This window comes from Gobio gobio (genome assembly GCF_949357685.1).
Source record: "Gobio gobio genome assembly, chromosome: 25".
NCBI lineage: Eukaryota > Metazoa > Chordata > Actinopteri > Cypriniformes > Gobionidae > Gobio > Gobio gobio.
In genome coordinates this window covers 41695073-41767161 of record NC_137121.1, presented here as the reverse complement: position 1 = coordinate 41767161, position 72089 = coordinate 41695073, and the positions used below count along the sequence as shown (strand labels likewise).

The 72089-nt window shown below is 41.8% G+C and overlaps 2 protein-coding genes across 3 annotated transcripts; one reads left to right on the top strand and one right to left on the bottom strand.

Annotated features, from left to right (window-relative positions):
* The first annotated feature begins 8617 nt into the window (after nucleotides 1–8617).
* cd44b (CD44 molecule (IN blood group) b) lies at nucleotides 8618–24381 on the top strand. Its single transcript, XM_079809174.1, has 8 exons — nucleotides 8618–9171; nucleotides 13711–13879; nucleotides 18606–18742; nucleotides 18824–18916; nucleotides 20306–20578; nucleotides 20677–20739; nucleotides 21039–21117; nucleotides 22662–24381. The coding sequence occupies exons 1-8, from the start codon at nucleotides 9105–9107 to the stop codon at nucleotides 22771–22773; spliced, it is 993 nt and encodes a 330-aa protein (XP_079665300.1). The 5' UTR covers nucleotides 8618–9104; the 3' UTR covers nucleotides 22774–24381.
* A 7036-nt stretch (nucleotides 24382–31417) lies between these two features.
* On the bottom strand, nucleotides 31418–70427 carry slc1a2b (solute carrier family 1 member 2b). 2 transcript variants are annotated; one of them, XM_079809167.1, is made up of 11 exons: nucleotides 70239–70427; nucleotides 47687–47826; nucleotides 46879–47031; nucleotides 45530–45780; nucleotides 45081–45231; nucleotides 44862–44988; nucleotides 44539–44772; nucleotides 44252–44446; nucleotides 39946–40080; nucleotides 39558–39792; nucleotides 31418–34561 (listed from the first exon to the last, which is right to left on the bottom strand). In XM_079809167.1, exons 2-11 carry the CDS (start codon nucleotides 47814–47816, stop codon nucleotides 34487–34489), a joined length of 1686 nt encoding a protein of 561 aa, XP_079665293.1. In that variant the 5' UTR covers nucleotides 47817–47826; nucleotides 70239–70427; the 3' UTR covers nucleotides 31418–34486. The 2 variants fall into 2 exon arrangements, with proteins under 2 accessions (XP_079665293.1, XP_079665294.1); XM_079809168.1 differs by having other exon boundaries at nucleotides 39604–39792.
* Between the last annotated feature and the right edge of the window lie 1662 nt (nucleotides 70428–72089).

Here is a 72089-nt window from a genome sequence, read left to right as displayed (position 1 = left end):
CTCATAAAAATAGGATAAAACAACTTGAAATTCATTCTGAAGGAAAGATTTTGTTGGAACCAAAGGTTTTGGCAGAGGCTTTTAATCATTATTTTATTGGCAGCTAAATGTCTCTAAAACTGTCGGGATGTTTTTTAGTAAAACCAGTAGAGTCTCTCATGACCCTGAAATATATGTTACAGGTGAAAAATTGCAGCTGGTTTCACAGAACAAATATCTTGGATTATTGATTGACTCCAATCTCTCATTTGAAGCCCATGTTGAGAAAGTAAGTAAAAAAATTAAGCTAAATCTTGCATTTTTTAGATCAATTAGAAGTGAAATGTCTACCGAGGCGGCAAAGATATTTTTACACTCAATGACTTTTAGTCATCTTACTTACTGACAAACAAGTTGGTCACAGGCAAATCATAGCATAATCAGGCCACTTGAAATATTATACAAACAAGCCATCAAGGTTATGGATAAAAAACCAAGACATTACCACCATTGTATAATTTTAAAAAAGTATAATTTTTTTAATTGGTCTGATTTGCATAAATTTGCAAACTTATGCTTGTTTTACAAGGCAATGCATAATTTCGCTCCTGCTCCTATGGCAGATCTTATCAGCCAAAGAAATAACACTTTGCGAGTGACTAGAGGCTCAGTGAGAGGTGACTGTGTCATCCCCCTGTGCAAAACTACTTTCAGCCAGTCAGCTTGGTCTACGAGAGGCGCTAGTGAGTGGAACAGATTACCAGATTAAATTAGACAGGCAATTACTTATGAAGCTTTTACTAAACAGTTAAAAAATGGCTGATTGATATAGCATATAGCTGTCAACACTAAGACTTGAACCTGTTGTGTCTCTTTATCAAACAATTTGTTTTGTTATTGTTTTTATAGGCTGAATGTCCTGTGTTTTTTCATGGTTGTTTTAGCTATGTGTTTTGTGTATTTGTCATTTGCCAGTAATTTTTATTAGATTTGTTTTGTGTTGTTACTAATTATGTATATTAGTGTCATATTTTTGCTCTTTTAACATCTTGGCCAGGGGACTACAGATGAAAAATAGCCTTTTGGCTAATTCTGGCTTTTTTACTCATGTTTGTTCATGTGTTTTTATGAAATTGCATTGTCCCCTTACAAATAAATTAATCTAATCTAAAGGGCGGTTGCGCTGTTGTGTCGACAGACCGCCCAGTCCCGTCCAAAGTGCACCAGAGCTACTGTCTTTCACTGGGAAATTTAATCCCGCGCCGTGAGAAATCTGATCGAGTGCCGTGGGAATGCAGACCATACAAATCCTGCCCATAGCTGTCAACCCTCACGTTTTTTCTGGGTTTCTCACGTATTTTAGCTCTTTTCCCACTGTCTACCCGTTTTAGTATTTTCCCGTAAAATATCCTGTATGTTTACGCTCTGATTGTGTTAACTCAGAACACGCAACTATCTGTGTCTGTGAAGTGGCTTGCACTTGGGTTTCTAGACCTCCAGTCCAGCAGGGGGCAGTACACAGACAGTAGCTTAGGCCAGTGTCTCCCAACCGGGTGCCGTCTGACGAGAGCAGGGGTGCCGTGTAAAAGTCCTTCAAATATTTTTTCTTTTGTTCAAATTTTTCAAATAATTTTCTCTTTGTAAACTTTGTTCATTGCATGCCGTATGTTGGAATATGACCAGTCATTTTCTCCGTCATCACCCGGGTGTAGTGCCAGAAGACGCAAATGAGAAGTCGCGCGCTGTGAGAAAATGTGTCTCTGTGCACTCATCCGAAAGCGCGCACACGTCTCACAGCACACAAATATTGAGTTCTCTTTCAAGTCTTGCTCTTGAACGGACAAACTCACACAAAAAGTATGTCAACATGTCCATCTTGAGTATTCTAGCAGACATAGTCTGTATATGCCTTAAGTAAACTTTATACAGTCGAGAAAGACGACGCATATCCATGCATTAGGTCTTAAAGGGGCAGTGGCCTTTACTGCTGTCTGTTTAATGTCAAACAACAGAAGACAAGGACATCATTCACTGCTCTTGATTGAATAGCTTTTGTAAGTTTAATAGGATTAATCTTTAATTTATACAGTCAAATATGCAATGTTATTTTACATTTTATCAATTTCTGTATCTGAAAACTAATGTTAGACGTACCTGAAAAACCCGAAAAGCATAGTTTATTTTATTAGTATCTTGCTCAATAGAATTTATTTGTGCTGTTGCTTGTATTTAAATGATTTGTTCTTATTATTTTCTTTATTTTTATTTGACAGTAGTCCTTTCTTCCCTGAACATAGCAAATACTGAACCGTACTGAAACCGTGAACCTAAAACCGTGATGCAAACCGAACTGTGAGCAATCTGTGCCGTTACACCCCTAGCGTAACGTATGATAGGGGGTGCCACAAAATGGAGAACATTTTCAAAGGGTGCCATGACTGAAAAAAGGTTGGGAAACACTGGCTTAGGCTACTATCGAAGAAGAAGAAGACAGTTGCAAAGGCGGGCGGGAGGAAGAGGGGAAAAGTAGCGGGAAGTGAACTTCAAGGAGAGTAGAGTAGATGAGTGTGATGTGCGATGATGGATCAGGACGCTGACGGCCAAAATCAAAATATATTGTGTAGCTATAAACTCTTTAGACTGTTAATGATTCAAGATTCAAGATTCAAGATTCAAGAGTTTTATTTGTCACATACACAGTTATATACACAATATACAACTGGCAGTGAAATGTAAACAGGTCCGCTCCATGGACAGTGCAAATAACAGTTACAAGAAATTAAATAGAAATAGAATAAAATTAGAATAAAAAGTATTAACATAAGTAGAATTATAAATAAATCAAGTAAAAGATAAAAATAGGAAATAAGATAAAAATAAAAATATAAAAATTAAAATATAAAAATATAAAAAAAAATATGTGGATATGATAAGTGAGATAAACTGTAGACTTAGAAATAAGTGGTTAACATAAATATATATATATGTATATATAAAGAAGTATAATGTGCAAGGTTTATTACAGGTTGTTACGCAGTAACAATAGGAAAGTAAAGTGCAGTGCAATGGCAGTATGTGGATGTTAATGTTTAAACTGGATGTTTATGCGTGTGCGGGGTGAAGTGAAGTCACGTGACTGAGTTCAGGAGTCTGATGGCCTGGGGGAAGAAACTCCTCCTGAGTCTTTCAGTCTTTGCCATCAGGCTACGGAAGCGCTTACCAGATGGCAGCAGGGTGAAGTGAGAGTTTGCAGGGTGATTTATGTCTCTGATGATTTTGGTAGCTCTACCTCTGCAGCGTTTGGTGTAGATGTCCTGCAGAGACGGGAGAGCTGAGCCTGAGATGCGCTCGGATAAGCGCACCACTCTTTGCAGGGCTAATGATTAGTGCTTGTGATTATTTTAAAGTTTGTGGGTAAGAATCGTGTAAAAAAAAATCCCTTATTTTGTGGGTGGATACCTGGAAATCTCCCTTATTTTCAATGTTCAATGTTGACAGCTATGATCCTGCCGTCACCGGTGTGCTATGAATAAGGCCTACGAGGGTAAGGTAGGCTGCGAAGAGTCCATCTGCTGTATCCTTCCTTTGCCTGAGAAACGGAGGGCGTATTTGAAGTTACTTTCGAAATTGCTGCAGCCTTCGTCGCGCCGCGGTGACACAATCGGCCTTCGAACGCAGCCTTCAGAGGGTGCATCCTGGATTAGGACAGCCTTCGTTGTGCAGCTGTAACAGCTATAGTGTGCCTACTCAGTGAGTATATACCTACTGTGAAGCATGGTGGTGGCAGCATGATGTTGTGGTGGTGTTTCTCTTCAGCGGGGACTGCGCGATTGGTCAGGATTGAAGGGAATATGCTGCCAAGTGCATTGCAATTCTTGAGGAAAACCTGCGTCCCTCTGCTAGACCTTCCAACACCACAATGATCCTAGACATCCTGCCAAAAGATCAACATAATGGCTTAAGGACAGGAAGGTGCCTGACTTAAATCAGAGAAAAAACCTGTGGATGGACTTGAAGAGAGCAGAATCCTCTACACTTAAAGGTCCCATGGCATGACATTTTCATTTTATGAGGTATTTCAACATTAATATGAGTTCCCCTTGCCTGAATATTGTCCCCAAGTGGATAGAAATGTTGATCGGTGTAAACCCGAGTTCTGGTTGTCTCTCTCTGCCTTTGAGAAAATGACAGGCCAGACGAGCCAATCCTGAAGTCTCCTGGTTTGACGTCCAAGCAGGAACAGTTTCCTCCCTTTCCTCCGCCCAGAGAATCTGCCTCGCCCATGCAAACACTCCAGAGATGATCATGGCTTGTGTATGAGTGAATGCTGGCAGTTTCTCAGGGTTTGGATGTACAAATGAAAACAGAAGTCTTTTTTCAGTTCCTTCTGATCTGTGATCAGTGATTTCTTATGTGTAGCTAATTATTTATTATTCGTGGACACGCAGCGGCTTCTCTCTCTCTCTCCAGACAGAACGGTGTTTTCGTGTTTTCTATCTTGTGAGTCAGTGTTTTTGTACGTCCTCGTCGCGTCTATCTGTTCTAAAATGTGCATACAGTCATGAGTTTCTGCTCAACATCTTTAGAGATAAACCTCACGCACGCCGAGGCTCGGGCTGACCGCTCGGCCTTCAACATCCCCGACCCCCAGTACTGCATCTGGCCCACAGCGGAGGCACCAAACGCAGCCAGAGATTAAGCAGAAGGAGGGTAAGCTAGCCAGCCTAGCCCCACAAAAAACTGATTACATTCGATTACTGCTGTTGTGTCTTTGTTTGCGCTGTGTACTCAATGCGCGTCACTGGCGCTTTTCATATGATAGGAACATATCTAAAAATAATGCTATAATCAACACTTACTAACTCGTTCATCTCGCTGTAATGGTACTTTGCATGTGTTACAAAGTTGGTAGAATAATGATGAAGACGGACTCGGTGTGACTGGGACTCGTGTTTATTCAGAACTCTCAGATACAAACACAATAAACTCGCGCTGACAGACAGCGCTCTCACAACTCAGTAGTTACTATAAATAACTTTGTTAGCCATCGCTCCGTCTCCGTGATGTCCGGTTCACGAACGAATCATTCTTTTGAATCGGTTCTTTTTAGTGAACCGAACCAGTTCACCAAATCGGACTGAATCGTTCAAAACGGTTCGCGTCTCCGGTCAGCGCTGATCCATAATTTACTAAAGTTACTAACTTTCTGACATGACAGCCCCTCCGACTAGAAATAAACTAATAACCTGAAGTATATTCTAGTAGCTACAACAGTTCACCCTGAACTGAGACTGACAGAACTGATGTGAAGTGAACTCAGGTCCATCCGTCTCTCTGGCAGCAGCTCGTGCGTCGTAGACCTCGTTAAACCACGCCCCCTCCGCTCATTTCAAATGCAAAGATGTCAGCCAATCACAACAGTGGGCGTTTTTACTGAAGTCTCACAGCAGACACGCCTCTTGAAGCAGGGCCTTCAGCCACAGGGCAAACAGCAGTATAGACAAAATGCCTTTTATTTCTAAATTATGACATTTTATGATGTAAAAATCATACTAACAATATAAGTACACCTCAGGAAACATTATAAAATAATAGAAAAATGCCATGCCATGGGACCTTTAATGTAATTCCCCACCGCATGCTCAGTGATCTGCAGTCGTGAGTCTTTCATGCGGAGACTCTCCTCATATTAGCGATGCATTTAAATATTAATGGCCAAACAGATCTTTATAAAAGTCCACGTCGTTGCAGATTAAATATAACACAGATAGCATTAAATAAGTATTTGTCATCAGGTTAAACTTTGATGTAGTCATTCAAACCTTGATCTAAACCTCTCACAGTCGGTCACAAATATTCACCATGTTTTGTAGTTTTTTTAACCACTTTTACTCTTGTTTGTAGTTCTGAAGCGAATCCTCCTCCAAAGTACAATGGGATGTGGGCAATATTAGCCTTTGCACAGATCCACAATCCACAATACTTCAGGTGAGTAGCACTCCAACAGATCACCGTCTAAGCCATAGACCAGACTGGCCAACCTGTGTGTGTGTGTGTGTGTGAGAGGAGCTGTGGAGTGTGCAGGTGCTAGCCAGAGAGGATTATGGGAGATGTAGTGTGCTGTGGTGACAGGAGATGGTGACACTAGACGTGTGAAATTGATGTGGAAAGAAAGAAATACTTTGAAACCCCAGTTAAACAAATTTACAGAAACTGATAGATGCAAAAAGTGTTAGCTGCTCACGTTTGTGTTGCCATGGTGCAAAGTGCAAAACTGAAACCACTGCAACCACTTCCTCTTCCGTTTTTTGTCCAGTTCAGTGTGACTTTGTAAAAATCCTGTTCTGTAGAATCTTCTGTAGGATGTTTATTAATAGTTATCCTCATTTCAGCACAATTTCAACATATACCCCACTATAAATAGCACTAACTGGCATTATTGAAAGTCTTCATTTAATTGCCAGCTAACAGGGCCAGGTGTCGTGTGTGTCTTCTGGTACCATCTTTGCCTATGATAGTTCCTGTGTGTGAGTTCCTGTGTGTGAGTTCCTGTGTGTGAGTTCCTAGCTCTGTTGAGTCCAGGTCTGTCTGGTGTCTTCAGTGTTTGAGGTTGGTTCTGTTAGTTCTCCTGCGTCCTCTACAGGGTTGCCAACTCTCACTCTGCCCAACATAATCTCACGCCAAATTGCCAAACCTGCTTTTGATATTAAACAAAGTTTAAGCGTTTACATTTTTTTAAGTTTTAATGCGAAAATCAAACAATAAATAGCATTTTGGCGCTAATGTGGCCTAACAGGTGAAGCCAGAGGCGTTTAGAAACAGAGTTGCGTCATGCTCTCATCTCGCGGCGCGCGGTCACGTGGTTCATGACAGGGTTTCCGCGGGGTCTTAAAAAGTCTAGAATTTCAAAATCAAAATTTTAGGCCTTAAAAAGTCTTAAATTCACTTAAGTATTCTGTTCTAGGTCTTGAATCATTTTAAACAGGTCTTAATTTTCCTACGTCCATGTAACGCTAGCTCTAATGCTCATTGAAATCCTGCAGCACTTTAGAATGTTTAATTAGTCCAAATATAATTTGCTGTAATACAACTACAAATGAGACCAACATGCAGCTTATATTGCAGCCAATCAGCTTTCGTGTTATTGGAGTCTCTTTCAGATTGTACCACAGACTACTCTACCATCTGAATGTCTTAACAGAAATCGAGACTCATCAGACCAGGCAACATTTTTCTAGTCTTCAACTGTCCAGTTTTGGTGAGCTGGTGCAAATTGTCGCCTCTTTTTCCCCTTTGTAGTGGAGATGAGTGGTACCCGGTGGGGTCTTCTGCTGTTGTAGCCCATCCGCCTCAAGGTTGTGTGTGTTGTGGCTTCACAAATGCTTTGCTGCAGACCTCGGTTGTAACGAGTGGTTATTTCAGTCAAAGTTGCTCTTCTATCAGCTTGAATCAGTCGGCCCATTCTCCTCTGACCTCTAGCATCAACAAGGCATTTTCTCCCACAGGACTGCCGCATACTGGATGCTTTTCCCTTTTCACACCATTCTTTGTAAACCCTAGAAATGGTTGTGTGAAAATCCCAGTAACTGAGCAGATTGTGAAATACTCAGACCGGCCCGTCTGGCACCAACAACCATGCCACGCTCAAAATTGCTTAAATCTCCTTTCTTTCCCATTCCGACATTCAGTGTGGAGTTCAGGAGATTGACCAGGACCACACCCCTAAATGCATTGAAGACACTGCCATGTGATTGGTTGATTAGATAATTGCATTAATGAGAAATTGAACAGGTGTTCCTAATAATCCTTTAGGTGAGTGTACATATGAAATGCTACTGAATCAAGATCGAAATCGATATCAGGGTAACTTCCAGTAACATTAATATAATGGTAATTCAAAGTTATCTTTAATAATGTTCTCAAAACATTAGCATAAAAAAACGTTATACGTCATTCACTGACCGTTCTTTTTCTGAAGCGTTTTAGTTCGTCTCATTTTTTATGAATGAGTTATTCAGTTATTAGTTTCATAACTTCCAGAGAACATTCAAAAGTAATATTGAAGAAATGCAATGCTCCCTTTATGTTCGCATAACCAAAACAAAGGTTTTAAAATGTCAAAATGGGGCATTTTTAACGTTCAGAAATAACGTTTTTATAACTTAATGGGAGCGTATGTTCTTAGAACATATTTGGTTGGCTGGTTAGTACATTTTTAAAATCGCAAATGAAAAAAAAGTGTAATTTTATTAATTAACATGAACAATTATTCATAAATTCTGTAAAAATATACTACTCATTGTTAGTTAGCTAATGCATGAACATATAGGGGACATTTGAACACATGAGACATTATAAAGTTAGAATTCAATTATCAGATTTTTTGGTGGGGAATTTATATGAATAATTGTTTTTGTGTTTATAGCTCTCGTCACCATAGCAACGGTAGAAATCATAACAGCCTTAACAGCAACGGCTCTGAACAGGAAGTGAGAGGAGGGAAGTTGTGAAGCTATAGTAGGTTATGATGCTGTCTTATTTACTCAGTGTCATAACAACAACACTGACCAACACAACACGAGTAATGCAAATAAAGCATTTTATTCATTTATGTACATACAGAGCAGGACACCAATGAGAGATGAGATGTTGAGAAGCCTGAAATGATTGCTGGGATTTGATGTGCTGCCATATAAACAAAAGAAAATCCACTGTGATTGAAGAGTTCAGGGGAAATAATGCATCAAATCTTAACCATCACCAATTTAAAACAAGTGACCTGGAGATTAATGGTCTCATTTTGTAAGATGACAGCAGTTGTCTCTTGTAGTTCTCGGAAACTTTGACATTCAACTCTCCAAAATTAGCTTTTCCATCTTTGCAGCTAAGCACGAATTCCAATCTCTTTCTCAGAATCATGGCCATCAGTGATGAACAGATAAACACACTGATGGTGGGAGAGCGGTTGAGGGAGGTGTAGAAGGGCGTGTTGAAGCGTATGCCACCCTTTCCTCTCATCTCTATTAGTTCCTGCCCTGAAACCTCACCTCACAATCCTCCAAACGCACAGCTAACTCCACCTCAGCTCTATTCTACAGCAGCCCTCGACTCTCACGCTGCTCAGGATGTGGATGCTTCTGCTCGGACTCGTGTCTGGATTACTGGCCTCTCCTGGATCACAGGCTACTCGAGGTGAGAGCGATCATGTCTTTGTGTGTTGAGTATGAATATATGAGTATGAGTATACCAAGAGAACAGGATATGCTGGATATGAAAACAGAGGCTGTTTAAAAACCCAACCAAATAGAAAGATAAATGAGAAATATAATGGCTAATGTTGTTTCCAGATTATTCCTCGCATTAAGCGTTTGAGCATCTCTTCGTGTTGTACAGGAAACAAAAACTCACGCCCATCCCCCCCCCCCCCCCCCCCCCCCAAAAAAAATGTTTTCGCAAGACTTGGCGGTTCCTGTGGTAACACTTTGTTCTAAAGTTTGTCACAACTTTGACTGTCGACTCAAGTTGGATGGATAAATCTGTGCTTTGCTGCTGCGCTGTATTGTTTTATCTTAAAGCACCTCTGCGGTTCTTTGTGACTGAACTGTTGAAATACCAATAAATGGAGAACCAAATGAAACTAGTCAATCCCACAGTCGCCCACTAAACCATCTCCGATTTATCTTTGATCTCTTTCACATTGCGGTGTTTTGTGAAAAATCTCAGTATGAAAGATGTCAAAGTGAGACGTGTGTGTGTGTGTGTGTGTTGAGGGAATGGTGAGAAACTCTTTGTTGGTTGGAGAGACATGAAGCTGTAAATTTCAGCATTTCAAAAGAAAACCAGCGAGAGTTTCCACAGTATCACGAGTGAATGAAAACCACTGTCCTGATGTAAATGTCCTCCAGTTAGACACATCTCTGTGTGTAGCAGAGATGGATTGAGAGCTCAGCCCATCAAATGAGAGATTATCCATCATCTCTTCTAGATACACGTCTTCCTGCATACACATGCGAACCTTCACCATCAGGAAAATTACCATTAGTCTTAGGCCAGGGCCAGCAAAATAGTAAGTAGTGGCTGTGGCTTTAAACTCTTGAACTCAATGTAGAAATCCTGTTGTAGTCCTTACATCACCCGCTATGTCACATACTCGTGTAAGGGTGAGATGCTTTTACTTTCTACTCCTACAAAAGTCTTACTTTTTATAAAGAATTTTTAACAATCGAGTTAAAACTATTCCTAAGAACATTTCTGAGAAGTTGTGAACGGCCCTGTGTTATTTGATTGGGTCTTGGAAACCTATGTTTTTATTGTAAAATGGTACCTGGATTTTTGGCAAATCAACAAAAGTTCTGCAGGAAGTTTCTTTGGAGTTAATATGGGTTAAAAAGCCCAGCAGCCGATTATAATTCTGGACATAACTCAGAATGACTGACCATTATAGAATTAGGGTGTTGGCCAAATTTTGACACTACAAAATGTCCACAAGGTGACACTATATTAAGATACGTTTTTGCTAATAGGCTAGAATAAAATGATTTCCTTTCACCCCAGTTAACAATATTTTAAATTAAATTATTTAAAAAAAGGTACTTTGGAATGGATGAATAATATAAAATGCCCAAAGTGTGCACTGGGCACAACAGAAATAGCGCTGGGTCTCCCTCATCAGGAGGGATCACTTGTAAGGTTGATCCCTGAAAAGTTTAGTGGGAACCTTAGAGACATAGCCGAACTCTAGGCACGTTAACGGAGAGGGCTTGTAAACCCCCCGCCCTGAGGTGAGGGCAGGCAGGAAGGCCGTCTTCATAGAGAAGGTACAGGCTCAAACGGATCCCTCTAATGGGCCAGTGAGACCACCAAGGGATCCTAAGAGGGGATGAGGCCTGGCCTCCAAGGATTTAGCCTCCGCGCACCTCTTAGGAACCTTTAACCAGGTCGTGCTTTCCTACCGATCTGCCATCCACGGCGTCTTGATCCACTGCTATGCCAGTCATGTACACCTTCAAGGCAGGGCTTGAAAACAACAACAAAATGAAATCGGTTCACTCCGAGCAGAATCAGTTTTTTAATGTTTCTGTTCATGCGTTCCTTCTGTAACATTGGCTGCGTCTCAATCCGGTCCCTAGTTCAGTAGTCCGGGCACTGATCAGGGCGTCGGCCACATTCATGTACACAATATACTGATTCACCACCTAGGAAGATAGGGAGCTGATTGAGACGCACCCATTATCATTCTGAAAACAGTTTGATTAGAAAAAATACCAGTTAATAATATTATATTTGCCTACACTTTATACCAGAGCTTGAATTGAACTTTATGCTAAGAGATTGTGACTAAACCTCGTCACTGTCAGTTGTGGTCCAAATTATTGCCACCCCAGTTAAATATGATCAAAGATGCCTGTAAAAATAAATCTGCATTGTTTATCCTTTTGATTTTTCTTTCCAAAACAAAATCGCAAAAATCTAACCTTTCATTGACGTAAAAGAATTGAAAGTGGGGCGAAAATCACATTATGAAATAAATGTTTTTCTCCAAAACACGTTGGACACAGTTATTAACACCCCTAGAATTTATTATGAGTGAAATATATCTGAAGTATATTCCCATTAATATTTACATTTTAGCTCACCAGGTCGACTAGGGACATGAAATTGTCCAGCCATGACTTTCTGTTCTGCAGGAGTATTAATATGAGGAAACACAAAGACCACATTCCCTTAATCATCATCAGAATGAGAAAAAACACAGAATATAGTTCTGATGTGAAGCAAAAGATTGTTGAGCTTCACAAAACCAAAAGTGTAAAATTGAAAATCCCCATTTCCACCATTAGGGTTTCAGTCAACTAAAGATGTTCTTAATCTGCCTGGAAGAGGACGTGTGTCTATATCATCCTAATGCGGTGAGGAGGAGAGTTTCAGTGGCCAAAGACTCTCCAAGGGTCACAGATGGAGAATTGCAGAGATTGGTTGAGTCTTGGGTCAGAAAGCCTAAAAAAAATCAACGTGTTGTTTTGGAGGGTTTCAAGAAAAAAACATCCAAAAACAAACTCCAGCATCAGTTGTCAGACACGACTGGAACTTCAAAAGGGACCGGATTCTAGTCAGATGAAACTAAAAAAAGAGCTTTTTGGCAGCAAACCCACCAGATGGGATGAAAAAGTACCCCATGTCCACGGTTAAATATACCGCTGGATCCTTAATGTTGTGTCTATTTTTTTGCTGGAGGTCCTGGACATCTTGTTCAAGTAAACGGTATCATGGATTCTAGCAAATACCAAGAGATAAAAAATCTAAACTTGTCAGTCTCGAGTTTCTCACAGAGGAGCTTCAAGAGTATAAAAGGAGAAGCGACGACGTCATTAACATGCACAGCACCGGCCTCGCCCTGTTCTCTCGGCCTCGTTGTGCTTCCCAGGGATAGTTCACCCATATTCTGTCATCAATTACTCACCCTCATGTCATTCCAAACCTGTAAGACTTTGGTTTATCTTTGAAACACAAATCAAGATCTTTTAGATGAAATGTAAAACTACCACTTTGACGCTTCAAAAAGTTAATGAAGGTATCGTAAAAATTAATCCGTAAGATTTGAGCAGTTTTGTCCAAATTTTCTGAAGAGACTCGATCGCTTTATATGATGAACAGAATGAATTTCAGCTTTTATTCACATATAAACATTGATCAGCGAACACAAACAGAAGCTCAACCAAACTGCTTGACAAGCGAGAATAAACCTCTCGCTGAAGCTCAAACGTGATGCGTAACACGAGAATGAACCTCATTGGGTCTCGCTGAAGCTCAAACGTGATGCGTAACACGAGAATGAACCTCATTGGGTCTCGCTGAAGCTCAAACGTGATGCGTAACACGAGAATGAACCTCATTGGGTCTCGCTGAAGCTCAAACGTGATGCGTAACACGAGAATGAACCTCATTGGGTCTCGCTGAAGCTCAAACGTGATGCGTAACAGATTGTGACAGATGTGAAGGGTGATGCACGCGCCAGGTTTCTTGACGAGAAAGACTTCTGCAAGGGATACACCTTTGCATCGTCACTCATAGCTCCTCTGGAAGCTTCCTCGACCCTCACCTCCTTGCGGTGCAATTAGAGAAATGAGAAGTCCTTCAAAATGGTTAACTTTGATCGATTTCTGGGTCACAGGCTGGAGGACAGAGGAGCGAGGGACCTGTTTAAGTGCTATATAGCACCAATTTTGGTGCTTCAGTGGTTCTTCAGCGGCTATATAACACCTTAGTCAAATAACCGGTGAAGAACCTCTGAAGAACTGCTGTGAACCATCTTCACATTTTGTATATTTCCCATGGTTACACACTATGTTCAGCTGTGTCTAATTCCTCATTATTCTGTGCATTTATCACCCTCTGTTTAATTTGTCATGTGTTGGTTTTTGTTTTAACGTTTAAACTGTTGTGCCTTATTTGTTTTCTGGAATTACTTCATCTGGTCTCATCCAACCGAGCACTGTAACATCTAGACCTGACCAGATAAATGTGAAGTGTAATTAATTGCTCCCAAAGCTCCTAACCTTTCTGTAGGTCTCTGTGTTATCAACTCTAAACCTCTTACTGTTTTCTAGCCTATTACTGTTTCCTTTCTCTCCCATTGTCTCTTATGCTGTTCAGAAATTCTTGTGTTCTGGAATGGCACTGTATAAATATAATTCATTTATTACTGTTGTTTCTACCCTGTTTGTCTTTCAGCGGTGAGTTCACGGAGCTGCAGCTATGTTGGAGTGTTTCACATTCAGGGGAAAGCTCGCTATAGTCTGACGTTTGAGATGGCCAGGAGTTTGTGTGAGGACTTATCGACTACATTAGCCAGTCTGGAGCAGGTGGAGGAAGCCTATACTAAAGGACTACAGACATGCAGGTCAGACATTACATGAGTTCTTCCATTCAACTGAACATCACCACATGACTTCCGTCAAACATGCAGGATCATCATCACATGTGTTTTCTCTTCCATGTTGGAAGTTGGTTGATCCTCTGTCATTTTCTACTGCTATGAGTAATTCCCACCTTTCTGCCTGTTTCAGAAAGTCTATGATGAAAGTATTTCTACTATTTTGAATCAATATGTGCCCTTAAAATCCAGATATGCTCCTTCCTCTCGCACTTCTCCTTGGTTCAACGCTGAGCTTAGGGCAATGAAAACCATGGGCCGCCGTTTAGAAAGACTTTATAAGAAAACTGGCCTTCATTCCTTGGCGTATATTGAATACATACAAGCAATACTGGGAAGCTCTTAATGCAGCTCGATCTTCTTATTTCTTAACATTTATAAGTGTCCAAAAACATTTATTTAGTCCAAAAACAGGCCTAGAACATTATTTACTATGATTAACAAATTAACTCAGCCACCAATATAGTCTCTAGATGGTTCCGATCAATTGTGCAATCCTTTTCTGAACTTTTTTTAGAGTAAAACACTTCTGACTAGGGTTGCCAACCGTTCCGTATAATACAGAATGAAAGCCATACGGAACGCTTCATTAATGCCTTAAATACGGGACGATTCCGTATTATAAGGAACGGTTGGCAACCCTACTTCTGACCCATCAACCCCTTCCCTCTGTTGCTATTGAACCACTCTCTTCATGCCTTACTCACAGCCTCACTAGTTTTTTATTGCCCCTACAGTGGTTGATGAGATAACCAGGCGATCTAATTCCTCTACTAGTCTTCTTGACCCTGCACCTACCTCTTTACTGAAAAATTGCCTGATTGCTTTGTCACTACCCATCACTCATTTCATTAATACACCAATGTCCTCTGGAATTGTGCCATCTAAGCTTAAGATTGCTGCTGTCACTCCTGTTCTTAAAGGGGTCATGAACTGGCTTTTTAATTTTTTTTATACTGTTGCCTGAGGTCAACATGACGTTCGCATGGTTTTCATATTCACAAACATCATAATGAATCAGTAATAGGCCACTTTCTACCCTGGTTTTGAGCCTCTCTCCTAGAATGCTCTGTTGTTATGGGCGTGCCACAGTGAAGACTTGGAAGTAAACGCCCACTGCTGTGATTGGATAACAGTTTTGCATATTATAATGAGCTTCGACTCCCTAGTCAGTACACGTGGGGAATTGTTTTAAAAACGGCAACCGGAATGATTCACCCACAGCAGGGCTGACAAAAAAACTTTGCAGACAATTGAGCATGTTCAAAACTTCCGCAAATGTATTTTTCTTTCAAATATCAAGTCAAGAGTGTGGACAACGCACATCAAGAAAGGAATGTTATTTCATTATTTAAGATAGCCAGGTCATGATACATTTTGGTAGCCCGACTTGAAAACACATTAGCCCCGGGACGTCGGACTTTGCAAGCCCTGGCCCATACATGTTCAAGTCTGATCCCGAATCGCAGGACAATGAACCAACAACACATCAAATACAAAGGATACTCCAGCCTGTGACAGCGTGCTTAGTTATGTTCAGTTAGACACGTACACAAAATCAATACGGTCTGTAACAATGCAATACTATCACATATAAAAAACTTGTTTAACTCACATGGGTGTGTTGCACCATTCCTGTCAGATCCAGCACACAGCATCATTTTTTAATCTCATTCTGTCTGCAAATCCAGTCTCTTGCTTACAAACAAATCCACAGTGAAATGAAGCGATTCAACGCTCAATGTCTTACCCAGGTGAGCTGAGTCTTCATTAAAAATAAAGTTCAACCATGCTTTCCTAATATTGGAATCTTAATGAAGTTTATGCTGCATTTATTGCTTTGAAGTTCAATCTGGTGTAGCACGTTTTGTATTTGTTATTTCTGGCCATGTGCTTTTGTGTGTTATGTCTCCGGTCTATTGTCAATCCCGCCCATCTGGTTATCTGATTATTGGTTAATTTGTCCCACCTGTTCTCCTTCATCACCTGCCTTGTTTGTTCCCTTTATAATCTCCTTGTGTTTGCAGTTCTGTGCTGGATCGTTGTCTGATGTCTTCTGTTCCCTGTCGTGCTTCATGTTCCTGCTCCTCGTATTTAGTTTGTGTCAAGTTTGGTTTTCCCCCTCGTGGGTATTTGGTTTGTGTTTGTTTTATTTTATTGTTCAATAAAGTCACCTTTTCGAGTCAGTGGGCGGGGCTATAGAATTAGGCATTCATCTTTTATATATCAAAAGCTCAAGGGAAAGTTGATTTCTCAATTCATGACCCCTTTAAAAAGCATGGTCTTGATCCTTCATCCCTAAGTAGCTACAGGCCTATTTCAAACCTCTCTCTTCTCTCTAAATTATTAGAAAACGTTGTTGCTGCTCAGTTACAGGTTCATCTCACAGCACATAACCTTTATGAGCCTTTCCAGTCTGGCTTTCGTCCGTTACACAGTACAGAAACAGCCCTGGTTAAGTTTCTTTATGATCTCCTCCTGATTCTGGTTCTTAGCACTCTCCTTCTGTAATGCTGGATACACACCAAAAGATAATCAGGCTGATTTTGGGCCGATTTCCCCCCTTCCGACAATCCTAGCTATGTCCCGATTATCTTGATGGTTCTAAAGATTATCTTCTCATGTTTTCCTGTGGTGTGAAGTGTGTTAAGAGTGTCCGAACCTGCTCGGAAGAACGTCAGAGCCGTCCCGATCGCAAATCGTAAATATTCAACATGTTGAATAATAACGAACAGAAATCCTGATGTCTGGGGGGAACCCCGAGGACAAACGCGCACACTCACGTGAAATAATATCCAAATCAGAAAGCACGTTTAAAGAATACGGAAGCATAACAAACCCGCGGTCATGGCGCAGCACAAAGTAATGTGGACAGCAGATATGGAGGATCATAGTTGATTTGTGGCAAGTAAAAAATGTAAAAAAAAATTTTTATTCATGTAAAAACTACCATAATATAGACTGAACAAGGAGAAGAGTTGGTCAGAAATAGCGTCTGCAATGGATGTACCAGGTAGCTATAGCAACAGAGTAGATTTTGTTTGTGTGTGTGTGTACTGGTTTGACCTACATTACATAGACACATTTTTTTTAGCAAAACCATGGTTAATTTGTGGTTATCATGGTTTAACTACAATATCCATGTTTTATTTTTTATTTGTAGTAAAACGATGGTACGTTTTAGACAGGGTCAGCCTGTGTGCATTGCCTCAACCTTTATCTGAGAAGTTCATTAAATTTGCTGGTGAATAATTGCAGTGGAAGAAGTAAAGACGAGGGCCACAACTTTAAGAACCCAGTACTCCAAACTTCTTAAAGCCTGCATATGCTTATTCTGAAGTCTCGCGAAATTTTGCGAGGTCTAAATTATTAGACTTCAGCATTAGACTTCATTTACGCAGCAATTACCCAGCATTAGACTTCAGTCACGAGGTACTCCTGTCACGGTTTGCCGCAATTGGGATTTCTGGCACAACCTTTGACTGGTTTTCCTATTAATTATCAGGGTGGCAACACTTTGTTATATACCAGAAGCATAAGTCATCCACCAAATCCATCAATTCTGGTGTACCTCAAGGCTCTGTTTTGGGCCCTCTTGTTTTCACTATTTATATGTTACCGATTGGACAAATTATCAAACGTTACGGATTTAACTTCCACTGCTATGCTGATGACATTCAGATTTATTTTTAGCATACCTCCCACCTCAGTGTTTCCTCCACCTACATTAACAACTTGCATCAAGGAAATATTATTCAGATAAAACCTAGGTAATACTGATCGGCTCTACATCTGTTGTATTCATCTAAAAACAGATGAATTTAGATGGTGACTTGATAATGCCCTCTCCCGAGAGTTCGCAATCTTTGTGTGTTCATTGATTCCATTCTTTCATTTGGTGACCACTTTGGTAAAGTGGTAAATACTTTTTTTCACCTACGTAATATATCTCGTATTCGTTCTTCTCTTAGTCAGCAGGATGCTGAAACTGTTATACTTGCCTTTGTCACATCTCAACTGGATTATTGTAACTCACTTCTTTATGACCTTTCAGCTAAAAATATCAAAAGATTACAATACGCACAAAGCTCTTCAGATCGCTTGATCATGCATACAAGAAAGAATGAGCATATTAAACCAATACTATATCATCTTTATTGGCTTCCCGTTTCCCTGCGTATAAACTTCAAGGTACTAACCCTTACTTACAAAGCTCTCCATAAACTTAGTCCAACATACTTATCTGACTTACTTCAGCCTTATGCTCCTGTTCGTTCCTTAGTTACGCTCTTCTAGTGCAGGATTGTTAGTCATCCCCAAGTTTAGTCTGGTGACTATGGGCTTTTTGTGTTGTGGCTCCGAGGTTGTGGAATTCCCTTCCTCAAGACGTCCGTCAAGCATCCACCCTTCTCAAAAGCTTCAAAAACCTCCTAAAAACATTTTTGCTCTGAATATTACTCCTCACTCAGCTCACAGTATGTAAATAGTTTTTTGTTCTGGTTATGTAATGTGTGAATACCGGTATCTTTACCCTACCTTTGTAAGTGACTTGTTAGTTTTTGCTCAGGGAATGTGTGTTGTGCTTTGATGTTGATGTTTATTTTGTTCTATTCCTATCTTTGTAAAGTGACCTTGGGTGTTGAAAGGCGCTATATAAATAAAAATTATTATTATTATCATTATTCTTCTTCAGGTACGGTTGGGTGAACAGCTCTGAGCTGGTGATTGTCCGTCACAAAGCAAATCCTCTCTGCGCTGGCAACCAAACCGGCATCATCAAGAAGATTCTAGACAAGAAGAAATATGACGCCTTCTGTTACAACGCTAAAGGTTTGATGTGTGCAACATGGTGTGTGTTTTTGTCAACTCATGATCAACTATCTTTTTAACAAAACATTAAATTTTAAACAGATTTGTCAGTGAAGAACTGTACAGCTGAGATCACTGAAATATTGAATAAAACCGAAACCAACCCTGTCCCAGCAAGTACAACCATGAAAACAGGTATGAAAGACTTTTAAACTTATGCATTTAGAACGAACATTTTATCTGAAAGATCTTACAATGTCATATCCTGTTTAATGTGCCGGTAGCGGGACACTTCATTTATTACCTTATTTCTCTATCACATGTTTTAGTAATCATCAAGAATTAGGTATCATTAGAAAGCTTTAACATAAACTTAAAATTCATCCTGTGAAAAACGTGTTGTTAATGTAGTTGCAAAGTTACTTATAGTTAGTATAATCCATCAAAATAAAGTGTTACTGTTGTTTTGTCCAGCATACTTTTAATAAAGTGATAGCCTGCTGCACTTTTGGCATATTAAAAAGAATCTTAACATTGACAGCATGAGTAACATTAAATATGCATACTCATGTACACAAATACACAAGGAAAAATATGAAAATAACATTAAAGTAAATATTTGAATAGGTTATGATTGTGCTCTGGGTGGTGCTGTCCTGCTTCTTAAAATGTGCTAAAAACACGAACAAAGCACATCTTTTGCCTCAAACTTTTACATTTCTGTAACTACACGACCAAATAAATACTGAGCTGTGAATGCAATTTTGCACTTTTAATAATTCGTTTTCACTGTAAACCCTAATGCTCAAAATAATTAATTGGTTTGAGTAGGACAAACTTAAATTAAACAAATTAGTTCAGTCAAATGAACTTTTAAGTGTATTTAGCACTTTCTTTTTCTTCAGTTCACAGAACTGATATATTTTAAGTAAACTGAACAGTTTCATTGTTTTGAGTTTTATGAAATTATTTCTTTTAATTTAGATGAACTTACGTTTAATTGAAACTTGGCTGAGATTTCTATTTCCCAGCATACTTTGCCCATGGCACTCGAAAGGTAGAGTAAATGATAAAATTAAGTGTTATATAATGTTTTTTGTTCAAGAATGGGTTAGGGTTAGGGTAAGAAAAGTACATTTCTGTAATTGCTGAGCAATGCACAGAATATAAAGAATATGAAAAGCTTTGGGAGACAGATGTACACACCCTTGGTACAAATTACATTTTTGTTAGAAATCTAATAACATGAAAACTCTGGACATTTTTCATACTTGGTTTATAATTTATGTCATTGTCACTGAAAACTAGGATAATTATTCTAGACACATTTAACTTTTGTTTCACATAAAAAGTTACAGTCCTTAAGGGGGGCGGTTTCCCCCACTCTACCCTATAAGTACAAAATTAAAATCTGCCAGATAAACTGAATTTCGTAATTTAAAAATTGAGGCAACTGATTGCCTCCATTTTTTTTTTTTTTTTGTCAACTTATTATAAGGATATATTTTAAATAAGGACCATTTTCCATGCGATCAATGCTTGATGCGCATATAAACACAGTTCTGCATAATTGTCATTTCACAGAAAACACGACACTGCAACAATATACTGTAGTGGAAGATAATGAAACGCCAACACCTGAGGTTTTGAGCGATACATCAGTGTCTACACCAGTTCACTGGACACAGACCAGTGCCACACAGAGCCCAGTGGGAGACGATGAGACCGATCAGACGCATGATACAAACCCCACAGAGCCTATAGAGGAGTCCTCAACCTCACAACCAAATGCAGACATCACAGAGCCGGACATGGGTGAGGGAACGTCCACTCATGAAACACCAGCCAATCAAACAGGTGACATTCATTATTAAAAGGGCTCTGTGAAAACCCAGTGATGTTCCAGGATATGACTTCTGACATCTGGTTTGAACTGTGCTGCGCTTCTGTCTTAGTTACTCCAGGACAGGTCAACGCAAACAACAGGTCTCCGGGAACAGATACGACCAGATCATCAGGTGAGCATTCCGTATATCCATGTTTGACCTCAAAGTATAAACTCTCGTGCCCCCCTGCGAAGTCTCCCACTGAAACTGATTAATTGATGAGAGCAGACAAAAAGTGTTTTCCAAGTTTTATTCCCAAGTTGTTTTCCTAAGGAGCCTCAAAAGGGAAAGCCATGAAAATGTATATTTTGTAGTTTGCGGTCTCATCGCCCAAAGCCCCTGCCAAAGTCATTATGTCATTTGCACTCTGACCTACACAACTGCACTGAAACTATATTGAAATAACATAATTTGTTATAATCCTTTTACAGACTGGCTGATCATTTTACTCACGATACTGGGAGTTCTCCTCATTCTGCTTCTCTGTGTTGCTGTAGCAAACAGAAAAAGGTACGTCTTTTGTAATGCACATATTACAAATAAATATATATTCAAATACTATAGATATGTTTAAATACTACATGTCTGTCACAATACCCAGTCTTGGGTGTGTGTAAATCATTTGAGCGCTCATAAAAACTCAATAGCAACTGTTTGGGCAACTTTGTCGTTAAAGGATCAATTCACTTCAGAAAAAAAAATCCTGATGATTTACTCACCACCATCTCATCCAAGATGTTCATGTCTTTCTTTCTTCAGTCGAAAAGAAATGAGGTTTTTGAGGAAAACGTTCTGGGATTTTTCTCCATATAGTGGACTGCAGTTGTAACCAACGGTTGAAGGTCCAAATCAATGCAGCTTCAAAGGCTCAATATGATCCCAGACGAGGAATAAGGGACTCATCTAACGAAACGATCAGTTATTTTCTAAAAAATATAAAAATGTATAAATTTTTTGACCACACATTTGTCTTGCTTTGCGATGCGTACTCACATTGGAAAGGTCATGCAGAAGTACCGCGGTAGGGCGAAAAACTCCATCTAATTTTCTCCTCCAACTTCAAAATTGTCCGACATCGTTGTTTTCCCTTTTTTTGGAAGGTTGTTTGACTTTTGCTTTGTAAACACTTGATCGGTACTTTCGCCTACGTCACGCGTGACCTTTCCAACATGATTACTTAATATGTGGCGCATCTCAGAGCAGCGCAAGATAAACATTTTGGGTCAAAAAGTATATACATTTGTTTATTGTTTAGAAAAAGACGTTCTGCTAGATAAGACACTTATTCCTCGCCTGGGATCGTGTAGAGCTCTTTGAAGCTGCATTAATTTGGACCTTCAACCGTTGGTTGCCATTGAAGTCAAAACCTTAATTTCTTCTCGACTGAAGAAAGACATGAGCATCTTCGATGAGATGGTGTGCATAAATCATCAGGAAATTTATATTCTGAAGTGAAATAATCCTTTAAGTCATAATGACTGGTTTTAGAAACCATACCTGTATACACTATGCACCACTAACACTGAAATAACTGTTGTCATGTTGGTGAAAATACGCTACTTCCCTCTGGAAGGCAGGGCTGTGGGCTCCTGAATGTGATGAACTGTGGTGTACACTAAATAGCACTTTGATGTTGTATTAGGGTTAGTGTTGGTATTTTTCAGACCTTGGACAGTCGTTCTAGAACTTAGGCCCTGTCCCAAATGTTCACTTGCGGTCTTGTGGACTTACAATGGCAGCCTCGTGCGCTTGTCCCTTAAGTTCAAGAATGCAGAATGCCCCGTGTGTCATTTTAGGTTTCAGGTTTACCGCTAGTTTACATTTGTAAATGTCTTTAAATCAAGTACTAAAAATATTACACTTAGTTAAAATATCTGTGCCCCACTAGAATAAATGGACTTCAGTGTCAAGAACTTGATTTGACAAATTAACCAGAAAATGTTTGGCTTTATAACTTTCAAACTACTGTATTCCTTATGAAAATAGTAGCCAGTTTTTTATTTTAAGTTAACAGTTGGGTTTTTACTGAATGTGCATATTTTATCCACCCACAGATGGTGTGGCAGGAAAAAGACTCTGATTATCACAAAAGAGAGCAGCAGTAAAGCAAACGGTGCATCAGCGTCATTCTCTCAGGAGCCGGAGATGGTCACGCTCGTCAACTGAAAAGATCACGAGAAACAGTAACTCAGAGCTCATCAACATCAATCTGGACAAATCAAACGAGGAAACATTACAAAAACATGACCAGAGAGAGTGACCTGGAAATGAGAAGCCCTGAGACTGAGATTTGAAATGAATCGAAAGGAGGTGAAGGATTTAAGGATCAAATCTGAGTTCTTGAAGGTCCCATGGCGTGGATTTGTATTTTAATTTTATAATGTTTCCTGAGGTGTACTTATATTGTTAGTATTATTTTAACATCTTAAAATGTCATAATTTAGAAATAAAAGGCATTATTTCTATCTTGATATTAGCCCTCTGGCTTGAATGCTCTGTTTCAAGGGGCGTGTCTGCGGTGAGACTTCAGTGAAAACGCCCACTGTTGTGATTGGCTGACATCTTTGCATTTGAAATGAGTATTAGATTATGTGGCGGAGGGGGCGTGGTTTAGCGAGGCCCTGTCTTCTTCCTCCTTATTCTACGAACTTTGTAACATGTGGAACCCCTCTCGAATACTTTTACAACGTTTTTTTTACCATTACAGCCGTCGAGATGAACGAATCGTCAAAGTGTTGATTATAGCTTTATTTTTAGATCTTTTCCCATCACATGAAAGGCTTGAGCATTGAGTACACAGTCAGTCTGTTGATCAGTGAATGCAGTGATCTCACCATTGCAACACGTTTTCTCTCACAAAATGCTTTCACCACAACTAACAGCAAACACGACATCGACAGGAATACAGTAAGAGCTTTGTGCAGCATAACAGCGTCATTCATTATAACGGCAGTTTGGACAAGTGTGCAGATACACTCGTGACGTGTGATTGACAGATCCGAACATTATAGAGAGAGATTAATCAATCATAGAATAATCGCTCTCTGTAGTTTAATCATTGAAATAACAGATTTGTCTCATGCTACTAACAGAAGCCACGTGAAGTTGATCGTTCAGTCCCTGGCTTGATTCACTGATGCATAAACGATTTAGAAAGAAAGTCTGCATGGACTTGAATGATTAGCTCCACATCAGAAATCACTGATCACAAATCAGGCATTAATGAACACTGTTACTCACTGTTTGTGGCAGTGCTGTCGAATCCATATGGTAAAGTCTGTTTGTAAAGCCTGTGCTGACATAAACTGAATCCATTTTCTCCAAATTCTCTGGGCGAGCGGAGCAGAGGAAGGGGAGGTAACCGTTCCCCGTATGACGTCATACAGGGAAGATTCCAGATCGGCTCGTCTGAGCTCTCATTTTCTCAAAGGCAGAGCAGGACACACAGAACTCGGTTTACACCTATCAACATCACCTAGCTACTGGGGGACCATATACAGGCTAGGGGAACTCATATTAATGTTAAAAAACCTCCTAAAGTGAAAATGTCATGCCATGGGGCCATTAAGAACAGCCTGCTGTATTTGTGTGTGCGTGTGTCTTCATGTTTTATTTCAATATTAATTGATTTTTAATGTTATACTAGTGTATATATATATATGAAGAAGTAATTTTTCCAGTGGCTTTGCCTGGTGTAAAAACACTGGTGAAATCAGTGCTGGTCAGATGAAAGACTCATTTAAGATTGTTCAATAAACTCAGTTGTTACCATCCCTTGGTCTCCTGCTTTCTGCTCTTCCTCTTCTGCAAACCCAAGATAAGCCAGAGTTAACATGACAATGTGTTGTCTTTGAACACCAGATATTGACAAAATCTGATCTTTTCTGACAGAGAGAGAAGTCTTGTTTAGACCTCCAGTTGTGACAATTGTCTGAAGCCTCCCTCTGGCCCCTGAGGGCCGCTGTCCTGTTTAGCTCCAGCCCTAATCGAACACCTGATCGAGCTGATCAAAGGATTACTAGAAAGATACAGTCTGGTGATTTTAATCAGGGTTGGAGCTAAACTCGGCACCAAAGTGGATATCAAGGGCCAGAGTTGAGGGCATTCTGCGGTATGGCATCGCAGCTTGGTTTGGCAGATTACACAGCTAACACAGAGAGCCATGAAAATCATGGGAGTCAAGCAGCATCCCACACTCCAGGCTGTCTTTGACGAAACAATCATCAGACAGGCCAAGAAAATTATCTCAGACCCCACCCACATCCTTCACCCTGAGTACCAGCTTCTTCCCCCAGGAAGACATTTAGAGTCCCCAAGTGCAGGCTCAATCGCTTTAAGAACTCCTTTGGCTGACTTGTCATTTACAGTAGGGCTTTGACGGACAGGGGGACAGAGGTTTGCCCCTGTAACGCTGTTTTTAACTGTAACCACAAATGTTTCTGACTTGAATTTTGAATTTGATCATTATGGTGATTATAGGTGTGTAGTACAGTGTAGGGCAGTGTACAATTGGTTGGTCGATGGTAGTCTGTATATGCATTGTTTGTGTGTGTGTGTGTATGGGTGATAGCTGTGTATGTACTGTATATATTATTTTACTTGTAATTAAACAGCAGACACTGGACTGTATGTGTCCAAGACAAATTTCCTTTGGGAAAATAAAAGTCTATCTTAATCTTAGCCCTACCGTATAAAATCGCAGCAATGAATTGGCTTATTCACATCACTGGAGGAAAACTGTATCTGCCTGTGATATCTTTGGAGTTGTATTGTGTATGTTAACTGTTTTTGCACATAGCACTGGTGCTACAGAGGTTGACTTTTTTGTAGCACATGTCACACAATTGTAGCAACACTATAAAACGTTTGTTACCATCTCTGAAAACAACCAAAAGCAGTGCAGGGGGGATTTTGGTCCCCAATGCTCTTCAAAGAAGATGGGGCCAACAGCAATACCGCCTTGAGAGTCAAAAACTCATCCAAGGTTGACTCCAATGGCTCAAACGGAGGACCCATCACCTTGCAGGATGACCGGCAAGTACCTTGAAGGCACACACACAGGGCAGAAAGGCCTAAGCTGTCTCGCTCGGAGGATGTCGTCCAACCAATGTTTTCCCATCTCCTCAGCATTGTGTCTCCAGCCATCGTGGCCGAATCTAGTGATGGTGATAGAACCTAATGATAGAACCGCCATGGTTGCCATGGTTCCTTGACCTACCCGCTTTGCCATGGTTTCCTGAGCTACCCGCTCCACCATGGTCCCCTGACCTACCCGCTTCGCCATGGTCCCCTGACCTACCCGCTCTGCCATGGTCCCCTGAGCTACCCGCTCCGCCACGGTCCCCTGAGCTACACACTTCGCCATGGTCCCCTGAGCTACCCGCTCTGCCATGGTCCTCTGACCTACCCGCTCCACCATGGTCCCCTGAGCTACCCGCTCCGCCATGGTCCTCTGACCTACCCGCTCCACCATGGTCCCCTGAGCTACCCGCTCCGCCATGGTCCCCTGACCTACCCGCTCCGTCATGGTCCCCTGAGCTACCCGCTCCGCCATGGTCCCCTGAACTACCAGCTTCGCCATGGTCCCCTGAGCTACCCGCTTCGCCATGGTCCCCTGAGCTACCCGCTCCGCCATGGTCCCCTGAGCTACCCGCTCCGCCATGGTCCCCTGAGCTACCCGCTCCGCCATGGTCCCCTGAGCTACCAGCTTCGCCATGGTCCCCTGAGCTACCCGCTTCGCCATGGTCCCCTGTCCTACCCGCTCCGCCACGGTCCCCTGAGCTACCCGCTCCGCCATGGTCCCCTTTCCTACCCGCTTCGCCATGGTCCCCTGAGCTACCCACTCCACCATGGTCCCCTGGGCTACCTGCTCCACCATGGTCCCCTGAGCTACCCGCTCCGCCATGGTCCCCTGACCTACCTGCTTTGCCATGGTCCCCTGAGCTACCCGCTCCGCCATGGTCCCCTGTCCTACCAGCTCCGCCATGGTCCCCTGAGCTACCCGCTCCACCATGGTCCCCTGACTTATCCGCTCCGCCATGGTCCCCTGAGCTACCCGCTCCGCCATGGTCCCCTGAGCTACCCGCTCCGCCATGGTCCCCTGAGCTACCCGCTCCGCCATGGTCCCCTGAGCTACCCGCTCCGCCATGGTCCCCTGAGCTACCCGCTCCTCAATGGTCCTTTAGCTACACACTTCGCCATGGTCCCCTGACCTACCCGCTCCGCCATGGTCCCCTGAGCTACCCGCTCCGCCATGGTCCCCTGTCCTACCCGTTCTGCCATGGTCCCCTGTCCTACCTGCTCCACGATTGTCCCCTTAGCTACCCACTCCAGCATGGTCCCCTGAGCTACCCGCTCTGAAATGGTCCCCTGACCTACCCGCTCCGCCATGGTCCCCTGACCTATCTGCTCCGCCATGGTCCCCTGACCTACCCGCTCCGCCATGGTCCCCTGACCTACCCGCTCCGCCATGGTCCCCTGACCTACCCGCTTTGCCATGGTCCCCTGACCTACCCGCTTTGCCATGGTCCCCTGACCTACCCGCTCCGCAATGGTCCCCTGACCTACCCGCTCCGCAATGGTCCCCTTACCTACCCGCTCCGCCATGGTCCCCTTACCTACCCGCTCCGCCATGGTCCCCTGACCTACCCGCTCCGCCATGGTCCCCTGACCTACCCGCTCCGCCATGGTCCCCTGACCTACCCGCTCTGCCATGGTCCCCTGACCTACCCGCTCTGCCATGGTCCCCTGACCTACCCGCTCTGCCATGGTCCCCTGACCTACCCGCTCTGCCATGGTCCCCTGACCTACCCGCTCTGCCATGGTCCCCTGACCTACCCGCTCTGCCATGGTCCCCTGACCTACCCGCTCTGCCATGGTCCCCTGACCTACCCGCTCTGCCATGGTCCCCTGACCTACCCGCTCTGCCATGGTCCCCTGACCTACCCGCTCCGCAATGGTCCCCTGACCTACCCGCTCCGCCATGGTCCCCTGACCTACCCGCTCCGCCATGGTCCCCTGACCTACCCGCTCCGCAATGGTCCCCTGACCTACCCGCTCCGCCATGGTCCCCTGACCTACCCGCTCCGCCATGGTCCCCTGACCTACCCGCTCAGCAATGGTCCCCTGAGCTACCCGCTCCGCCATGGTCCCCTGACCTACCCGCTCTGCCATGGTCCCCTGACCTACCCGCTCTGCCATGGTCCCCTGACCTACCCACTTTGCCATGGTCCCCTGACCTACCCGCTCCGCCATGGTCCCCTGACCTACCCGCTCCGCCATGGTCCCCTGACCTACCCGCTCCGCCATGGTCCCCTGACCTACCCGCTCCGCCATGGTCCCCTGACCTACCCGCTCCACAATGGTCCCCTGACCTACCCGCTCCGCCATGGTCCCCTGACCTACCCGCTCCGCCATGGTCCCCTGACCTACCCACTTTGCCATGTTCCCCTGACCTACCCGCTCCGCAATGGTCCCCTGACCTACCCGCTCCGCCATGGTCCCCTGACCTACCCGCTCTGCCATGGTCCCCTGACCTACCCACTTTGCCATGTTCCCCTGACCTACCCGCTCCACCTTGGTCCCCTGAGCTACCCGCTCCACCTTGGTCCCCTGACCTACCCGCTCCGCAATGGTCCGCAGTCACCATCCACACCACACTTCTCTGGTCTCGTCATTACTTCCTAACGCTAGCCTGACTACATACCTGATCTACCTACCTGTTCTACTGACCTGTGATTGCCATCTTCCGTCTTCAGTCTCCAGTTGCCTTCGTCTGTGTTTGTTCCGGATCTCCTGACAGTATATTGCTACTTACCTGTGTTGCCTCCTTCTGTGTTATGGCAGATGAAAGCAATTTTCCATAAAATTAATTTCAATTTGTTCAAATTCAACATTCACATCAATGAAAGCAATGGAATGAGCTTAATTTTATTTATCATCAGCTAATTTCAAGATCAAAGGCCGCAATGGGAGAGAGAGTGGCATCAGCACTGGTAATATAATTTAGTCTCGCAATTTTTAATGAAGACAACTGTGTTGAGATTCAGGATGCAACGCTGAACATTTAAGTTTCAATTGCTGCAGTTTGCAAACCAGCTTGCTGAAGAGATACAAGCTACTCAGCATGAATGGTGTTTGCATGTGCATCATTTTGTGGAATGATTTATGGGACTTTATATACTTGATATCTCTGAAATGTATACGATTAAATTTGTTTTTTCCTTAAATCTAAGCGCAAAAAATAGCGGCACAAACAAGCTGTCACTCAGTAACCTTTGTGTGGCGTGATGTGCAGTGCTCGGGCTTTCAGAGCTGCACACTGTCACTGACTCATTTCAATCTCACACTTTAATCATATTTATAGCTCCCAACTTAAAACAAGCTGTGTTACTATGATGAATGATTACCTCAAAATGTACATCTGTATGCATGTGCGATGTACTTTATTTGAATGAAATGCATATACATTCCTCTTTTTTGCTCACGTGCCAGCTATTACCCCTCCGTTGCGACCCCTGGTCAAAAACGCCTTCCTGAGACTAGGGAGCAGAGATGGGCACCTGAGTTAGTGACTCGGACCCGAGTCTCACGGGAGTCACATTTTAGACTTCAGACTTGACTAGGGACTCGACCGGAAATTATTTCAGACTAGACTTGACTCAACAAAAAAAACTTGTGAATATTTTAAACAACAACTCAAGTCTTTAATCCTTAACTATCGTAAATGAAAAAAAATCTTTATTTGAATGTTATAATATCTGCTTCACATGTATATGACGAGATAGGACCCCGGTCATAGAGTTTGATTGCAGATGTCCGTGAAATGGGCCTCATTCATGAAACACGAGCAGAATGAATTTGTGTGTAAATTGTTCGTAAAGCCGCTCTGACGTAAATTTTTCGGATTCACGAAAATTTTCGTATTTTCAAAATGTTAGTTGGTATGAAAGAAATGTACACATGCTCCCTACCATGAGTAAATGGTGCGTAAAACATTTGAATGTTCTATGTTCTAATTTAGGCAAACTAATGACATTGCATTCTGATGCACTATGTACCAGAATAATTATTTCAAGAGTTGATTTGCCGTGTCTTTTTTTTTTTTTACTGTTCAATGTTGGGTAATAGGCAACGCTCATCACTGTCATTTTTTACCCGGCTGTCCAATCACAGTGGAGGAGGGGCAGGACAAAAACTACACCGACCAATCATCCCACTTGTACACCGACTAAACAACAATAATGGAGAAGTTAATACTGCTTTTTACGGCATTTTTTTATATTCAGTAATATTCTTCAAAATGAGATGCTAGTAACACATTACTGCCATGGATATTCTGCATCATATTCATAGCAATCAAAGTATCTCAGCTGGAAAAACGCTGCCCTTGTAAATCGCATTCAAGCACCACCAGCTGGCCGTGTTCAGAGGAGCAGCAGGTGTTTTTTGGCTGGCTAAAAATGCTTTGGTGGACACACGATAATTGAATATTTATTGCTAGGCATATGGTCAATTAGTCTCTTTAGCATTTATGTAAAATACTGGAGCCAAACCTAAGAAAGAAGGCTTCCAGAAAAGTCCACAGCGTTCCACGCCACGTCATTTGCAGTTGTAACTCATGGGCGGGGATTATGCTAATTATGAATGAGCGTGCACGCGCGTCCAATTTACGAATGTTTGGAATTCATTAATATACACACGTTTAACTACCAAATCCGTGGTATATGAAGCGTTTGTGAATCCGGAGGAAAGGTCCATTTTACGCGCAAATTACTCAGAATTTGCTCATATATTTACGAACATTTCATGAATGAGGCCCATTGCGTGTAAACTCCGAAAGGTCATAAGAGTCCCATGAAACACGACAGGATCCATCGTGCCATATGTTCTCACATTTGGATGTATTACCATGTCAGATCGGCTAGATGCAAAGAATGTGTGGAAAACAGTTAAAGACACCAGAACGTAATTTTATTAGACATCACATCCACAAAGGTAAGTGACATTAACTCACACAGCTGGCTGTTTTACTGTGGTGTAGCTGGGTGGCTCCTTTGGATCGCCAGCCTGTTAAAACATGAATAAAATCTAACCTTTAAACCTAGCACTACGTTTTATTTACGCGCATATTTTAACATATCGCAATCAGCATGCATACAGTTTTCTATTGACTAGAAACAACTAGAAACATTCAGAGGTTTGATATTTTGTCTGTCGTTAACAACGTGACTGGCGCCATCTTGTGTCCACTCAGCGACTGTATTGAAAATGACTACTGGTCTTGTTGCCAGGACAATTGTTTTATATTTTACATTAAAATGGATTATAACGTAACTGGCTGGATGTATCCCTTACATCTTTATTACAAACCAAACAGATGATAGAATGGTCATATATTTTGTATAATTTCTTTTAATAAAATAGGATTTTTGAATATGACATCTTTTTTGTAAGACATGAAATGACCTGAGACTTGACTCTGACTCGTGACAAAAGACTTCATTACATTAGCCACTTTCAAATCCAGACTCAAATGTGCATTTACTGAGCTCTGTGCTATGTCCCAACTCATTGCACTTTATTTGACTCTTTATAATAATTTTTTTAACCGTTTTAATGCATTTTATGTCAATCTTTTATGTTTCATGTAAAGCACGTTGTGCTGTATCAATAAACGTGCCTTACTGGAAGCTTCTTCTGTCACCAAAACAAATTCCTTGCAAGCGCAAACGCACTTGGCTCTTTCTGATTGGGATATTTAACCCAGCTGTATTAATCATACTGTCAGGTCAATAAAAAGACTTGAATTAGTTATGAATCAACATTTATTAGTTATAATAACTGTATGTACACCAATGGTACAACACATATTGATATGCATGAACACACTTTTATTTCACAGCTATGACACAGGAAATAATTTCTTTTACCACTTTCCTTTTCGACTATAGTTTCCCCTCCCTTTACATAAAAAAAAAAAAAATCACATCACAAAAAGGATGAGAGAAAAGTGGAGCAGAACTGATGGGTTTTACATATAAGACCAATGTAAGAAACGCAAACCATCTACTAACGACGGTTTCAGATGTACTCGATTAATAATAAATCTGGGTTATCCTAGGAATAATGTTTCACATGAAAAGTGTGCCAGTAATCGTCTTTGTGTGTCTGTGTGCGTGTACAAAATATATCAGAAAAGAAACATTGGAAAGTCAAGTGCAAGACAGAACAGACAGCATGAAGCGGAGAAATGAAGTTTTACAGGTGTGACTTCATACAGTGTGCTTTATATCATCAAGATCATATCTCAGCATATCTTTTTAAGATGTTACATATAACACAGAATCATATATAAGACTATCACATAAAGACAATATGATTATTGTATACCATCTTCAAAAATATAAACTATTTTGAGATGACACATATAATATACAAATATCCTTTTTTTTTTTTGAGTCCGATGTTAGATTTAAATTTTAATCTCTTACATAGAAAAGCAAGGACACATAAATTCATGTAGGGAAAAACATTCCAAACATAGATCAGATATAATAATGGATATGAATTTGCTGACAGAGCTAGTCTGAATTAAACTCACTACATTTCTATACATTTCACTATAGTATTTTATCTTATGCAGCACAGAGAGGGTATACGTTTCTACAGTATTACAAAAACACTTCAATTAAAACTGTCACATCAATTAAACACTATCTCAATATTTCTATGACTGGAAAATAAAATACCAATGTCACCAACATCCAGTGGCGTCGCTGGGTTATCTGGGCCCCCAGTACAGTACGTTTGATTGGGTCGATATATCCCTCAGTAGGATTGGGCTTTCTCAGGTTCCCCCGTGGTAGAATAATTGGTGGGGGCCCTGGAGGGGGAACACCGAGGGCCCCGTGTACTCAGTCCCAGCGACGCCCCTGCCTTCAATATATACACAAAGTGCAGGGAGGCACTTTAAAAGTCATGCTTCTTAAGAAACTGGTGCAAAAACACTAAATGTCCATGCATCTAACAGTGAGATAAAACACAACAGTGGCTCAACGCTCAATGACCAAACAATCTCAAGATGCAACACTCACATCGTCTTCACATTATGATTCCACACACTATGTAACTTGTGTTCATATGGCATTGATTCTCTTGGCAAAGGTTATAACACTGGATCGTCAAAGAGCTGTTTAGTTGGCAAAGCATCTGAGCGAGATGTCTTAAACTAAGTCGACATATATTAGGGGTGGAGTTCTATCAATATCTGCGTTTAGCTTCGTAAAAGAGCATCCTGTGATAGATATCACACACAGGGAAGAATGAAAGTGTCTGGATTTATCACTCTTCTGAAAGAAAAAGTTTTTATTTTTTTGTCGGAATCTCTGATTGGCGTATTGTGAGGTATGTGGACGCGTGTGATTGGTCAGTCTGACAGGAAGTGATGTGTTTTGCAGCATGGCGGGGCTTAGAAACAGTCATTTGCAATATGAGGGAAGGACACTGATATTGGTGGATAGGAGGATGGAACATCCAGAGGTAGTGTTTATAACAGCGTAGTTATAAAATCCCCCTTTTCCGTTACGATTAAACCCTTCCATTGTAATACTACTTGTTTTTTTCAAAGCTCAAAACACAAGTTGCTTAAAATAGCCTTGGCAATGTCTCTTTGAGGTCAGAACTTTAAAAAGGGGCGTAAAAATAAAAAGAGAACTATCGTCAGCAGTGAAAGACGAAGGCATTAGGTATTTAAAAATGTGTAAAACCCTACTTGGATTATAAAAAACAGGTAAAAAGTTCTCTCCAGCATGCTAACAGGGCCTTCATACAAATCATCTCTGTCTGCATTAGGAATGTTTTAGTTTTTTTTCCCTGGACAAAATGAGTATATGCCTGAGTATCTCTACAGCTCACCAGTTGAAGGAAAAACAGCCGAAATTTAGAGCAAATATAGAATACACATTGGATATATATACGTAGTGTATCTGGGCAAGAGATATTTTAGATGGGTTGTGCTTGACATATGAATCTAAACCAAAGCGTAGAAAAATAGCCATGTCATTTGAAAAGATTCACGATTTTCCATCCGCTGTTCGTCCATTGTATGACTGACACATCTTCAGGCCTTGTTTTGGTTGTACAACATAAATAGACAATTTGTGCTTTAAAATGAACTAAACATAAGGTGTGCATTGCATAATTCAGTGTATTTCATGATGCAAAGGGCTCTCGTAAGACCTGAATGGTAAATAAAATGGCAATGTGCCTGAAAGGTTTTTGTGCTATTGTGCCACGGACTCACCGACATACATACGAGCAACACCCTCTCATCCGTTTCCTTGACAGAACAGAGAAAAACTCCCTCCCCTGTGAGCGATGTAGAGGAGGAGGGGCTCAAAATAAACGCCTTCCATCTGTGTGCTGTCGCCTCCGTCCCTACTTTTGTATCCTAGCAACACCATATTACCCTTTTGAGAAGTGGTTTAAGATCTGTTCGGACAAAGAGGTGCTACAGCGTTGTGCAAGGTAGTTCAGTTGAGGCAAAAAGAACTAGAGGCAGAAGAGCTGTTATATTCTCATAGAAACAGCGGTGGGTGATCCCTCTGAAAAACCCACCCCTTCTCCTCCAGATTCATAGGTTTGGAACTTTATGTATATATGTATTTATTAGCATCACAAATAATTTACCTAACTGCCTCAGCTGCGTGTGTGAGCTTTTGGCCTCACATTCTTGTGTTACATGAGAACATATGCATTGTTAAACATGTTAGAAAAGAATAGAAACCATAGGAATAAACTACAAAACCCATTTGTTCTATGTGCATGAATATAGGTTGGTTTTTCTCTCATTTTGGGTGCCGGGGTCTGTGTGCTTGCATTAATTGTTTTTCCAAGGTTCTTCCTCAACAAGCGTGCACTCCGCAGTTGAGCCGTTTGTGGCTGCCAAGGTTACCTGAAACAGTTATCCACAAAGTTAAGAGTGTGTTCAACAATACACGTAAGATCTATTTCAAGCTTTGGAGCAAAGAATTCTGGGACTTTTAGCAAAATGAAAAATCCAGATTCATGTGACTTCACTGACCCGATGACGTATTGACGAACGCAGAAGTGCAGAGGATAGAGCAAAACAAAACACCGGTCACGAATTAGAAGTCTGAAACGAGAATGTCTAAAGAGAAATGTTGGAGGATTATAAGATATAAGAGAAGAGGAGCTTGAGTTTGTTTGAACTGCGAGAGGCGTCAAAGCTTACACTACTCCTACATCCCGTCAGGGGTTACTCTTTTGCCGTCTGTCGGAAGCTAGTTATTTCACTTTATAAAGTTTTAAATATGGATATTTTTCTTACACAAATGCATCGCTTCGCTTCAGAAGGCCTATATTACCCCCCTGGAGCCGTGTGTATATCTTTTATGATGGATGAATACAGATCCTCTATTCACTGCCATTATAAAGCTTGGAAAAGCCAGGTCATTATTTAATATACCTCCGATTGTTTTCGTCTGAAAGAAGAATGTCATATACACCTAGGGTGGCTTGGAGGTGACTAAATAATGGGGTAATTTAAATTTTTGGGTGAACTATCCCTTTAACAACCGGATTCTTTTGGAACGTTCTTTATAACTTATGTAACCTGGTTCCCTGAGAGGGTAACGGGATGCTCTGTCATGGCATTGATGCTTTGGGAACGCTTCTGTGTGAGACGGCATCTGAAACACTGCAATCTGATTGGCTGAATGTAGCATAGCGTCGATAAATAGATGCCTTCTGATTTGTCTGAAGAAGATGCACAGGCATAACCGTGGTGTGGCAACATGACCTAGCTTCCAGCGTCCCCCTCAGGGACCCAGGTTACAATAGTAGTAATAGAGATGCCCACAAGGCTGTGTATAAACACAAACTGGACTTGGGTCAACCCTGAAGGACTGGGGATCCCGGCGTTGAATCCATATCCAAACCGATTGTATTCGTCTGAAAGAAGAAAGTCATATACACCTAGGATGGCTTGAAGGTGAGTAAATAATGGGGTAATTTTCATTTTTGGGTGAACTATCCCCTTTTGAATGTTTTTTAAAACTTCTCAGTTGTTGTAACCTGGTTCCCTGAGAGGGTAACGGGGATGCTGTGTCATGGCATTGATGATTCCATGTGCCTCATAGGAGAGGGTGATAGCATCTGTAATCCAATGCAACATGCACTGCTTGGTATACCAAAAGCATACTAGAAGCTGAGAGGATCTAAGTCACTGGCCTGAAGGTGGACATAGATTCTCAAAGTACAGACCAGAATCCCATGAGGAGAAGGAAAGAAAGCCTGCAAAATGACTGGCTGAGGTGCAAAAGGTACTTTTTGAATGTATTGTGGTCTGGGATGCAAAATAAAGGAACTCTTGAAGGAACTCCAGCACTGGACCAACCGGACAGTTAACTGTGTTACAAATAGTTGCCATTTCAGGGCATTCCTAGTAGAAGGAGCTCTAGCATTGAGGATTGCCTCAAGTAACCTCAGCTGAAACACCAGAATTTACGAGCTGGAACCAGACCCAAAGCTTCCAGATCTCAGGCTGGGAATTAAATATCCTCCCCTGAACTTGAGAGTGCAAGCAAATTTATATTAATATAGACTAGTGTGTTGTATGTCTGGATCAATACATATTAGTCCCTCAGATGTAGAAGTATTTCCATGCTAGAAATACAGCCCTCATCTCCAGGTGATTATATGCCATATGAGATGGAGTCCTACTCAGAGACTGTAAACTGGGCAGCCATCCAAGAACGCACCCCAGCCTATAAAAGAGCCATCTGTCATGACAGTCTTGCAGAGTGAGACCCTAGGAAACTCCGGGGTCTTCAACAGAGAAAAGGAATGAAGCATCTGTGAGTAACCCTTATGACTGCCAGTAATAGTATAGGCCGGTTCGGGACCCTGAGGCAACAAACTGGCAGGGCCCACCCAAACTAACTGAAGGGAGGATTCACTCATGAGCGAGGATGGCACTTTGGATGCCTCCACTTCCTGAATCCCCCCTGAGAGCCCCGAGGGAAATCAGGCACATGATGTTGTGGTGTGCACAGATTACCCCCCGGGAGAGTTCGCTCTCAGGGACTGAGGAAGTATCTGCTCTTGAGTCACCAGAGAAATGGCTGCAGTATGTCCTGGCCTAACCTGGGTCAGGCCGAGGGCAACTTCATACCAGAATGCTTTCTCCCCCAAGCAAACTTGAGGGTATGCGTCTAAGGACGTAGCATATATACATCTAAACTCCTCAGAGCCAGATGCCTATTTCAACATTTAACTCACAGAGATAAATGCAGTGATGAAATCAACCAGACAGGTATAACACGGTCTGGATGATAGCCTGAACTTGCTATAAATATAACCAGTATCCAATTCCTTAGAGTTAGATACCATCAGAAAATGTCCCATGTACACCAAAAGGATCAAGGCAGCTTTTCGGGTAACATGAGATCATTGTGTGCAAACACTTTCATAATCTCTTTACTGTACCTGCAGTCAGAGAAACAAGAGAGAGGAAGGGGAACCACATCGGCTCAATGTTCTCTCTGACTGTATCTTAACCGTAAGCGCTGCCTCCAACTTTCTTCCCTTGATTAAAAATGTGCAGAGCGAGCTTCCAGATTCAAATGGGACATGGAGCTGGAAGAAAACGACAAGAGAAAGGCTCCACTTAGCCACCTCTGTAAACACGGGACCCGGACCACGGGGTGCAGATGTCTGACTTTTATCACTTATACTTATAGAGAGCCAGACAGGGTCGGATAATGAACCTTAATCTCACGTTTATATATAACACATATCATATCGAGTCGTTCGCCGTAAAATGTGGGGGCACGGCATCCCACACATTCAGGAAATGTAAATCCATTGTTTAAGTTTACAATAAAACATTGCATATCCTATTTGATGAATACTGTCATTCAGAATTCTGTGCTCCAAAGACACCAAAGTCTTTCATTTAAAAACATAAATACATAAACACACAAACAAGGTACAACATTCTTACATGCATTTATGAGTGGTTACTTTGCAAGGCTTCTACAATGGATTGCATTTTTTGATAAGCTGGGTTAGTTTTTGTTAGTTTATGAATTTGCATCCAGAGCATGAAAGCAGAACAGACAGCAGAATAACAGGAGCAGATGTTCTGTCTATTAGACAACAGTTAATAACAGAATCCATGAACCAAGTGTGTTTAACTCCCCGTAACATAAAATAAAGCTTAATAATGTTCACGGCATGTTGGAATTACGGTAATTACGAGATTCCAACTTGTAAAAAGCATTCACATCCTCATAGAACTCGTAATTTAACCTCCACTTTTCTGAGAGCTCCGAGTTGTACCACACGAGCACTGCAGATTCATTTTGGCATTGTTAGTGTTACCATATAATTCTGAGTCTGAGGACGTGAACAGCTCTGAGGAGAACGGCACAGGCTGTCATCTCGTAATTAAGGTAATAACGACATGCCATGAAATCAGCATAATCAAAACTAGAAAATGAAGATGTGTCTACTCAGGAGGATGGGTCTACCATTTCATTCTCAATTCCCCTAAAAGTGTGTTTAGTCTCAGGCAATGGTTCATTGCTGATGTTCTCAAACTTAATTATCAGGGAATTTTATTTAAATTTCAGGCTCAACTGAATAATCACTTAAATTGAATCACTCAATAGAGCTGAATAAAGCCTGTTTTCCACCATCAAGCCAAAGGGTTCTTGTTGCCAAACCATGCGGTGTCATGCTGATCCCGGCCAGTTGCCATGGTTATGGTTTCTTTTTAGGATTAGGATGTATCTAAACATTGGAGCGTGTGTGCTATCTATGATGCTCACATCATGTAGAAAGGGAAAGGTTCTTAGACTAGCTACAAGGGACAATTGTTGACACAATATTAAATGAGTAATATATTGATATACTAGCTTTAATGAGCTAGCTAGCTGATGAAAAAGGCTTGTAGAATAATACTATGCTATACTAGAAACCCATTAACAATCGTACAATGCTCAATTGGGAATGCAACTTGAACCATTCCTCCCCATGCCCAGCCTGCTGGTGGAAAAGCGCTTTGATTGTTTTAGTTTGTTGTTTACTATTATACACATGTATCTCAACTGAAAAATAAATAAATTTCTGCACATATTTAAATAACTTTTAAATATGTACAATTTATTGACGCATGGCATTTCTATCAGAAGTATCACTTCAAGACTGCAAAGATTTATGTGCGATTCCTGTAATTGTCATGATATACAAGTAAAACATATTTTTAGCATTTTTATACTAAATATTTTGGCCTCACTTTATATAAGGTGGCCTTAAGTACTATGTACTTACCCCAAAAAATAAGTACAATGTACTTATTGTGTTCAAATTGTATTGCAAAACACCTTTGCTGATATTAAGGTGGGATATGGGTAGGGTTAGGGACAGGTGTGGTGGTTTGGGTCAGTTTATGGGTAGGGGTAGGTGAAGGGAAGTGTCAACTGTGTAATTACAAATGTAACTACAGAAATTAATTACAGATGTAATTACATGCAGGTATTTTTTAAAATGTAAGTACAATGTAAAAACATGTATATACACAATAAGTGCATTGTATCAAATGATTAATTAAAATGTTAGTACATAGTAGTTAAGGCCACCTAATATAAAGTGGGTCCAATATTTTTTTATATAGATTCTGATGTACTTTGTTCACAACATACAATATTATGTTGTACAATGCTGAAAATATGCTCCAAGAAAAGAAGCAAATGAATATTAGCACATACACAATTATACTTTACATACCATTTATGCACATGCACACATATATGTGTGTGCATATACATATATGCTAACATGCAAAAAATATGAGTAAAGAGATGTGCAGAGCATGCAGGCGTGTGTTAAATAGATGTCTCTATGCCAGTAAGCGTGACTTGTACCTTGCAATCATCTACTAAGACTGAATTTTGAGCAGCATAGACGCACTGGTTGGAGTTGTTTTCATGATGGTTTTTGAGGTCATCATAATAGGATGGGGTCTTGGTCATCAACTCTATGTCATCAGTCTTCCCATGTTGGGCGTCCAGAGCGTCCAGCTCTGCCTTGGACAGGTGGTAGACGATGCCAGCCCCATACGAGTCTCCAACCACATTAACTGAGGTACGGAAACGATCCCTGAGAAAAAAAAGAACACACCAGGCGAAAAAGCTCCGCTCAGCAATCACAAAGAATTTCCTGAACAAGAGTAGGATATGCTTAAAAATGACACTGAAACTGTCTCCAGTTAACATTAAAAAGTCCCAATAAACCTAGATTAGGAATACTCACAGAAGCCAATCAACAGCCACCAGCAGACTGATGTCTTGAGTAGGAAGGCCAACGGCTGTCAGAATGAGTAACATGGTGACCAGTCCAGCACTGGGGATACTCGCCGCTCCAATGCTGGCAAGTGTTGCTGTAAGACTAAATTATGGGAATGCAAGCACTTATGTTTCATTCATATTTACATACAAAGCATTTAGTAGACATTGACTGCAAAAGACATGACTGTTTATGTACAAAATATATGGCCCACTGGACAAAGGTGTTCTTAACAGGTAACTGAGCACCTGACCATTAAGGCTGGGCAAGCAACTAGACATGTCATTATGGAAATTTTTATGGATTACTTAGATATACTTTTTTTAAAATATATTTGTGAAAAACAGCATCAAATTTGTCAGTAACAAAACTAGTACATAAGTAAAACTTTCGGTCATGAATATTACGCTGGTTCCATGAATAAGAGAACGAGATGCTTCGGTATTAGCTCACATTTGGGGATCCCATTCCTCCCAGGAAGGACTAGTCCATAATAGAATCACAACAGTTAATTGGTAGATGCTCTTCTCAGTCTAGTTTGTAGAATAAGCCTAGATTCTCACGGGGCAGGGCAACTATTGTCATCAGAAGATAAATCTGCTGCTCTCCCTCATATTAAGACTTTAGATAGACCCTCAAGGCATTGCTGCATGCCCAAGCATCTTGAGGAGTACATCCCTGACTATAGCCAACAATGTAAAATAATTTGCTAGCCTGAAGTTAGCAGTAGACAACCTCCTTGTGCCTCAAGCAGAAATGCAGAGCTAGATGAGAAATGAGGTGCTGGAACATCTTAAATTTCCTGAAGCACAGATGATTGGCCATCATCACTCATACCCATATCGTAGTGAATGCACTTCAATTACAGTATGATCAACCATACCAACTGAGTAGGCTGCTGTCTTTAGAGGGACCCAGTCGGATGGAGTTGAACTACTGCTCATACATTGATCGCTAGCTTAGTAAACTACACAACCAATGGCTTCATAGAGTTTCTCAAGCTGCAAGGAAAGCTCAACTCCATGTCAGGCTTGTCAAGCTCAGAGCTTGTCCAGAAGAAGTACTTAGACACAGTCGACTAGCCAATCTTGCTCCATTGTGGGATCCATTGACCAACATTCTCAGAGTTGGACGCCAACTAAGTAGGCTGGGGAACCCAGATTCTCCATCGATGGAGAACCCTCCAACTAGGTTGCTGCTGGTAGAGGTGTTAGTGAGGCCAGCAGGGGGCGCTCACCCTGTGGTCTGTGTGGGTTCTAACACCCCAGTGTAGTGATGGGGACACTATACTGTAACAAGCACCGTCCTTCAGATGAGACGTTACAGAGGTCCTGACTCTCTGTGGTCCTTAAAAATCCCAGGATGCCCATCGATAAAGAGTAGGGGTGTAACCCCGGCATCGTGGCCAAATTTGCCCATTGGCCCCTGTCCATCATGGCCTCCTAATCATCCCTATATATATATATATATATATATATATATATATATATATACATATACGATTGACTTCATCACTCTGTCTCCTCTCCACCAATCAGCTGGTGTGTGGTGGGCGTACTGGCGCAATATGGCTGCCGTCGCATCATCCAGGTGGATGCTGCACATTGGTGGTTGTTGAGGAGATTCCCTCCTTCTATGTAAAGCGCTTTGAGTGCCTAGAAAAGCGCTATATAAATGTAACAAATTATTATTATTATTATTAAAACAAAACTGACAAAACAGAATCCCAAGGACTGCAAGGAGAAAGACAGATACGAGTAAACAGTCTGACATGGTTCTCTGATTAGCCCATCCCAAACCAAGAGAATGTACAGCCAACTTAATATGAACATCCCCATGGGGACACACCCTGTTGTAATCATGATATTGTGGTCGTGAGCACTGCTCCAAGGGCATTATTGTGTGGAGCACGAATGAGAAATTATTGTATCCAAAACTCACAGTTGAACTGTTGTTATCTGAAATGTGGAACACAACGCAACCTGACCATGCAAAATCAGTCATGGAGTGACCGATAATGTGAGCAGAAGTTGAAAGAGACTGTGTTGTGAGTTTCCAGACTTGAGTACAACTCCCCAATGTGCAACATTATCTCCTCAGAGAATAGACTGCACAGAGTGAGAGAAGTTAAACGCCTCAAGCTCAACATCGGGTCCCCAAAACTCTAGTGAAGGGTGATAGCAGATTGCCCTTCTTTCCTCAAAATGAGCCAAAGAATAAGTGTGATTCTGTACGGGCTTCAGAAAATCGTCACAGGTAACGACACAGTTCACAACACAGTTCTCATAGCGTCAGCAGTGAGTGGACCTATGAAAGGGAGCTTTAGGCATCCTGGACAAACTTCCGATGATATATTTTAACTGACATCAAAATCTTTAGAAGAAATATGAAACTTTAGCAGCATCTTTGATGTGAATTGCTCACATTGCTCATGAGGGAGGGTAATAATATAATTATAAACATAATGAAAACATAATGACCACTGGCTCTTTTATGTACATGGCAAACCCCTTCAACTGTAGAACAAATGTTGACAGCATATAGAAGTGGCACCAAGATATACACCTTTTCGTGTATTTCTTTAATAACACCATGTTTGTTTCGTTGGCCAGAAGAGAACTGGTCCCACGACTGAGTCTGGTTTATCCCCCTCCATTCTGTCACCTAATGGGGGTTTGGTTCCTTGCCACTGTTGCCTTTGGTTTATTTAGTTGGGCTCATTTAATATTCAGCAATATGATAGAAGTTTTTCTGCTAACTTAGGTTAATTTGCTTCATCTTTGGCCCCTCTTACATGTGGGATTCCACAAGGATCCATTTTGGGACCCATTTTGTTTTCATTATATATGCTTCCAAAAAGCATGTAGTGTTATTTCACTGTTACTCTGATTATACTCAAATATATGTGCCAGTAAAGAAGGAAAGTAGCTCTCTAGGACATCATCTTGCATGTTTGAAGGACTTGACCTTGCTTTGGATAAAAGCCTCTGCTAAATGACTAAATGTAAACTTGAAAACATGGTTGGCTGTGAATTTCTTGCGTCTAAATTAGGGGTGTCCAAACTCGGCCCTGGGGGGCCACTGTCCTGCAGAGTTTAGTCAAATCAAGTCGTGTCCCCAACTGAGAAAGCCAAAGGCAACAGAGGCGAGGGTGGCAAGGAACCCAAACTCCATCAGTGACAGAATGGAGAAAAAAACCTTGGGAGAAACCAGGCTCAGTTCTCCTCTGGCCAACGTACAAACAGTGTATGATTATGAATCAGGAAAACATTACATTACAGGTCAGTTTAGCTCCAACTTGCCTCAACACACCTGGAAGTTTCTATTATGCCTACTAAGACCTTGATTAGCTGGTTCAGGTGTGTTTAATTAGGGTTGGAGCTAAACTTTGCAGGAGAGTGACCCTCCAGGAGCAGGATTGGACACCCCTGGTCTAAATGAATGGAAATCAGAGGCTGAATCCGAAATCGCCCCCTATACCCTCAAATAGGGCATTATTTGCGGGGACAGCCATTTGTAGTGGTGTCCGAAACCATAGTCATTGAGTGCACTCATTCAATCCCACATTGCACCGCAATAACGAGTGTACAGCCGATGTACACACAACAACTGTGCGACTTCACACACTCGTTTTCATTCACTCCTTCAAGTGAACTGTCTTAGTGGACTAACGTAGGGAATAGTGAATGAGGCTTGAGGGGGCGATTTCGGATTCAGCCAGAGACTATTGTGTTTGCATCCCGTAATGCATCTGGGTTACCTAATATTGATTTAGGCCCTTTATCTATTTATAGTAAATCATTCAAATTTGACAAACAGATTAATGCTGTCAGATCAGGCTTTTTTCAATTAAGAATATTGGCAAAGGTCAAGCCAATTTTGTCCTTTTATGATTTCGAGAGAGTGATGCATGTGTCTTCACTTCTGGACTACTGTATGCAGGGATTCGTCAGTCCATGTTTTCACGATTGCAAATTGTCCAGAATACTGCTAGAGTGTTGACAAGTTCTCAGAAACGGGACCATATTACTCCCATTTTGTCTTCTTTACATTGGTTGCCAGTCTGTTGTCTGTTTTAGGATTGATTCTAGATGTGACTTAGGAGGAATCAATGCACATTGTTGGACATATTCACCTACAAAAAACTATACTAAAAATATACTTCATATATGATTTATGCTTCCCTCCACCTATTTGCAGATTGTATAATTGTAACATTTAGTTGGTGCCCAGTACATGAATTATAAGGTGATAATTGTGGTAGTATTCTTACCTGACTGTGACGATCTGACCAGGATCTAAATAAATTCCGTTCATCTGTGCAATAAAAATGGCAGCTACAGCCTCATAGAGAGCTGTTCCATCCATGTTAATCGTTGCTCCAACAGGAAGCACAAAACGCGTAACTCTCTTGTCAATACCAAGGTTTTCTTCAAGACAACGGAAAGTTACAGGCAGAGTGCCAGCACTAGAGGAAGAAAAGACAAAAATGATCATTCTTATTCTGGGAATAAATTATGCTTGTTGTTATGTTGCAATAATATTTCTGTAAAGTCACACCTAGAGGCTGTGCCCAGAGCTGTGATCCAGGCCTGGAAGATTCCCATGAAGAATGTGTAGGGGTTTTTCCTCACAATTGCAAAGTAGATGGCTGGCAGGAATATGGCACCATGGATAATCAGACCAACAATAACCGTCACCATGTACATCCCCAGCTGCCTGGCCACCACCTCCAGATCTTTAATAGAGATGATCTTTCCACAGATCAAGCAGGCGATGCCAAAGGGTGAGTACCTATAAAGTCAGTCCATAATGTGAGTCCATCGGTGTAAAACCTCATCACTAGACTTCTTAATCAGCTAGAGGACATAAGTCCAACTGACCACATAATCATGATGACCAGCTTCATCACAATCTCGTTGAGGATGTTGAAGAACTCAATCATAAGCCTGGCTCTCTCGCCCATCTTGCCCATGCAAATTCCAAAGGCAATGAAGAACCCAATTACACCTGAAACATATTGAAAGACAAAGATGAAAAGAAATAAACAAATGAAAAGGGAAGGCTTCATCTAAAGATATTTGAGAGTGTGACTGCCCTACCCAACACATTCATTCCACTCTTGTACTGTAGAGATTTCTTGGCTATGAAAATGGGCGGTGCCTTGGTGGCATTAGAGAGAAATTCAGACATGGTGCTGTTGGTGTCATCGAGGGCAGGCTGAACTTCCACCTTCTTCACAACGGTCTGGATCTGTGCATTTGAACATCACCTTAATCAATTCACCATTGCAAGTCCCAATTTAACCACTGAGCATTTAACAGAGTCTACTTAGTGTGCTGACACAGTACATACAGCTGTTGATGTTGGTTAGGGTTAGTTTGTGTAATTACTAAGAAACTAATAATCTAATCTAATCTAATTATAACTCAATTTAAGTGTACTTAAAATAATATTCATATTAATCCATTAGGCGTAAATTACATATTTCCCCAGGCACAATATGTATTCTGTATCAACTGTATCCAAGCTCACAGCCGTGGCGTCGTACCTGCTGGAAGCAAGCCTGAACCAAGTTCTCAGGGAAGAGGTTTCTGATGAGATCAAAAAAGGCATCCAGACTGGAAACCTCATCATTCTCAAGTCCTTCTCCGAGATCCTCCTTGAGTTTTGGATTTCCCGGATGGATGAGGAGCACCAGGATCACGCCCAGCACAGCAGCGATGATTGTAGTGGACATATAATAGATCATCGCTCTGGATCCCAGACGACCACTTGACTTCGCATCCAGACCAGACAGACCTTGGTTAGGGAAATGTGGCATGTCATTGTCTCATATTCACAAGCTTCTTTTCAGTGCCATTATGTATTTTGATAGCTGTTATCACTGTACTCTAGCTCAATCAGTCAACACTGCATTGGGTATGAAACCAGTTATAGATTGAACATCTTTAAACGTCTCTTTCATGACGATCAGCGCACATCTTATTTCTGTTGTCCTAAGTGTAAAATGAGGTTTAAAATGTTAAAATGACACATTTACTTGCTATATGACAATAATACATATGCTATACAACTATATATCATCATAATGCATGGTCTAAAAAGCAAGAATGATAGTCTGACCCTTGCTATCCACAGAGACATGCAGACGCTCTACTAAAGGGAATCTTGACCCCTTTTCATACTTTTGTGTTAAACTTCAGTGAATTGACACGAGGGAAAATTAAAGTTTAGAGAGATTTAATTATGACACAAAACATAATGAATGGAAAAAGACCCTTCTCTATCTGAGAAAAAGGAATTTCTTCTACAAGAGAGACTCCTTTTCTCAATGCACACCTGCTCTCTGCTTTCAACGGTTTATCTCTACATACTTAAATTGAATGAATACACAGAGATTGAAGGACAGTTTTTGTTAACTAGTATTAAGAGTTCAAACTTAGAGGCTGTTTACACTTGGCCATTTCATATAGCCATGTGGACACTTTTATCTAAAGCAGCTTACTCTGCATTTATCAGTTCAGGCAAACCCATGATCCTGGTGTTGCTGGCACCATGCTGTACTGTTTGAACTACAGGAATATATATATAATCATGAAGAGACCAGGTGTAAAGGCCATCCACAACGTATTTGAGACAGATTGCCAGATGGTGTTTGTCAAGTGAACGCAGTTCTTCTCTGCATCGCTAGATTTTGGCATTATTAAATCGAAAACATGACCATATTTTCAAAAGGCATAAGGGTTGAGGATTTTTGATCTCTCTCTCTCTCTGTTTTTTAGTGTAATATAACACACCCAGGCATTATTATCAGTAGAATGTGTTGTTTGTGGACTTCAATGTGGCATCACATAGTGTAATTGTCGGCAGCTTGCTAAAAGATGAGGTTTGTGTTACCTGTGATTAAGCTGGAGATGATTAAGGGAAGGATGAGCATTTTCAGCATCCTCATTAGAATATCTCCAGGGAAGGCAATTACCATGACAATGTTGTCATCGATCGGAGAAGCAACACGCAGCAGCATACCAAAAACCGCTCCCAAAATCACACCTGTCACGGGGGAAAGAGACGTTTTTCTTTTGGATAGTTTGGACAGAATATTTCAGAACATACTTTAAATGTACATTCATACAGTATATGTGAGTCCAAACATAAATAAATCACACCACCCAGTTAAAATCCTATGGGTCATAGGCAGGGAACCAAAGGCAGAAAACGAGAAATGAGAAATTGCAAGGAACAGAGACATTGCATCCCTGGGAATAGTGCAGTCTTCCACCGCTCAGCTCAGCCTCCTAACACTCTTTACTCACTAAAGCAGCCCTGCTGAGGCAGATAACTGTCTGCCTTTATAACCCTACAAAGACGTTTGTTTGTTATGTCCTGAAACACACACGTATCACCCCCGCCCACTCCAGATTCCTTCACAGAGACACTAACTGCTACACACACCATTTAGAGCTTACCGTATATTCACCGAATCAACTATTTCACCAATACAGTGTAAAAACGACTTCCTCTGTATTCACTCTGTGTTCAACAATGCTTCAGTCACAGTAAATACAAGCATCTTTTCACCCTTCACATCCTGCTGTGTTCTGACCCTCTACTGTCCAGTTATTCAGCAGTAGCTCTATGTGTAATCTGTGCTGTGAAACGGTCTACTGCTCTCTTTCTTCACTTTGAGATGTGGAAGAACACTCACCCAGTACAGTCAGCGTGAGCAGCAGGTTCTTGCGCATCTTCTGGCACATTGTGACAAATTTGGAGCTCGGCCTCGCCTCAATGGGTTCCAGGTGGCTCTCATGCATTCTTACCTCCACGTGCTTCGGCATTTTTCCAGAACTGCAGAGAAAAACAGACACAAGAGTAAAGAAGTGAAATCATGGCATTTACATAATCATACAAATAACAACAACACATGTACGTTTATGGTAAACCTGGTTGTCTTTGTGGGAAGAGATGCTGCGTAATGATGCAATGGGAACATGTTAGTGGTCACGTTTTCTGAAGCCCTACAGAATCATGCCAATTCATTGGCTGATGGCGTTAAAGTGAAACTAATGTCATAAGCCATGTTTCCACCGCAGGAACTTTCCCCAGGAACTAGAGACTTTTGGGGTGGTTTTGACCACAGGGATCAGGGTCTAAATGAAGTTCCAGGAAAAAATTCCCCCTCAAAAAGTCCCTGCTTGCGAGGTAGTTCTTTTTCAAAGTTCAGGAACTTTCGGGGGTAGATGCTGAAGATGCTGATTGGTTGAGTTCACGCAGCCTTTTAGTTCAACATAAAAGTATAGTAATAAAAAGTATAGTAAAGTATAGTAAAGTAATATGTACGAATCAACAATGGAGTGTAAAAAATAGAACCAATGGACCGACGACGAGGTTCAGGCTTTATCAAGCTTATATGTGGAGGATGAAATCCAGCGGGAACTAGAAAGTCATGCACAGTCCTAGGTCGCTAATCCTCATGTTACTTAAGACCGCGATGGAAACGCAGACAGCAGCAGGTCTGGGGGAAAAAGTTCCTGGGACAAATTGTTCCGGGTAATTTCAGTGGAAACGGGGCTATAGCCTCCTTATTAGCACATGTATGGCACCACAGCATTAGAGTTTATTGTGAGGAACTGAAAACCACTGACCATTGACCAACACACACCTGCTCTAAAGTCAATAGTGCAGTATTTGTGTGTTATTTAAAGAGTGTGCTATTAGTATGAGCCTATAGGCGGAGCACAACACTCGTACACTCTGATTATTACACACACACACACACGTTTAAATATTAAAATAAAAGGATTCCTCTCTGGAGAAGCGTTCAGTCTCTCCTCATGGAAATAGTGAATCCTCTCATGGTGCGAACACAACTGGCTTTTAAAGGGAAAGGGAGATGAGACTCTGATTGTGTCAGGGCTGTGTGCAGGTAGGAAGACGATGGGAGAAGCATGAAGTGCGAAAAGGAGTTTAATCTCAGGAACAGGTACATAACAGAACATAACAGTTACAGATTGGTTTATTGCACGTTTTGGACCATGGATTCGGGAAGTGCACCCACAGCGTGAGCTTCAGACTATGAGCTCAGATCGGTAAAATAGGGTCCTAAGTGTCGAAGGAGTTGCAACTGCTCCTAGATGCTCCAGTAAAAAATTCAGTATTGACCCAACGAGGCAGTCAGGATCTTCAATCATTCGTCATAAGTCCCGCAGTGCCAAGTCAGAAGCTCCACAACACCAATAGCGTTGGCATCCACAGCTGTGCTTCATCCAAGGCATCCCTCTTGAAATGAGCTTGATAGGCTTGCAAGACCGTCATAGTGTGCAAGGCAGAAGCCGCACAACTGAATGCCATGTAAAACTTTTTTCCAGTAATGAAGGGGCCAGTCTACATGACTTAGATGGAAGATTAGTCCAACCCATAGTAGGCAAACACTTTCTAAAAACCATGGTCGCCACTCAAAAGTGGAATTGTTCCACTTCAGCGTGAGTTGTAGGACAACGGGCTGAGACAAACTGTGCACTGGAGAAAGAAAAATTGGACACAATGGCACCATGTGTGCACTTATGAAGAGGCTATGACAGCTCCTTATGAGCTTGCGCCATCAGCCAATGAATTGGCAAGACCATGTGACCACTGATGTGTTCCTATTGCATCATCACCCTGTGTTTAAGTTCCTACAAATAGAAACTATATTTATACAGTTCAGCAAATCAAGCGATGTATGCAACAACATAAAAGGACACATTTTTAGTAACAGGTCACTAGTATAAAATCATAACCAGGCCTAAATACTGCAGTTCTGCTGTCTTATTTCATATTGTATGAGACTGAGAATTCTCACAATTTACTTTAAAGTCATGTTATCACTACTGTAGCTAAACACAGTTGCTATAAGGTTGAATGTACTTTAATAGGGTTCTCGAATCAATGTTTAATCTACATGGTTTACTTTGAATCTGAGCAAACAAATAAATGAGGTCAGAAAAAATGGTATGAAAATAGCAATGCACAAACGCATTAGCACTGCTCCCTCTCACAGACGCGACACACTGATGTTCATGTTGGCTGATCATGTGTGATCTTGTGTAATTACACATTTTTAATTGGATGCGTGTTTAGAGGAACTGGCAGCATGGCACATGTGTCTGTCTTAATGAGGCAATGCTGGTTCCCCAACGGGTAGATCTCCTCGACAGCTTCAAGGAACACAGATGGAGATCATGAAGTTTCGTTATTTTTGGACGTCTAAGTGAAAATTTATCATCCAAACATCGCATCAATGCTATCTTTTCCAAGTTCAGAGTGTTGTTAACTGATATGTGATGGTTCTGTTTAATGGGTTTGGTTAAATTAATCATCTCAGTGAAATCTTAATGCTTCACTATACAATGACATTATGGGAAAGGACATTATTATAGGACCTTTTCTATTCCAGGATGTTAATATTGATGTTACGTCTGGTGTGTAATAACTTAAGTCAAGCAAACCCAATGCAACACATATAAAAAGACTTAACTGAATTTGAGCTAATCATTTTAATTTATGATTTTTAAACACTTGCATTATGTTCATTTTGAGGCCAAACTAAAACTATAGGGACTAGGGCAGGGGTCTCCAAACCTGCTCCTGGAGAGCTACATTACGGCAGACTTCATTAGGCACTCGTGGACCGTACTCACTATAGTTCCCTAGAAAAACAACCTGGGGCAACAACGTAAAACTAACCCAATTCCATGGGAAAACTGCAGACTTGGCAACACTGTCTACAACATTAATGCCAACCGGGACAGCAAGGAACGTGGAGGTAATGTAATGAGTTTTTCTACCCACATTTCAACAACAGCCTGGGTTGTGTAGGTTTGCGCTTTACATCAGGAAAAGCAAGTTCTTTCAAGGTCCAAAAGCAAGGATTTCAAGTCTGGACTCAGAGGATAGATAATGTGGCATCATGTCTGGTCTTCAATCAGCACAGTGGATTAACATCACACCCCTCCTGATCTCACTTGAAATTGAAGGTTTTGACAATGGCTTTCAACGCTACCACTGGAACAGAAAAAATGTCCCCAAAAGGACAAGGATTTCGGATATTTCCATCTTTGGGGGGACTGCACATGACCATGTCAAAAGTGTTGATTATGACTTATGACTCACACTTACACACTGAGCATACATTAAAACACAGTAGAAGGTGATAAAGTCAGCCCAGAATGTGAGCTACAAACATGTCCAAGTTTCCATTGTCAAGGATCCCAGTCATCCTAGACCTAGACGGGGTTGTCTCTTGCTCTCTGCCAAATAGTATTTAAGCCAGGGGTCCACAGACTACAGCCCTCTGAAACGCTGTGACCGGCCCACGAAACCATGGCATTAAATAAAACACAGGAGATCACTGGAGAATAATGTAACACAACAACTTAACATAAACAAGACCAGACAAAGGGACACAGGAAACCGAGGGCTTAAATTCACGGGGATGAGTGAATAAAACAAAACAGGTGTTAACTAATTAAGAACCATTGAAACTAAGTAGGCAAAACGGGAACAAAACACAGATTGCACATGACATAATATCTAATAATTGAGAAAATATCCTTTCAAATATAATTTGACAATGGTTTTACTTTATTTCAGGAAACTTATATTCTTCTGCCAGAAGTGGAAGTGGAATGTATGTGTTGTAACAAGCTCTCACTCCCTGACTGAGTTGCAATGTAAACAAACATGGCTGCATTATAATATACCATGATATAATAACGCTTTAGATTGCGGCCCGGAAAGTACTGCGTAAGTAAAGAGAATTTACAGCATAATTTTCGGTAATTATAGTGTAACTATAAAGTAAGTACGTGTAGGTATAAGGGAACAATATGTAATATTGGGGGAATAAAGGGGTAAATATCAGGAACAATTACAAATGATTTATACTGTAAGTATTTTTTAATTAAGGGGTAATTATCCACGTAGTTACAGGGTAAGTATGAATCTGCGGGCTGTAAATTTAAGTGGTTCTTGTTCCCCTCTTTATAGTTACACTATAATTACCGAAAATGATGCTGTAAATTTGGTTTACTTACGCAGTACTTTCTGGGCCATAATCTAAAGCGTTACCTATAAAAGTAGCTTGATGGGTCGTCATGAATATGGGAATGTAAAACATTCAGAGGTCAGACATCTTGACATGCACACATCAGGGCACAGAGATAGCATAATGCAATGTCATAGCATGTTGCTAAGAAATGCAGTTGCAATAAAGTTGCCAAAAATTAAACTGGGTTCTGTGAATGGATTTGAATTGTAAAATCAATCCATGTAACAATATCAGAAGAATAACTGAAACATTGCAGAGTGATCTGGCCTTGACAGCAAAACGTATAGGGACTCAGATCAATCAAAGTATTATGGATAACAAAATAGCTTTTACACCCAGATTATAAACCTGAAGCTGAACAGCAGTGAGATTCAGCAACCTCTCTGATGATCATTTTAAATGATCAGGTTACTAAAACATTCAGTTTTCCCCTTGACTCTTGTAAAACCACTTGTATTATGTAAAACATGAATGGAATTCTCTACGTATGATCATTTACCAACTATAAATAACAGCGATTGGCCTGACTGGAATGAGCTGTGCAGAAGGTCACGCCTGATGTTGATGGCTTCACTTTTGGCTGTTTCTGTCCAGTTATTTAGAACAGAAAGGATGCACACTGGACATTTGAGTGTGAGAGGACAACTATTCAAACAACAGAGGATGTGTCCTATTCAGAAATGGTCACCCTATTCAAAGTGTTTACCTTTGAGAAAGAAACAAATCATGAGTGTAAGACAACAGGAAAATCTCCATACCATTTTAACAATGCATAGTGATGACCATCCAGCTGTGAGACAAAAGGTAAAAACAACAGCAGGGCCAGATCTGTCATGTCTAGTTATTATAAACTTGAACTAAACTCTGGCGAATGCACCTTTAGGGTCGCCCTCATATACATAGTACTGCAAACAAACAAGTCATCAAACTATATATGAAAGTAACATTCATTAACAAATATAATGCTGGATGAATAAGTAGAGAAACCAAAGACAAATGAGCTAGCGCTAAATATATGAGATTTATTTTTCAACACCTTCATGCAGTCTTAATCACTGACAAAATAGCACATATACCATAGAGCTGCATCATTTGTCGAAAGTAACATATTTAATGGAGCAAAACATCAACTAGTTGATCATCAACATCATCAAGGCATTAAGACATGATCTGTAAAGCTGCTCTGGAATGTTGTGCCCTGTGAACAGCACTTTACAAAAAAACCTGAGCGGACTAAGAATGAATTGCCTATTGGTTAGTGTACAGAATACACAATCCTGACTGAACTGGGATTCATCTGAAATTCCATCCCAGCCTCAGAACAGTGAGATTATTCTGACACTCCCACCCAAAGGATTCAGGAAACATTTCAGGATTCTACATTTATACAGCCTCTCATATACAGGATCAACTGTCCTAGCTAGCATTATGAAGACCAAGAAGAAATACTATTTGAACAGGCCTTTTAGTGCTTTCTCTGGATGATTCTACTCAAAGCACTTTACAGATAATAAGGGGGATCTCTGACAGGTTCACTGAAAGGTTCTTTGTGGAACCAGAAATGGTTCTTCTATGGCATTCAAATCAAAACCCCTCTTTTGAAATCTTTGTTTTTAAGAGTGTGGAATTTTGGCTCCCCAAGGGACCTTTTTATAAAGAACCTTATAAGGCGTTCTTTTATAAAGAACGCCAATAAAGAACCTTTATTTTCAAGAGTGTAATTGTCCTGTCTGTAATTTTTGAGACTTCAATAGGTCTGCATTGAGTGAGCATGCCAGATATCAGATGACTGCGATTTCTTGACAATTTATGTCACTTCTACCTAGGAATCCACTCATTCTGGACGTATGACAGACTCCCTTGAGTTAAAATTCCTCACCAGGCATTATAGGTGGAATGCAGAGTGTGTGTTTGTGTGGCTCAGGTAAACGTCTAACTCCTGGGGGACGGAACAGAGATGTTATGTCAGAACTTGAGCCCAATCATCTTTGATTGGTAACAAAACAAGCCAATACACACTGGCGAGTGAGATTTGCAATGCAAGTCGTACATATGGATATATAGGCAGCTTCAACATTGACTCAGTTAAGTTTTGCGCTGAGTAACCGAGACCGGGTCCCGGCCATTCAGTGGTGGTACAGGGATTGTGGCCATCAATACCAATACAGACATGGCCACAGTGGAATCTTCCCAGGGAAAGACACGGGTTTACCAACAGGGAAACCGTACCATGAAAGAATACATATATGGGATCACCAAAAGGGAATCACAACATATGGGGCATCAAGCCGAGTACGGGGACTGACTGAGCGGGCATGCACCCAAGTACTAGGCCTGGCATTGGACACCTCAGCCACACCTGACTGCCAAAGGATGCTGGAGGAACTCCATCCCGGGTTTGCCAAGCTAGGTGCAGCCCGTAGTAAATAGGTGCTTGTATCCACCACGGGAGGGGAATGACCCTACAATGAAGACACCGAGCCAGCCTTGCCTGTTTGTAACCAAAACACAGGAAGAAACTGGCTCCACTCAGAGATTGTAGAATCGTGCAAATGTGTTAGGTGTTGCCCAGCCAACAACTCTACAGATGTCTGCCAGAGAGCCGTCACCAACGCCCAGGAGGAGGCCACACTCTGAGTGGAGTGACCTCTCACCCCAAGGGTGTGTCCCAGGGGTAGAGGATGTGTGTGTGGTGTAACACTTAAATGACTCCATGGTTCCCGTAATGTAGTGGCTGGAGGCGTGAGGAGGTATCACATCCTCAATCTGCGGACTCCTGCCTTATGACTAAAGAAGATGGGGATGAGAGTGAGGAAGCATAGTGTCACTCTCCATCTCCGGTTACCTCAGGGCCACTTCACTAACCCTTCGGAAGGCAGATTGCAGAGAACTGCTGGGCAAAGTAGTTCTGCACCAATTTACCTTAACTCGCTTGTTCAGACATACACACCCTCCAGGAGTTTGCGTTCTACCAGTGAACGACGCCTTGTGGTGCCATACCAGAGAGGCATGAAATCACTGTCACGGACCTTTTCCTGGACTGCCCCCACCTGGTGGAATGACCTGCCTATCTCAATTCGTGCGGCCGAGTCTGTAGCCATTTTCAAAAAACATCTAAAGACGCATCTCTTCCAGCAGCACCTGACCAATCAAGAATAGCACTTAACATTCTATTCATTTTTCTGTCTGTCTAATTTATTTAAAAAAAAAAAAAAAAAAAAAAAAAAAAAAAAATCCTGTGTGTTCTGTGTTAGATTAACTGAGACTTGTTACAGCACTTGCATACTGTAGCCTCTGACTGTTGTAGTTGCTTCTATTGCTCTCATTTGTAAGTCGCTTTGGATAAAAGCGTCTGCTAAATGACTAAATGTAAATGTAAATGTAAATGCAAAGTCCTTGACAGCGTCATCGAAGAGGCCACCTTGTGAGATGGGAGCATAAAAAAAGCGCCCTCCATCCACACCTTGCATCTCTGCAAGGTTTAGTCAAGGATGGCACTCCTGGACCATAAAGGTGGACATCATCTGGCGTGGGCCTGTTCGATGACTTTCATCACTTGGAGGGCGAGGTCAGTTGCCATGTGCAGTTTCTACATCAACATTTACCCATTTACTCAGAATTACACTCATGCATTATGAGTGCTTTGACCTGGTAGACTTGCAGGACGGTCATCGCATGCAAGGTGGAGGCTGCTGTAAGCCTTAGCAGCCAGAACGGCTGTGGTCTCACAGGTGCTGCAAGGAAGTTGCGGATGACTCCCCGCGAACTCTCTGTCCACCCCACTGTCAAGTGTAGTGAGATAGGGATAACTTTTGAAGGAGATTTTGCCGCAATCGAGTGAGTCCGAGCACACAGAGGCCTGGGCAAGCATGGCTGTCAATCCAATTCAGCAACTCGTCATCTTCCTCCCAAGAGGACATCTGATCCTCATCCAGAGCCGAATGACGCGTTGGGGTCGCTGTAATAGGAACCTGCGCTGTCATCCAGCAGCTCGACACACACGACACACAAGAGGAGCGGGAGGTTCATGGGGATTTCCCCAGAGAAAGAACTCCCACTGTAACCCTCGGGTCTCCCAAAGTGTTATCCAGACTCACGGTTGTGCTTTATACAAAAGCGACAGGCTGGGTAACAGCGGAGGGGAATCTAGCCTTTCCACGAGTTCACACTTACAAATGATTAGATAGAGTAAAAGAGTATGTGTATGTGGTGTGCTGTCCAGGGGAGGGCTACAAGCTCAGAATATGGCCCGAACCCAGAGTACAACACCCCCCCAACCTGCCATATCTCTGGTTAGAATAGAAACCAGGCGAGTGTGAGGAGACGGAAAGGTGGAGGGATGCAGAAAAAACTTCTGAGGAATATAGGTGAGATGGCTACATATATTATAGGCCTCCTCTCATGCTGATTGGATAGATAATTTGAACATGCTCCTCCCGACCTTTGTTAATAAAACTGAGTGAGTGTTGCACGCTTATTTATATACCTGTATGTACAGGGAGTGGCTTGCCATGCAAATCACACAATGGCTTGTTTTCTTATCGCTCTAATGCGATTGGGCTCTCAGGTGAGAGTGTCAGTCAGTTCTAATATGGAACCCTAAGTTATGGGGACAAAATGTCCCCACAAAGACGGCAATATCCCAAATCCTTGTCCTTGTGGGGACAACAGCATATAAATCATACTACGTGATATTTTTTGAAATTGTAAAAATGCAGAAAGTTTTCTGTGATGGGTAGGGTTAGTGTAGGGGGAAAGAAGATACAGATTGTACAGTGTAAAAATCATTATGTCTATGGAAAGTCCCCATAAAACATAAAACATGACGTGTGTGTGTGTGCGCATTTGAAGTGTCTCAATGCCATGCCAAAGGAGGCCAGTGAAAGGTAACAGAGAATTCACTCTTTTTTTCTCTCTAACTTGGCCAGGACCATGTGAAGTTTCCCGGCTACCCATCTGAGGGCTTTTGTCTTCCCCAAAAAGTGTCAGTGCCCCCTTCTTCCTCCCTTTGGGTTTAATCTGGCATGGAGAGCGATGCGGGAGGATGCCAGCCCCATTCAGCCCGCTGATGTCATGCATATGCCCACCGTGGGAGAGCAGCGGATGGACTCGGAGGGGGGCAGGACCCATTCTCCTCTCGCTCAATCCGCTCTCTATCGGGATGAATCACTCTTTCAGGAATGGCAGCCCACTGTGAGGCACAATTGGTGGCGATTATCCCAATTTTATGCCACTGTCCAGAGTGAAGAGTTTCTCTCGCTGACTCTCTTTCTTTCATCGTCTCTCTTTGACAGCTATTACAACCTTTTGGCCCTTCTTGAATCAAACACACACACACACACACACACACACATTCATAAACACAGCTCTCCTCTCCAGCTTGTAACATAATAACTGGAGTAAAAGACAGATGAAAAGCACCTACACACCTGAAATAGAGGCATCACTGCTATCATATCAGTAATTGAATAACATGGTTCATTAGACTAGAGTCAACGCGGAACCGATCGATAACATCAGTGCTAATCACAGCCAGTTTGCTTTCAGTTAAAAGACTCTTGATAGTTCTTGTTGCTCACACTCTTAAAAATAAAGTTTTTTTTATTGGCATCGATAATTCAATAGAATGGAATCTTTTCATCGCATAAAAGGTCCTTTAGATTATTAAAATGTCCTTCACACTAAGGAAAAATTGTTATTTTATGAACTGATCACTGAAAGGTGCTATGGTGAACCAAAAATTATTCGTCCATGGCAAAAACCTTTTTTGATATCTTTATTTTTAGAGTGCAGTGAATGTTTTTTTTTACCCATTGATGTTAATGTTATTTCTCAAGTGAGACACAAACATGACACAAACTACATTTACAGGAATGTTCACATGATATTCCAGAATCTGTGTGAAGCTGTGAATTTAGCTGTGAAGGATTAATCTCACTTGCTTATGTTTTTTCATGAAGATATTTTGAGAATAATTGCTTCTGCACAATTGTCAAAATGTCTTATGCAAATGTTATTAATGAAAATATTATGAAGGGAAATTTTACTTATTTTATTTTATTTTAAGTAAAAATCTAATATTCAAACATTTAATTTATTCAAAACATCACAAATGTTGCAACTTTATACACAATCAAACACAATTCAAGGTTTCAACTATGGTTGAGATATTCCACAGAAAACACCACATGAATAACCGGGCACACACACACACACACACACACATACACGGTCCGGGGTCAAGACTCGGGGCAACAGTGAGTGTCCAGACAGAGGTCAGATCTGTGCTGGAGAACACACAAGGACACACACGTGCATCCCATCAGGTCAAAACACAGAGAAAGGACAAATAAAAAAGGTTTTGGGTTTTAATGAGTGAATCACACTAACTCACACAACGCAATGTGATACCAGCTCTGCTCTAGAGGAATCTTCTGGATTGGTGCATGCACTAAATAATGTTTGGGAAGAGGTTACTCTCAATCAAAAAAAACCCTGATAATACTTTAGAATACACTATTTTTTTTAGACAAAATTAATATTTAAATGGTCATTATTACTGCATACATACTAATTGTGAAGTTTAGTCAAACATAGGATAACATGTATAGCATCAACTTCTGAAAAGAAGAAATTTTCACAACTACCAGTGCATACTCTTCTCTAATGTACAGAGAGAGAACGGAATCAGCGTGTTATTGTCAGTTGTGCAGTGTGGGCGCTGTGAGGTGAGATATAAGCACATGATTGACCCATATGTGCACTCCATCAGTGTGCATGGACGCACTCTCATTGTGCGCTCGCTCTGGCTGTAATGAGCGAGTGATTAGAGATGCGGGCCGCGCACAGGTTTCAGACGCGAGCTGTAATGATGTGCTCACAGATCATTCTGGTTGAAGGGTTAGCAGGCCTTCATTCATCTATAGAGAGCACACAGAGGGGCCCTCAGGGGCCGAGGGCCGCTACAATCTCCCTCTCTTTCACATGCTTCGTCTTTCTCTCTTATTTACATGCATTCTATACTTTATTTCGTCTTGATTTCTCCTCACGTAACTGCTGAGGTTTGTGTGCCAAGTGTTTTGTCAGATTCCACAAAGCTTTTCCTCAGGAATGCTTTCAACATAATGTCGACCAAGAACAATTCCCTCACTTTTGTGTATTTATAAACTGTAAATATTTTTTAATGGGGGTCTAGCGTGCACTATGGATAAATGCTTCAACTACAGTATAATGGTAACACACAGGTTATCATGAGGATGCTTTAATAGTCTGTCTGTGTGAAGTTATGTCTGATCTCATGTCATAATCAGCTTAAAAAGTAACCCTGGCACACTATCTGCGTGAAGAAACCAGAGAGAGATGTACCACAGATATCCATACAACAGTTCACATGAAGCCACAGGAATTACACCAAACCACAAGTGCATCCCACAACTACGCAGATCAATCCACATTTGTATCAGTGTCAGTGTCCCTGAAATCTTGAGTTTTCCTAAATAATACATATGCAGAATAAAGGGGCGGAGCCTGGTTGAGTTAGTTAGTCATGTGTGTTGAAATTGCCGGTTATGATAAGGGGCGGGACATTTACCAAACACCAATCACAACACACCGCTCCAGCCGACCAATCAGAGCACAGTGTGCTTTTCAGAAGGAGTGGCTTCATAGAGACAGGAAGTAAACAGAGCGTTACTGACAGACTGGGAAGAGAGGAGCCGCAACAATGGAGAATATGAGGAAATAATCAACACTCAAGCAGGAAAACCTCTTCTAGTAGAGACAGAACACAACAGCAAGACTTCATAAGGGCATAATAGGTTAATCAAAGTACTAGATTACACATTTTTGACTAAATGATATAACATTATGACCTAATATTGTGTTGGTCCCCCTTCTGCTGCCATAACAGCCCGATGCAAAATGCTATGCCGCCCCATACGCAACAAACTGAGATGCTCTGTGTATTCTGAGCCCTTTCTATCAGAACCAGTATTAACTTCTTGAACAGTTTGAGCTCCAGTAGCTCGTCTGTTTGATCAACCACACGGGCCAGCCTTCGCTCCCCACGGGCATCAATGAGCCTTGGCCGCCCATGACCCTGTGGCCGGTTCTCCACTGGTCCTTCATGACCCTGTGGCCGGTTCTCCACTGGTCCTCCATGACCCTGTGGCCGGTTCTCCACTCCTCCTTCATGACCCTGTGGCCAGTTCTCCACTGGTCCTTCATGACCCTGTGGCCGGTTCTCCACTGGTCCTCCATGACCCTGTGGCCGGTTCTCCACTGGTTCTTCATGACCCTGTGGCCGGTTCTCCACTGGTCCTTCATGACCCTGTGGCCGGTTCTCCACTGGTCCTCCATGACCCTGTGGCCGGTTCTCCACTGGTCCTCCATGACCCTGTGGCCGGTTCTCCACTGGTCCTTCATGATCCTGTGGCCGGTTCTCCACTCCTCCATGACCCTGTGGCCAGTTCTCCACTGGTCCTCCATGACCCTGTGGCCAGTTCTCCACTGGTCCTCCATGACCCTGTGGCCGGTTCTCCACTGGTCCTTCATGACCCTGTGGCCGGTTCTCCACTGGTCCTCCATGACCCTGTGGCCGGTTCTCCACTGGTCCTCCATGACCCTGTGGCCGGTTCTCCACTGGTCCTTCATGACCCTGTGGCCGGTTCTCCACTGGTCCTTCATGACCCTGTGGCTGGTTCTCCACTGGTCCTTCATGACCCTGTGGCCGGTTCTCCACTGGTCCTCCATGACCCTGTGGCTGGTTCTCCACTGGTCCTCCATGACCCTGTGGCCGGTTCTCCACTGGTCCTCCATGACCCTGTGGCCGGTTCTCCACTGGTCCTCCATGACCCTGTGGCCGGTTCTCCACTGGTCCTTCATGACCCTGTGGCCGGTTCTCCACTGGTCCTTCATGACCCTGTGGCCGGTTCTCCACTGGTCCTCCATGACCCTGTGGCCGGTTCTCCACTGGTCCTTCATGACCCTTTGGCCGGTTCTCCACTGGTCCTTCATGACCCTGTGGCCGGTTCTCCACTGGTCCTTCATGACCCTTTGGCCGGTTCTCCACTGGTCCTTCATGACCCTGTGGCCGGTTCTCCACTGGTCCTTCCTCTGAGCACTTTTGATAGAGACTGGCCACTGCAGACTGGGAACACACCACAAGAGCTACAGTTTTGGAGATGCTCTGACCCAATCGTCTAGCAGTCACAATCTGGCCCTTGTCAAACTCCCTCAAATCCTTACGCTTGCCCATTTTTCCTGCTTCTAACACATCAACTCTAAGGACAAAATGTTCACTTGCTGCCTAATATATCCCACCCACAAACAGGAGATCATCAGTGTTATTCACCTGTCATAATGTTATGCCTGATCGGTGTTAGTAGGCCACTGAAATAAGCACAAATGACAGGGCATGTCAAAACATCTTCAGGAATGTCTCAAACTCCTGAGGCTTTTCTTGCAATTGTAAGGCTATTAGAGAGGTTTCCTGTAATCATTGTGTAATGTTATCCTCCATCTCAAAAACGGCACAAAACTGACATGTGCCCTCATAATGTGATCATAATGTGATTAAGGCAGTACTGTAGTTCACGTAAACCTTCTGATTATGTTAATGAAATAATGCTCATAATCAGCGAAACCATAATCGTGGTATAATAAGTGGATTTTAATCACATCAAACAGGTACATATAAACGTTAATCACATTTCTTCCGCTCTGATCATAGTGTGTGTGTGTGTGTGTGTGTGTGTGTGTGTGTGTGTGTGTGTACTAGAGCTACGTGTGGGATGGTTCATGCACAGGTTCATTAGATAATGTACAATCAGCCGATCAGTAACTTAAAGATGTGTAATGTTATTTTCAGATAACATCCGGCTGACTACACGACTACAAACACATAAATATGTGGCCATTAAATATTGATTTGAGTTTAAATTATTTTACAATACTAGCTATATATTAAATTAAAGCTTCCACTAAGAAAAAAAGCATACTTCATTGCAAAGTACAAAACAATCAAGTAACAAGATGAACACAACGAAAAAAATTCAAACTGAGGACGTAATTTTCTTAACTGAGATTATATGTTTGGTATGACTCTATGTTGTGATATGATAATGATGCATAGTAATTCAGTCTCTAAAGCTGCATTGAAACAGTATTGTGAAAAGAGCAATGCAAATGAACCTGAACTGTTGACGCACAATAGATATGTGTCCACAAGACTTTTGACTAAAGGGTGTTGTTGCCTAGAGTTTTTTCTTCAAACTGATGTGAGAATCATTGAGCCTACTCATTCACATAAAACTATATATTCATTTACATTTCGTAAGACACTTTTCTTTAAAAATCCCTTATGCGAAAAGGCGTGAATGATCATGAATAATGCCTTGATCTACACCTGAGAGAACAAAAGACCTGCATAATAGGTTTCAGTTACCTGGATTATCGGACTGATACTGTGTCTCCCTAGACAACGGTTAATATTGGCAAATATCTAACCGTTGAATGCCTTGATTGACCAATCTCAATCACTTATTACAAAATAAATAATTTATCCTTTACACATCATTATTGTGTTAAGTCTCGTAATCTTGAATCAGAATATCGTCCTCCTCCCTCTTCTCTAATGACGAGGGCGGGGCAACCTGTCACTCATAGGAGATCCACCAATAGCAAACCACAACCATCCAATCACTCCCCCATTGGTGCACGTGTACAGGCAGCCAGTTCTGTTGAGCTCAGCCACCATTAAACACCGAGCATGTGTTATCTGACTGTTGTGAAGAGCAGCATTTGATCATCTCAGTCCGAACCCCAGCGGAGCTCATTAAATCCACCGCCCAACCCCCAGCGCCTCGTACGCCACACCTCCCTACAGACGCGGGGAAGAGCTCAGAGGCGGACTGGAGAAACGGCCCTTCACTTCTGCTCCCACTCACTGTACATCCCATCACAATCAGCAGCACGAAACATCAAACGTTCAGCCAAACAAAGAGTGTGAAAGAAACAACAGGACAGGAGGAATAACAGGACAGAAGATGGATGCCCCTGATTTCCCACAGCCCAATTCAAAACACCTTCCTTTGCCCTAATCAGTTCAGTTGTTGGCCATCTTGGGAACACTCTCTGGTATTTTCAGTCACACTTCCTGTCTAATTAAATTGGGGATGCCGAAATCCCTAAAACGGTATATCTCAGGTTTGAGCAAAGGCTGAGCGCAAGAGGCAGAGACTTATTTGGAGCACTCCTTTTAATATCAGTGTGAATCTCAGCTATAACCGGGTATTTATCTTCTTGTGCTAGTTTGAATTGTCCTCATCCATCCATTTTCACACTAGCATCCTCTGCATGGAAACAAAGAAATATGAGAAATACTGTGTTTTTCATTTTCTTACTCCTTTACTGTGAATATTATACCGTATAAAAAGTATATTCGATATGCTTTTCCAGACTCTTCACATGCTTGTTTTTTCCAACAACACAATGCACTAAAACCAACAAAATATTAATTTATTCATGATTCAGTGTTTCAAAAAACAGCAAATTTGCACCAAAACAAGTCGATTCCACACATAGTTTGATAATAATGACAATAAAGATTAAATACTTTCATGTGTCCATGTCTTGTATTTTGTCATTTGTCATAGCCATGTTTCCTGTTTTTGTCGTGTGCTTCCAGAGATGGTCTTATTATTGGGAGATATGAGGGTTTGTGGCTCTAAAATTGGAGAAAATGTTCTTCGAACTTGGATCATGTGTGCCTTGATAACCAATCACATTACAGCCTTGACATCACTGAATTTTGTCCATTGTTGTGTGACAGTCACTGTTTGCGGATACCATAGAAACGCATGAGAAGTGCCTTGAACCGAATCATCTGTCGCACAATAGTCCGCGACTTCTCTTATAAAACAGCATTTGAACATCAAACATGTTGAAGATCAGCCGATTGAATGATAAGCTATTTCCTCAAGGTTTATTCCTCCATTGACATCCATTCAAAAATACGGCCTACCGCAGCGTTAGCGGGATTACGCTTTTTTCCGGCTAAGACTGCAGACTTGCCTTTAAGTGGGTTTGTGTGCTTCCTTTGCCTCATGTGTCTGGTTCTCATTGGTTTATGGGCTTGTCATGTGGTATTCAGTTGTGTTGATTACTTTCAGGTGTTTCTTAAGTCATTAGTCCTTGTATACTTAGCCCTCATGTTTCCATATTCTAGCTTTGTTAACTCTAACACGCTGTGGGTGAGTCTTTGTCTAATGGTTTATGTTCAAGTCAAGACTGTGACCCTGAGGTGAGGTCAGACATCAGGCGCTCGCAAGCCTTGGCAAGCGGTGAGAAAACACTTCCGAGGGACTGAGACGGGGGGACAGCGGACAGAGAGCTTTACCGCCAGAACACATGGACATCAGGTTAAACCCTATGCCAATGATTCTTCCCACATCTCCACCGCATTTTAGGAAAAACGGGAAAAAAGTTACTGAACAAATACATAGACTAAAAAGAACAGCGCATATAGTGAGCCTTATTCGTGAAACTTCCATTAATATACGAGTAAATTCAGAGTAGAATAGCGTTTTAAAAATACCAGCACTTTCATGAATCTCACAAATTCTGTCAGATTATGGGCAATGTTGCACACAAACATCTAGTTGAGTTCAAACAGCTCTTCTGGTGGAGAAGATTGTGCAGTTTCTCTACTTCCATCTCGACTGCCTGATAAAGGTAATGTAGAAATAATATGAAAATGTTTTTTTGTTTTCCCCCACACTGGCTTAATGAAATTTTGCCAGTTATCTGGGTCAATTGTGATATTTCACTTGCTTATTTGCTGGTATGAATATTTAACAGACCGATTTGGGGACAATGCAAGATCCTGAGATTTACCCCGAAATATATGAGAGATGTCCACAGATAAAGCTTTGAGAATCCCTCCGCAGGTCATGCTACAAGAGTCAATCACACACGTTTGCTTCAGTGTGCCTTCACTGTCTTTACCTGAAACCTCAGTGACTCTAATACTGTAAAGAAAAACTGGCCTATGGAGACATCAGAACTTAAATAAGTGGCTTAAATGTAATTAATATTCAAAAGTTTCTCTCATTTCCAATGGCTTGTGAGTGGAGAGTACTGGCTTATTTCATATTATCCTTTAACATCCATTAATTATTGTGAAATTTGTTATCTTTATTTGTATTATTGATAATAATGGCAATGATGGGTGAAACAGAGCTTGTGGAAACTGAATCATGCTTCAGGCGTCACAGGCCGCCCACACTACACGTGCTAAACGTCTGAAGTATAAACTGGAGAGCCTCCATCTGATTGGCTGATTCTGCAGGGTTTCTGGGAGCCTGAGCGACTAAACGCGGGTCAGCATGAAATCAAAAGGGACCATTCTTATTGATTTTACAGAATGCTGCAATGTTAAAAACAAATAATTTACCAGATCTCATTATTATTATTTTTTTATTAATGTGCACTCGTATTCTTTAATCAGAAACGTTAAGCATCTGTTCTCTTCATGGCGTACTGAATATCCTCCACAACTGACTGACATTCAGATCTGCCTCTGTTGAGTTAGGAACGCCCAACTTCCTACCATCCAATCAATTCCCTCCGGGTGATATCGAGCCCCGCCCTACATTTTTCTCATTTCAGAAGCCGTTTCACTTGGATATGCGTTACAATAAAAATAACTAGTGCAACTTCCGTTTCATGCCAACCTTAAGCTCTTAGTTAATTATCAAAGAGTTGGTGGAACAAACCCAACTGTGATTGGTCAGACGGCTTCTTCAGTGGCCAGTCTTTGCTTCATGGGTTCACCAAATCAAGGCTCTTTAGTGACAAACCAAGTCTGGAAACTGTATTACAAACTGAAGCTTCTTTGAAAGCTTCATTACTAAATGATGGTCCAGTAGCTGATACTGATTTATTCTAATTTATGTGTACTGGCAAAATTTCAACCTAACTTTTGCTAGTTTGCGAAATGAACTAATGAAAAACCTCACACCGTGTCTACACTGCAAGCTGTGAGATGTCGAGGAAGCCAGGAAGTGAGAAAGAACTGATCGAACTTTGTTTATTTATAATCTAATTGGACAGTTCGCGTCATTGACTTGAAGTGCAGAGACGGTGTCAGGTTGAGGTAGTCCATGAGGTGTGATGCTCACTCAATGAAAGACAGTTTAGAGTCCATTCACCGCAGAGAATCAACTCATCCAGCCATGCTCATTTAGTTATTGTGCAAATTGCAGACTATTGAACTTACTCTTCTGCCAAAACACATGCAATTCACTTGAATAAGACATTCAAATTAGGTGTAAACAAGAAAGTAATTGTTCAGGGGTTTGAATTTATTGTTTTGAGAAAAATAAAACCCAAAACCTTTGGAGGATGGCTTCCCGCATGTTTAGAGAAATAATTCAACTTTGCCAAAATGAAATTAATTAATTTACAAAAAGTCTGGCTTCTATGCAATGTGATGGTTAAGTAACTCTTATCCAAATGGCCATGCCTCCAGTGTTTTCAGATGGGTTTCAAAAACTGATTTGTGGGGGGGAAATATAGGAAAATTTTATGTGGAATTACAAGATTTGTGTGCAAAGTATGACATTACAGACTAAAACATTGCCTTTTTATCATAGTCTTGATCATGTCTCCCTTTATTTATGACGACAGTCCTTGTGCTTTCAAGTAGTGGTAATTTTGTTAACTTTTTGCAAATATTATGATAAAAAATGTTTGCTGACCATGACTAAGATGAGATGACGAGACGACATCAGTATCTTTAAACACTAACTGTGATTATACAGCAACCTGCAATATTGTTGAAAAAAAAAGATAAATCATGGACATATAATGCTAGTCAAAACAGCCTTCTTCAGCGTAATATCAGGGATGTATATGGATGGACTGGATGGATTGATGGATGGATGGAACGACTGGATGGATGGACAGATGAACAGACTGGATGAACTGGATGGATGGACTGGATGGATGAACTGGATGTACTGGACTGGACTGGACTGGATTGATGGATGGATGGAACGACAGGATGGATGGACAGACTGGATGAACTGGATGGATGAACTGGATGGATGGACAGATGGACGGACTGGATGGATGGACTGGATGGATGGATGGATAGATGGACTGGATGGATGGATGGATGGATGGACTGGATGGATGGATAGATGGACGGGATGGATAGATGGATGAATGGACTGGACTGGATGGATGGATAGATGGACTGGATGGATGGACAGATTGACAGAATGGATTGATGGACGGATGGACTGGATGGATGGATGGATGGATGGATGGATGGATGGATGGATGGATGGACTGGACTGGACTGGACTGGATTGATGGATGGATGGATGGATGGATGGACTGGACTGGATGGATGGATAGATTGACTGGATGGATGGACTGGATGGATGGACAGATGGACTGGACTGGACTGGACTGGACTGGATGGATGGACTGGATGGATGGATGGACAGGGGGACTGGACTGGACTGGACTGGACTGGACTGGATTGATGGATGGATGGATGGATGGATGGATGGACTGGACTGGACTGGACTGGACGGATCGGATGGATGGACTGGACTGGACTAGACTGGACTGGACTGGATGGATAGATTGACTGGATGGATGGACTGGATGGATGGATGGACAGATGGACTGGACTGGACTGGACGGATCGGATGGATGGACTGGACTGGATGGATGGATGGACAGGCGGACAGGATAGAGAGAGAGTTAGAGAGATAGAGAGAGATAGATCTTAATTAACCAGTGCTTGTGTGCGGAGCCAAGTCTGTCCACAAAAGGCCTCTGTGTGGATCGGTCCATTCAGACTCTCTCCGCTCTCCTCATGCCAAGAGCTGAGGAATAATGGAGCAGTTTAGAGGCTCTGCCCCTGTTCACAGGCTCCCGAGCTGGGAAAATGTTAGTGCCGCGTTCAGGAGGGGCTTTAATTGTTTTCCCATCTCTCTTTTTTTCGCCGGCTTTGAAAAGCCTCAGGGCTGACAAACAGGCAATGAGCGGGATTGTTTTGTGTTCCGCTGGCCACAGCCGGAGGTAAACACAACGCGGCCCTGTGTTCCCCAGCGGGCAGAGACGGAGGCCCTCCGGAAGCGCTGGAGATGGGCATAGGGCGCCATTGTGAGAGCTGGCATTGTGTGCGGCGCTGAGATTCTCATGCGTGTCCGCTCGGAGAAGCCAGGGTGATAAAGCTCTCTCGGATCCAGTGAGTAACGGCTCCCACACATTTACTTATTTACATACTCGAGAGGGAAATTAATGGCCGACAGCGCACACAAAGATACTCACAAAGTGGAAGCCCAGGGTTTGTTCATCTGGGGGGAAAACCGTCCTCGGAAGAGGAAATAAGTGGGATATATGGATCCTAATGCTAATCTTTGTTTGCTAATCGCTGCACAATGAAGCGTCAAATCTCACGCTGTTCTATTCTGGGCATGTGTGTGTGTGTTGAAGAAGGTGTGGCCGACTGCCTTCTTCTCCAAACCTCCAGGTTCTCTCTCGCTCTTCCATAAGGATTTGAACAATTCCTCTGAGAGACCGATAACAAACCCATCGATCGCACTGACCTAGAGTTCATCGTCCATCACACCACAGTCAATGATTGCCTCTTAATGAAGGAAATCTTACAATAGTGTTTATTTGGCTGATCTTCAGTCCATATTTGATCACCCGCCGACCCTACACAGAACGAGCGGTTTGGGAAAAGTAACATAAAAATCATCTTCATAGTAGAAAAGCTTCTGTGGGGAACCAGGAACGGTTCTTATGCAAGCCTTTATTTTTAAGAGGGACTGGGACAACACAGAGCAGAATCACACTCTCAAAGGCTGGATTGATGGACAAAAGCGCGCTCTCCTGTATGAGAGAGAGGCGCTGATGGGAAATCCGACAGCTAAAAGAGCAGGAGCAGCATCTTCAGCCGTTCTCATGATCTATCTGAGATGGGGGAGGGAGGAGAGAGGGAAGAAAGGGGTGATGAAGAGCGCACGGAGAAAGGAGTTGGATGGCACTTTGGCAGCGCCGGCGTTTTCCCAGGAGGATTACTCAAGCCCAAAAACACACACATTTATTTGTCGCTCAGCCTTTCTTTTCACTTCCAACACCCCTTAAGCTCTTTTAAATTTCTCTCTCACACCATTTATCCTCTATTTTTTCCACTTTAATTAGCCTCGTTTCTTCCCCCTCAAGCGCTCGATGACGGAAGGGTCTTCAGGATGCCGATCGGATCCCCAAACAGAAATCTTCACAGCACGCTCTATTTCCCTGGGATGCACTTTACATTGATTTTGACTCGACACACACACACACACACCAACCCCCCACCGCTCATTTCAGCCCCATCACACCTGCCTTCACGCTGACCTCTGACCCCCGGCACTGATATGACACGAGTGGGGGAGGAAATCACGCGCAGAACGCTTCATATGTCAAAGAAGCTGCGCTCAAAAATAGCTTTCGGTTGTGAATCTCTGGAGGTAATGCGTAAACACATTTGTGCACATTATGCATCTACACACACACACAATGAATGGAGGTTTTGCCACTCAGGTGCCGTTTGAACTCCAGCAGAATGAACATAATGGATTATTTGCATGAAGGCTCTCTCACACTCCTCTTAAAATCACACGTTAGTCAAGCGGTCCTGCTCCGAAATAAAGAAAGCAGGATTGCTAACACTGAAGAACCCCAGATCCCACTGGATTATTACTGTAAAGTTCATTATTACGGAAACATTTGCAGTTAGAAGGCAAATATCTGAAGCATCCTCTTGAGTAACAGGTGATGTTCATTTTATATTCGGTGACTTTAAGTGCTAACCTACAGAAAGATCATTGTTAAGCTCACATGTATGTACACAATAAGTTAATGATTGGTTTAAATGTTATTACATGGTAATTAAAGACACTTGATATAAAATGGGACCAGGTTTTTTTATGATAGTGTGCCTAATTCAGAAAGAAATATGCCAAGATATATTTCATACATCAGACTGACCACTTTAGTAAAGCTCAATGAAAGCCTATGAATCTATGAGAGGCATATTTTCACATGTTCACACACACACACACACACACACACACACACACACACACACACACACAGCTCTCACCTGTCGACCTGGAAGATTCAGGAGCGGGTGAATGTCGGTGTTTTCTTCCCTCTCGGCTGGGTTTGTTTCATGCGCTTTGGTGAGGCTGTGACGCGTTGGGAGCGCGCAGCGGGAAGGGACGCGCGTTCAGCGGTGTGTCGGGATAATCCGGTGCTCCGAGCACATCTACAGTCACACTGAAGGAAGACTACCTCAGTGAGAACACAGGCAGTGTTTACACTCCTCCTGCCCCGCCTCGCCTCGCGTCAGCCGTCCCTCCTGCCTCCACACTCTCAGGATCCGCGCGCATTCATCAATAAACCGACGTGCACGAGCGTTTTCATTGACATGTATAACATATTAAAAAGCAATGAGTGTGCATTCAGGCATTTAGAGTCGGAGATGGAAGAATGGAAAGCGAGGCAGGAAGGTAAATTCGTGTGAATTTCTTCAATCGCATTCTTTCGGCATATAAAGCAGGCTTTTCAACAAATCCACATTTTTATACGTACAAATCTATACGTTATCGCAAACAATTGGCCAGTTAATGCATTCGAGAATTTAGTGTGAAAAAACGCGCATGCAGATTTATGCAAATGTTAACACATAACACGCACTTTTTTGACATCTAAATCATTAAACAACAATCAATTCAAACATTTCAGCGGAACCTTAAAAGGTATCAAAGGCAATAAAGAAAAAAACAAATAGTGAACCTTTATCTAATTTAAAGGGAAAAGTGTCTCTTCCACCAATGGTCGGACTGTTTTCAGAAGGACACTCTGGTCACTTCAGTTTCGTGCTTTAAGAGCTTCATCCACACCAACAGCTCGAATACACGGCACAAACGCACTTCTACTTGGTATTTTTGTCTTGTTTCCAGTCCAAATATCTACAAATTCTTCAATCAAGATGCTTTTACTAGACAAGTAACATGACATAAGATATTTTTGACAAATTAAGTGAGTTTTTTCTTAAAACAAGCTAAATTATCTGCCAATGGGGTAAGAAAAATAATCTGTTGACACATAAACTCACTTCATATTGATTTGATTTTTCAGAAAACAAGAAAAAACATCTTGATTTAAGAATTTGTAGATGTTTGGATTTAGATGCAATCAATTGTAGGCTATTTGCTTTGAAATAATTGTGGTTTGTTCATATATGGTGTGAACAAAAACATAAATCATCCATCCTGCATTCATTTTCAGACAGCGTTGTTCTTTGGCGTTGTTAAAGGTTATGAGGTCTCTTTATTGCTGCAGGATAAAGCTTTAACATAAGAAAAGAGGATAGTGATGATAACCGTAAACTCAGATATTCCCACTTCATAATGCTCATATGTGACCCAGGACCACAAAAGCAGTCATAGAGATTTATACATCATCTGAAAGCTGAATAAAAAATCTTTCCACTGATGTATGATGTTTGTTAGGACGATATTTGAAAATCCGCAATCTGAGGGTGAAAATCTCCTTTAAAGTTGTCCAAATGAAGTCCTTAGCAATGCATGTCACTACTAATAATACATTTATGATATATTTACAGTAGGACATTTACCAAATATCTTCATGGAACATGATCTTAACCTGTTAGCCTTCACCCCCGCTTTTGAAAAAATCCTAAGAAATGGCATAATCAGACTAAAACCGGTACAGTTAATGATTCCTTTGCACTAAAATTATAAGTATGGCGTCATTTGAAAGCAGACACTTGGCCGTTTACTGTAAATTCAAAATTTAATTTCAATATAATTATTTTCATAATCAAAAATAGCTATAATAAGCTTCAAAGTTTTGTAAAGTTATTAGAAATATATTTGTATGAAATATCTTTATGAAAATAAAATTGAAGTTGGCATTTTAGCAATCT

Bases quoted from the DNA above. Each gene is read 5' to 3' on its own strand.
- cd44b (XM_079809174.1), top strand. From the start codon at position 9,105: ATGTGGATGCTTCTGCTCGGACTCGTGTCTGGATTACTGGCCTCTCCT. The intron at 18,743-18,823 runs GTTTGATGTGTG...AATTTTAAACAG, and splicing joins CTTCTGTTACAACGCTAAAG to ATTTGTCAGTGAAGAACTGT. The intron at 20,740-21,038 runs GTGAGCATTCCG...ATCCTTTTACAG, and splicing joins AGATACGACCAGATCATCAG to ACTGGCTGATCATTTTACTC.
- slc1a2b (XM_079809167.1), bottom strand. From the start codon at position 47,816: ATGCCGAAGCACGTGGAGGTAAGAATGCATGAGAGCCACCTGGAACCC. The intron at 47,032-47,686 runs GTGAGTGTTCTT...CCCCCGTGACAG, and splicing joins GCTCACGCTGACTGTACTGG to GTGTGATTTTGGGAGCGGTT. The intron at 45,232-45,529 runs GTACGACGCCAC...TCAAATGCACAG, and splicing joins TTCAGGCTTGCTTCCAGCAG to ATCCAGACCGTTGTGAAGAA.